Below are 72089 nucleotides of genomic sequence, written 5' to 3'. Positions count from 1 at the left end.
GTTTTGTAGGTGGTGATTAAAACGTTCGTCAATTTGGCTGTTCTGTTGGTCAAATTTCGTGTCTACTTTCGCATTCAGCGTGCGTGAAAGTTCTGCTGACATTAATTTAAACTCGTCGCGTAACTGTTGCGTTTTCAGAGCATTGTTTAGCGACTGCACTAATTTCGTCTCTAAGTAATTTAGTAGTGGCTGCATGTGTATTACTTAATTCTTGTACCACAGATCTAATTTCTTCACTACTGTTCCTAGCACAAGCCTTAATCTCTTCACGTAATTGTTCTTTAGTATCACGACATTGCGCGGCAACAGCTGTAATCTGTTCACTAAGTTGTTTGTTCTGTTCATTAAGTTGTTTAAAATTGTTGTCTTGTTTATCATTAGGTTGTTTGTAATTTTCATTAAGTTGTCTGAAGTTGTTGTCTTGTCTTTCATTCTGTTGTAGCAATACTGCCATAATTTGATCCACGCCAAAATTAGTGACTCTATTCTCTGTGCTGTGTGATGGTGTATGTGCACTTGTCACGCTTTGTGTAACCATTAGGTCATTCTCCGATTCACAAAAAGGTTTGCAAATCGGATGTGCACTATTGGTCACTACACCGGAATCAAATAAATCTGACGTGTTTTGTGAATATTGTTCACCTTCGTTAGAAACAATTATCTGTTCACTACGTACATTTCGCAAATTAGGCGTGTCAAACTGGGCAGCGTTCATTGTATCAGAACGTGCCGCGTCATCAATTGTCGTTAAATTAACAGAGGACACAATTGAATTTGTTCATCATTAGCATTAAAATCATTACTAGTGGTCGGTACGCACTGATTGTCTGTAAATGGAGGATTATCATTAAGACACTGAGGGTCGCAAATATTATCGGTCAAGCTATTCGAGTCGACTATTTCACTCATTGCACATCGCGATGTACTGTTAACAGTTTTTCGCGGCATTTTTCACAAATCAAAATTAAGCACAAAAATGAAACAAAGACGAAGCAAAAATGGAACAAACACAATTACAACAAAGAGCAATAAGTTGCCGATGATCTGTGAAAGAAAGAGTGACAAATTAGTAAATGCGTTGCGCCAGATGCAAACTACATTTAAGTAAATAAGAGCAGATATTTGACTACTTCTTAGAGATTCACAAAGAAATACTATCCTGGCCGGATGTCGCCTAGTGTAACCTCCCCACAGAAAAAATGTTAAAATATTAATATGAATAATGAATGTGATTGTAATTTTTGTATAACCTCAGAACAAAACTGATTCCCATTTAATGTACCCACAAAATTCTTTTCTCATTTAATGTAAGCTCGAAACAGAAAAATTCCTAAACCTCGTAATAAAAAATAAATTCAGTAACCTGGTAAAATTTGGACGACAGCAGTGCTGCGTCATGGCCCTGTAAGATCATTCTGAATAAAAAGCAAAAATTCTCACCTCGATAAAGTCGGCAACTATCTGCTCTTACAATAGCTCTTTTCCGGCAAAGCTCTGTGCAATGCTGGCCTATACATTTGTTATTTATGAAAGGAAGCAAATGATTTTCCTTTTGCAACAATCGAAATGATCATGCATTGAAAAAAAATTAAATTCTTTAAATTGAAATGAATGCTTGTTATTATTAGGACATTTTTAAAAGATATACATGGGAGTCTACATAATATTACTAGATATGCGCGAGGCTGCTTTTTTTTACCTTATACAATAATACTCAGGCTCCGGCATCGCTGCACCGCGACCAGCCCAGCCAACATGACACACCAGACTAGAGCAGACTCCAGACCAGACACACACTGGCAACAACTTACTGCTACTGCTACACAGTTCGTACAGTCAACACTACTCTCTGGTCAACGATTCTCTTATATCTTAAATATCGCAGGAGCAATACACCTCTTACAAGCTGCTGGAACATATGGTGTGTCGGCGGTTGGATTGGGTCCTGGAGTCACGTGGCCTACCAGGTCCATGTCATGGCGGCTTCCGCCAGGGTCGCTCTACCACTGATAATCTTGTGTCCCTCAAGTGTGCCATCTGAACAGCCGTTTCCAGACGCCAACACGTGGTTGCCGTCCTTCTTGATTTACGAAAAGGGTATGACACCACCTGACGACATATCCTGCCCACATTATAAAAGTGGGGTCTCATAGGTCTGCTTCCGATGTTTATCCAAAAATTTCCTGTCGCTTCGTACTTTCTGTGTCCAAGTTGGTGCCTCCCAAAGTCCCCCCCTCCCCCCCCCCCCCCATTTCCAGGAGAATGGAGTTCTGCAGGGCTTTGTATTGAGTGTCTCTCTACTTTTAGTGGCCATTAATGGTCTAGCAGCAACTGTAGGGCCGTCCGTCTCACTTTCTCTGTATGCAGACGATTTCTGTATCTCGTACTGCTCCACCAGCACTGGTGTTGCTGAGCAGTGCTTACACGGAGCCATCCACAAGGCGCAGTCATGGGCTCTAGTCCACAGTTTCCAGTTTTCGGCCGCAAAGTCGTGTGTTATGCACTTCTGACGGCGTCGTACCGTCCATCCAGAACCAGAACTTTACCTTAATGACGATCCACTCACTGTAGTTAAGACATATCGATTCTTAGTACTGGTTTTCGGAGCCCAATTGACTTGGCTTCCTCACCTTCGTCAGCTTAAGCGGAAGTGCTGGCAGCACCTCAATGCCCTCCGCAGCCTGAGCAACGCCAACTGGGGTTCAGATCGCTCTACGCTGCTGCAGCTCTACAGAGACCTTGTTCAATCCCGCCTTGACTATGGGAGTCTGGCTTGTGATTCGGCGGCGCCCTCAGCGTTGCGTTTACTCGGCCCAGTGCACCATTGCGGCGTTTGCGTAGCGACAGGAGCTTTTATGACGAGTCCGGTGACCAGCGTCCTAGTGGAGGCCGGAGTCCCTCCATTGCAGGTTAGACGTGCACAACTGCTGGCCAGTTACATTGCACACGTTCGTAATTCTCCTGCGCATCCGAATCACCGTCTCGTTTTCCCACCCACGGCGGTTCATCTCCCGCATGGGTGTCACAGGTCAGGGCTTCCAATTGCAGTTCGTGTCCAATCCTTTCTTTCTGAACTAGAGTCCTTGCCTTCACCACCTATATTTGAGGTCCATTCACGTACATCTCCATGGTGTACACCTAGGCCGCGCCTTCGCCTGGACCTTTCACGTGGCCATAAGGAGTTAAGCCCGCTGCTCTGCGCTGCGACTTCCTCTCGATTCTTGACATGTACCGAGGCCACGAAGTGGTTTACACCGACAGCTCGATGGCGGATGCTCACGTCGGCTTCGCACGTGTCCATGGAGGACATATTGACCAGCATTCCTTGCCTGATGGCTGCAGTGTTTGCACGGCCGAGCTGGTGGCTATATCTAGTGCTCTAGAGCACATCCTTTCATGCCCTGGGGAGTCGTCTCTTCTGTGTACTGACTCCTTTAGTAGCCTACAAGCTATCGACCAGTGCTACTTTCGTCATCCTTCGGTAGCGACCATCCAGGAGTCCATCTATGCCCTGGAACGGTCACGTCGGAATCCGAGGCAAAGAAATTGCCGACAGGCTGGCCAAACAGGCTACGCGGAAACCGCTTATGGAGATCGACTTCTCTGTAACTGACCTGCGTTCAGTACTGAGCCGCAAAGTTTTTCGGCTTTGGGAGGCGAAATGGCGTAACCTCAGCACGCACAACAAACTGCTTGCCATTAAGGAGACTACGAATGTGTGGCAGTCCTCCACGCGGGCCTCTCGCAGAGACTCTGTGATTCTCTGCCGGCTCCGCATTGGCCACACTTGGGTGACACACGACTACCTCCTGCGCCGTGATGACCCACCTCAGTGTCGGTGCGGTGCCTGGCTAACAGTTTTAGCACATGTTCTTTGTCCCTTTGTGTTCTGCTCTCTAATGCTTTTAGGGTAGATGTTTTAATGTGTCGCAGAGTGGTCGGCCAGCCACGGTCATCTGCTCTCTTGTTTTTATCCCCTTCTACCTGTCTCTTGCTTCCATCGGTGGTTTTCTTTTCTTGTTTCGTCCATAGTAGTGTTGGTTGTCCTTCCGTCGTTCTTCTGGTTCTTCCTTTCTCCTGTTATTGTGCTATACGTCTCCTTTTTTTTCTTCTTTCCGTTGTGAAATTATTCTACCGAGAACAAGGTACCGATGACCACGCAGTAGAAAAGTAGCATGAATAAACGTCAAATACAAAGTCAAGCAGAAAATTGGTCGGAGCTGCATTACATAAATGTATCACGTAAAATTAAGAGTGCCTCAGACTTTACTCCGTAAGTTCGATGGCCTTTTTACCCTGTGTTTGCTTTCATCTCTTAGAGTTGTTCCAGTCACACGCAAATATACGGTTCAGTAGCACCGGAAACACCCATGCATTAAGAAAGGGAATTCAATAACGTGTTTCCTCACCGACACCTTCGCAGCTGTCCTCCTGCTATAGTCATATAGCGTTTGCAAACAGAACGGCTAGAGACAAGTTGGAACAAATCACTAATTAAGCATGCGATCTTCTTGCTTGTACGGCGTAATTTTGTAACTGCAGAAGTGCTGTCTATAGTCCCTGAATTTGTCAACTGACTTTGTGGCACTTTCGTTACTCTATTTACTAATGTCCATCGCGTTGCATGGGATCCACTGTTTTCATAATTGGACAAATTTATTTTATTTTATTTTTATATCTGGATGTCCCTACAGTCTCCAGTTGACCTAAGAGAGGGAAGTGACTTACGCCATCTGCCTCTGAATCGTGCAAAAATTGTTCTGTTACCATATTTTAACTGTTAACACAGAAATGAATTTGCAGTTGCGAATATGCGTAACCATCAGCTGTATAACGGATTGACGACTGAAAATTTGTGCCTGACCGAGATTCGAACCCGCATTTTCCGCTTATCGCTAGCGGTCACCTTACCAGTTGGCTACCCGAACATGACTCTCGGCCACTCTCCAACTTCCATATGCCGTCAAGCATTCGTCCACGACCTGTACTCGTACAGCCATTACGTACAGGGGGAGACATTTTACTTGCCCTGTGTCGGCGGATATATACGTTATTGCTGCATCTGTGTTATTCCGCATTACGATGCAAAGTTCCTTCGGATATGTATGCATTTATTAATTGTTTTCATAATGCGGGGCCACAGTCATATTTCTTTAAAATCAGTACCGCCATTAGACTGTCTAATGGCGCTACTGACTTTAAAGAAGTATGCATTTATGTTGCGTATTTTTGAGGAGGAAATTGAGTACCATTCTGCACTTACCTTCTATTTTTAAAAAAATTTATCTCATCAGTCACCTGAGTGGTTTAATGCGGCCTGTCTCGAATTACACAATTACACTCTTCTTCCAAACTCTTCATGTCAGAGTAGCTCTTGCAGTCAAAGTTACCCATTATTTAGAGGATATATTCCAGTCTGTGCCTTTCCTTGCCGTTTTTATGCTGTACAGTTCTCTCAGTTACCGTAGAACTTTCCTCGGCGATTCTGCCGAAAACCTGCTCATTTCTTATTGTATCTGTTCTCCTAATTACTAATAATTTTTTGCATACCCACATCTCAAACGTCTCTATTCTCTACTCCCCCAGTTTCCTCACAATCCGATTCACTTCCATAAAATGCTGTGCTCCATACACGCATTCTCAGAAATTTCTTCCCCTAATTAAGACCGATGTTTGATACTGACTTTCTTCGGCCAGGAATTTTCACTTCACTTGCGCCTGTCTGCTTCTTATGTCCTCCTTGCTTCGTTCATCAAGTGCTATTTTGCTTCCAAAGCAGCAGGATTCTTTCACTTTGTGTACTTCATAATCCCTAATGTTAATATTAAAGTTTCTCACTAATCTTATTTCTAATGCTCCTCATTACTTTGGTCTTTCTTCGGTTTACACTCAATTTATGTTCTGTAGGCCCGCCTCATTACAATGCCCACTGCATTTAAAAGGTCCTGCTATTCCTCCTTACTTCACTTTCACGGAGGATAGTAATGTCATCAGCGAATCTTATCACTGACATCCTTTCGTCGAGCATTTTAATTACACTCCTAAACATAACTTGCAACTCCGTCATTGCTGCTTAGACGTACAGATTGAACACCAAGGGCGAAGATACACTGATGTGCAAAAAGTCATGGGATTACGAGAAGCACATACACAAATGCAGCTAGTTTAAAAAGGCGGGGCATTGACGGAGCTGACATTTGCACTCAGGTGATTCGTGTGGAAAAGTTTCCGACGTGATTACAGCCGCAAACAGGCTTTGAACGCGGAATAGTAGTTGGAGCTAGACACATTGGACATTCCGTTTCGAAAATTATTAGGGAATCCAATATTACGAGATCCACAGTGACAAGTGTGCCGAATATACCAAATTTTAAGCATTACCTCTCGCCACGGACTGACGGCTTTCACTTAACGTCCGAGAGCAGTGGCATTCGCGTAGAGAAGTCAGTGCTAACAGACAAGCAACACTGCATGAAATAACAGCAGAAATCTATGTGGGGCACACGACGAATGTATCCGTTAGGACAGTGCGGCGAAATCTGGCGTTAAGGGCTATGGCAGCAGGCAACCGACACGAGTGCCCTTGCTAACAGCACGATATCGCCTGCGGCGCCTCTCCTGAGCTTGTGACCATATTGTTTGGACCCTAGATGACTGGAAAACGTGGACTTATTAGACGAGTCCCGATTTCAGTTGGTAAGAGCTGATGGTAGGGTTAGTGTGGTATAGACCCCACGAAGCCATGGATCCAAGTTGTCAAAGAGGCACTGTACAAGCTGGTGGTGACCCCATAATGATGTGGACTGTCATTACATGGACGGTACTGGGTCCTGTGATCCAAATGAAACGATCATTGACTGGAAATGGTTATGGTCGTCTACTTGGAGACAATTTTCTGCCGTTCATGGACTTCATGTTCTCAAATAACGGTGTCATGTCATTGGGCCCACAGTTATTTGCGATTGGTCTGATGAACATCGTAGACAGTTCGAGAGGTTGATTTGGCTAAGCAGATCGTCCGACATGAATCCCATCGAATATTTACAGTACATGATGTAGAGGTCGTCGGTGCACAAAATTCTGCAATGCCAACACGTACGCAGTTACTGGCGGTTACAGAGGCAGAATGGCTCAGTATTTCTGCAGAGGGCTTCCAACGTCTTGTTGACTCCGTATCACGTCGAGCTGCTGATCTACGCCGGGCAAAAGCAGGTTCGGCCTGAATGAGCACACCCCTGCCTTCCGAGCATTTGGTCCTTGACGCTCCATTTTTATTGTTCCCTCCTTGTTCTTGTAAATATTGTATATTATTCGTTTTTCATTAAAGCTTGAGCCTATTTTCCTGAGACTTTCGAACATCTTGCACCATTTTACGTCTCCGAACGCTTTTTCTACATCGCCAAATCCCGTGAACGGCTCTTGATTTCTCGTAAGTCTTTCTGCCATTATCAAGAGTAATGTCAGGGCCATCTCACTGGTCCCTTCACCTTTCCTAAAGACTGACTCAGGTTCTGTGAGCGTAAAGGATACTTCACCCTCGAGCACTAAACGCTCGTCAAATTTACGATTGCAGTTCGTGCCAATTCCTGATTCACACCAACTCGGTATTGTTAGTATGGAACGTAAAAGAGGGCATTATGTACTTATTGTGTATGTGACGTACCACTGAAGACTTTGTAATTGTACTTAAATAGTGCATAAGCTACACTGACGGAAAAAAATTAGTACACCCTTTTACATGTTTACAGTTAACTCAAGATTTATTGTTGCTACAATGCATATGGAGTACATTTACAGATAAATACCGCAAGTGGTTCTGAAGTACCATATATCGACCCACAATGAAAAAACAAAAACATTTTATACATGACATAACCTCCACATGCGGCAGTGCAGGCGCTGACTCTGACATCCAGTCCGCCTTTCACATGGCGAAAACTGTCCTGAGACACGTTACACCACGCCTGCTTAGCCTTTTCACGTAGTTCTGTAAGAGTAGTTGGTGGCTGAGTCACTTCTCGTCCCATCATATCTTACACCTGCTCGAAGGGCACAAGTCCAGAGTTCGTGCTGGACAGGGAAGTTGCTGCGCGTCTTACATAGAACGTAGTATTTCATGGGCACTGTGTGGGCGAGCATTATCATGTTGGAACAACATGTCATCTTTCTGTTGCAAGAACGGCAGAAGAACGGGTCTAACAACATTCTGTATGTACCGAGATCTAGTTAGCATACCCTCTAGAAAAAGTGAACGAATGTGTAGCTTGTCGCACTCCAGACTATAAGGCCAGGGGGGAGGGGCCAGTGTGTCTTGGACGAATGCACGACACACGGTTCACCACGTCTACGTCTTACGTACAAAACAGCATCACTTGCATGCAGTCAGAATCTGTTTTCATCACTGAAGACCACGGAGCGCCTTTCCATCTTGCTAGTGATCGTTTCACGGCACCTGTCAAACCGCGGGCATCGATACTGTGCCGCGAGTGGAAGGTGGGCTAGAGGTGAGTATGCCCGTCGTCCCGGCGCTAATAAAGGGTTCGCAAACAGTTTGTTTACACGTCTGGGCTGACAAGCGCTTTAATCTGTGCTGTGGTAACTTACGATCTGCCACTGCTGGACTTCCATGGCGGGTGTCTGCGCTACGTGGACGACCAGAACCTCATCTACGGGTGTGCGAATGCTCTCACGAGCGATGATACCAGCATCATTGCACAGTTAATGCAGCACGTCCGAGAGGACCATCCCAGCACTTTGTAAGACCAATTTGACCCCTTTTAAACTCGTGATGTTGGCTGTAGGAAGCACGAGTGCGTTCCGTGGTATGATTGCCTGCTTGCTTCACACGGAAAAGATCAGTACTTCTATTATCCCCCAGATGGCATACGCTGTCATCGGATCGAAATCGACGTCGCATTTCCAGATGCACCGATTTTTTTCGCGACAGTGTGTAAACTGCTGCTGCTGCTACGGTCGCAGGTTCGAATCCTGCCTCGGGCATGGATGTGTGTGATGTCCTTACGTTAGTTAGGTTTAAGTAGTTCTACGTCTAGGGGATTGATGACCTCAGATGTTAAGTCCCGTAGTGCTCAGAGGCATTTTTTATAAACTATGGCTTCCTTTGAACATAATGTGGAGTAGTAAAATTTAAGTTGGGTTGGTAACAGTGTAACACCCCACCCCCTCCCACCACCACCACCACTACCACCACCACCACCTTTTGTTCCTAGAGTTAAACATCGCCAGAAAACTACACTCAGGTTGCTTGTTGTACCAGATCAACAGTGATTACCCGCCACGCGAATTCGTACCCCCGTATCTTGCTGGATAACACCCTGCACGTTGAACTTTAACAGTATATCTGTGTCAGTTTTATTACCAACGTCCTATAGTTACGAACTATCTACACAAATATGTTCTTATGCACCAGTGGCTACCTTGGATAATCGAGAAGAAAAAAATTTCTTTTTGGGAAAGTGTACTATTCTGAACTCGAATGGTTTTCTTAACGTTTTTACTCCCTATTGTGCTAGTGACTACACAAGAAAATCTGAAAAAAAATAAAGCTCCTATACAGTCACAGATTTTGGAAACACACTACAACAACAACACAACAACTACTTTTGACTGGTGTTACCATAATTTAAAAACTTTTAAACTGTAAGACTGATAAAAATATGTAAAATAAATAATTACTTTCTTATTATTTCAAAATGTCCGAAAACGAAATAGCTCTCTCGAAAAATGTGTTAGTCAGAAGTTGAAATCTTACGATATGACCCTACAAAAACGCCTGTAACATAGAAGCCACATTATCATGAGTTTTAATACTAATAGATTCGATGAAACATGTTTTTAAATCTGTTTCCTCTTCAGGGCCAGTCACTGCGCTCTGCGAGAAACTTACCAATCATAAAAACGAGGTAGATTCATGAGAGAACGGATGCACCGACATTTCTGTGGAGCAACGGTGGGTCGCAGTAGCACACGGAAAACTTTTATACGCAGACGGTGAAAATTCGCATACATCACAAAGTTAGTTTCATATGTGGAAGGTATTTCAGTAAGCTCCTGTAACATAGAAACTATAGAACCCTCAAGCGAAGATTTCTATAAAGTTTTCGCTCTCAGCCGAAATATCAGTATCACATGAGAATAGCTTCCGGTTGCATTAGCGAAAATTCGAAAACAAACTACTTCGCTAGAAAAATTTCAAGGCGCATACCTTGTTGCAGCAGCATACGATTTAAAAGGTATTGTTGCTCAGGACAAGACACTATTTGCTTTTCATATTCAACACTGTCTTGACAAAATAATTGAATTTTTATTTTCAGTGCACTGTTTGAGTGAAAAGGAAAAGTGCTTGAACTATTTCTGTTTCTCTTTCTCCACTTCAGTCATGCGTCTGAGGATCAATTTACCCATTATCCAAAACCACGCGATATAGAAAAAAGGTAATTTATTCCTTTATTCGTCTTATAACGGACGTACGATATCTGATCAAAAGTATCCGGACACCACAATGTAATGAGAAATTGACCACTAGATGTCACGATCGGCGGTCTTGGCCAGTATAAAAGGTGTTGTGTTGTCAGAAGCGAAGCAGTAACGCAGAATGGATCCGTCAGGAGACAACCGTGACTTCGAACGTGAACTAGTCATTGCATGTCGAGCATTGTGACAGGGGTTTGCAGAAAATCGCATGAAAGTAGCGGAAAGAATCACTCTTGATTTCCAAAGCGGTACCAGCTGTCTAGATAGCGCGATGACTGTGGGTAGGGAGTTAAAGAGAATGGGATACGGTGGTCGAGCAGCTCCTCATAAGCCAGACGATACACCTGTCAGTGCTGAGTGAAAGTGCAAAGACCGACGCTACTGGACCGTGGATGACCAGTAGTGAGTGAGTCTGAGTAATGAGTCACTCTCTACGCTGTGGCAATCCGATGGAAGTGTTTGGGTTTGATGAATGCATGAGAATCTTACCTGCCACTGTGCGTAGTGCAGAGGAGGTGGCGGGTAATGGGGGTATTCTTGGTGGTTAGGGTGTACTGTGCACCATAGAGGAAAAGTTCGCGGAGACGATGATTGATGATTGATTGTTTCGGCATAACAACGCATTGTCATACATCCGCATCTGTTAGGCGGTATTTTGCAGACAATGTTATCCCTGAAAAGGACTGGCTTGCCGAGAGTCCTGGCCTGAACCCAACGGAATACATGTGAGAGGATTTAGAACGTCGGCTTCACTTCAGACCCTAGGTCTAACATCACCACCTTCTTTAATTTCGGCTGGTGAGAAAGAACGGGCTGTCATTCTTCCACAGACATTCAGAAATTTCATTGAAAGTGTCCCCAGCAGAGTTGAAGCTGTCATAAAGGTGAAGGATGCACACGCCTCTATTAAAGTCCAGTAATAGGTGTCCTGATTTTATGATAAGATTGTGGTTTCGCCTCTCATTAGGTCCGAGCACTATTTATCCTAATTTCTTGACAGGAATTTTATAATAAATGTACTTATAATAATATTAATAACACCAATTATATTTTTTGTTTATTTATTTATCTATTCGTCCTTTAAACATAAAACACAACGCTGTTGTAGGTGCAGTTATATTGCAGATAAAATATATGCATACTTAAAACATACAAACATGGATCGCATTAGAAAAGGATACAGGTGGAACTCGGCCATGGTCTTTTCAATGGCACCACTGGAGCATTCACCTTCAAACTTCGGAAAACCACGGACGACTGAAGTCAAAATGGCTCGACCAGGCTACGAACCCACACTCCAAAACAAGTAAAGAACCTTAACACAGTGCCATATCGCTCAGTACCGGATTTCAAAAGAAATACGTCTATATAACCACATGCATCCAACAAATGATTACAATTTCAGGAAAATTGGATGATTTATTCAAGAGAAAGAGCTTCACACATTGATAAAGTCAGTAGTACGCTGGTTCACATCTGGGCCTCATGCTAGTCGTTTCCAGCTTGGCATTGATTGACAGAGTTGTTGAATGAGGGATATCGTGCCACATTTTGTCCAGTTGGCGCTTTAGATCGTTAAAATCCCAAGCTGGTTGTAGGGTCCTTACCATAATGTTCCAAACGTTCTCAACTGGGTAGAGAGCTGACTACGTTTGCTGGCCACGGTAGGCTGTGTCAAACACAAAGGACATTATCCATTATCTTGCCCCGAATGGCTTGCCATGAAGGGCGACAAAACGGGGCGTCGAATATCGTCGACGTACCTGCTATAAAAAGAAATTGCACTCCAGACCATCACTCTTGACTGTTGGGCCGTACGACGGCTGACACTCAGGTTGGTATCCTACCGCTCTCAGAAACGTTCCCAGACATATCTTCGCTAGTCGTTGACACTCACATCGAAGCTTTACTCATCACTGAATACAATTTTACTGCAGATTCCAGGGCGGACGTGTCCTACACCACTGCAAATAGAGTTGTTGGTGTACACTCGCCAATGGTAGTCGGTGCTGTGAGTTCAGTCCCCTTTCTGTGAGCCACCTATTAATGGTCCTTGTGGTCCCTGAAGTACCAGTCGGAAGTCGGATGAAACCGGTGTTCTGAGTGCCCCTATGACGGTTGCTGGGTCGTCACGGTCTGTCGTCTTTCTAGCGGCGCGGAATTAGCCGAGCGGTCTGATGGCGCTGCAGTCATGGACTGTGCTGCTGGTCCCGGCAGAGGTTCAGGTCCTTCCTTGGGCAGGGGTATGTGTGTTTGTCCTTAGGATAATTTAGGTTAAGTAGTGTGTAAGCTTAGGGACTGATGACCTTAGCAGTTAAGTCCCATAAGATTTCACACACATTTGAACATTTTACTGTCGTCTTTCTAGGTCTTCTGCTTGTTTCTTGACACTGTGTTCGGCCATGGTTCACCCATCCCTGCAAACATCGCTGAACAGTGACATCTTTTCTCTTCGCCGATTATTCCCTCTGGCTAGTTTGAGCCCAACTTCGTCTTCTCTCAAATGCTTATATCGTCGTATATTGTTCAAGCGCCTATCTGTAACGCGTAGTTACTGTCCAGCTGAGTACACGGAATGAAATTCACAGGACTTTATGCCCTGGTATCGACATGTCCCCTATCTTTGCCAGCTGAGTGGTGAAATTACTCTGCAGTGTCACACGTCCAGCCATCAGTCACTGAAGTCTACAGTTTTGTATTTCCCGTCGATATCTGTACGAATATCAGTTTGTTACCAGTTCGCATAACTCCTCCCTGGTGCACCGTATTTTTTAAAAGCTTGTAAACAATATCATTACTGGACCAGGAAGTTTTGTTATATTACTGAAAGATATGATAGCGAAGAGCTAGGCGCGCCGGCCGACGTTGCCGAGCCGTTCTAGGCGCTTCAGTCTGGAACCGCGTGACCGCTACGGTCGCAGGTGCGAATCCTGCCTCGGGCAAGGATGTTTGCGATGTCCTTAGGTTAGTTAGGTTTAAGTAGTTCTAAGTTCTAGGGAACTGATGACCTCAGATGTTGAGTCCCATAGTGCTCAGAGCCGTTTTTTTGAGAGCTAGGAGCGAAAGAGCTAGACCAAGAAAATATTTATGTCAAATCAACTTTTCCAAAAGCCAGTACTGCACCAAAAAGCACAATTTTATAGCCGTGAGGCTTAACAATGAAACAAGGAATGAATCTCGTGCCAAAGCAACACTTAGAGAATTAATAAGAACCTTTCTTAAAGCAGGCAAATTACAGTCAGGAGCCGCCTCCGTCAGCGAGACTGGACACGCACTCCACCTGACAAACTTCATATTTTCAGGAAGGACACTGAGATGAGGTGAGATGAGGGCCAGGGCTCAAGAGAAAAGAAGGAATCACTTCTCGGCTTTCGTCAAGATCAATGTGTAGTTTATTTATCCAAATATAATATCCCTTCTAATCGTTCGCGATGTATGCTGAATAAATACTGTTATACGAATTCATGTCATCAGCAACACTAAATTTCATATTAATACCAAGACCTTTAATAAATACGGATACAGTATCATCTTTAGACAATTTACAAATAAGTCCAGTTCTTACACGAAAAACTGTCTGATCAAGGTTAGCAGAATCAGCATTCATATTATACTCGGTCTCAATCTCTAAATCAGTCTTGTAGATAGTAGAACGCCATCTGTAGACGCTGTACAACATTTAAAAGGAAGATAGCGTTGAACACGGTAATAACCAAACAATAACAAAAATATGAAACCAGGCATCTTGAGATTCCACGCGGAAATACGAAAAACGCAAATTTTTCAAAGCTCTGAATAAATATTTACAGAGAACTGATAATATAAGAGCTATCAACTGAAAAAAAACTAGAACAGGCAATAATGAATGCTGATACCACAACATCATTAACATTAGACACAAGTCATGGTAAGTGTACATAAGCTGGGTGGTTATAATTAAAAGTTTAGCTACTCACACAGCTCCAGTGTGGGCTGTAATCATCACATGGTAGCGAAATTTAGTAGCTATGCTAAAGCGTTAATGTGGAAAAAAATTAGTTCCAGCTCTGCCCACCAGGTGCATATCTGGCGCTGCATATGCAAGAAAGACATAGAAATCTATCGATATGTAACATATTAGAAACTGGTCGTGGGCAGAATCTGTCAGCAAGTGGGAAGGCATAATGTCAACGTTATTGTTGTCCGCCCTGATAGCTGAGTGGTCATCGCGTGTATTGGCCATCATATCAGATGGAACGTGTCCCAGAGAACGCGTTCTTTTAGATATCCCCAGAGCGAAAAGTCAGATGGATTCACGTCAGGTGATCTTGCAGTCAATGTATATGGAAAATCTCTGGAGATAACACTTTCGTGGAAGGTTGCATTAAGCAGATTTTTCGCTAGTCGAAAGACATTTGGCGTTACCCCATCTTGCATGAAAATAGTGGTTTCCACAAAGTTGCTCTCTTCCACAGCAGGAATCACATGCTGTTCAAGGAGTTCTTGATAATGTGCAAACTTCACGATACACGTGACAAGCCCTCTCGGTGTATTCACTTCAAAGAAGAACGGACCGAGAGTAAAGGTGCTTATCAATCCACATCACACAGTGACATACAGCGAGCAGATGGTTCTTTGTGCACAACACGCTGTTTAAAACCACCTCAAATTCGGCAGGTGTTTGTATTCTAGTCTAAAATGTGCCTAGTTACTCCATGGAGTATTGCCCGGCCATAAGTCATCAATTTCGATCCGTGCTTGAAACTGAAGAGAAAATTCAGACCGTTACTGCAGCTAATGAGTTTTCTGTTGCTGCACCGTCTGGATCATGTTTGGGTACCAGTGTAAAATAGACCACATAGCGGGATAGCCAATTCTCGTGGCACTGCACAAGCGTTAGCATTATCTAGGCACGTACTGCAGAGTCAGCCACGGCAAAAGCGACTTTGTCAGTAACTCACGGGGCAGGGCGCCTTCTTATTCCAGGAGCAACACTAAGCTCACCCGTGTTTTCGAATTTCATTACCATCTTCTATAAACCATTGAATTACATCATGTCACTCCTCATATCTTTCAGTCGGCGATACTCTCTCAATGCATCACGGATAATTGCCGCCGTCCACACAAAACAGTTTCACTAACACCACACCGTCTTTCTTCCCGTTAGCCATACTGTTCACTCACGTTATGGCTTGTCAAATGACAGCGTGGACGTCATACCGCCACACAAATAGTGTATAGTGCTAGATTTGCACCTGGTGACCAAAATAGGAAATAATTTGTTTTCCAGCGTAAATCGATTCCGCACTAACGAATTAGCATATCCACCAACTTTCTCTGCCATACGGTATTACCGAGCGAGGTGGCGCAGTGGTTAGACACTGGACTCGCATTCGGGAGGACGACGGTTCAATCCTGATTTAGGTTTTCCATGATTTCCCTAAATCGCTCGAGGCAAATGCCGGGATGGTTCCTTTGAAAGGGCACGGCCGACTTCCTTCCCCGTCCTTCCCTAATCCGATGAGACCGATGACCTCGCTGTCTGTTCTCCTTCCCCAACACAACCAACCAACCATACGGTATTTGCAGGCCTCACAGGACCTCCATAAGCAGATGCACTTTAATTATAACCACCCACTATCAAACCAGTGAAACGCCAAAAAGCTGAAAGAGAGTGTTTCAAGAGCCTTCTCACCAGGCTAATTTTCACTTGGGGCCTGTTGGCGGGCCGCTCAACGAGCACCACTAGTCAGCTGCAGCACGAAGACGCCAAAGTCACATTGAGAGCAAGCCTCCGCGGACACCGTTGTATAAGCTCTGCAAGGGGGCCAAGTTGTACACTATTGAGGGACACCATATCACTCGTTGCTAGGAGATGAGTCAGAGATACGATAGATGGAAAACCTCTATCTATAGGGGACCATACACAGTTCAATTAGAATTCTGAAGAATATACACACACAGACACCTGCTATCAGTCCTCCCTGCACAGCTACTCTTGTAACTGATTTCTTTCACTAATGTTTTGTATTGCACTGGATGTGAAATAGAGAAAATAAGCAACCAGCAGTAGAAACGCCCTTGTGCTGAGACAGTCGAGGCAAAGACTTTTTCGTTAAGATGAATAAATAAATAACATATTTGCCACTTCTTGCGTTATGTGCACAAACCAAACGTCAAAGCTGCCGGAACATCAGGTACAGTTGTATTTGTAAATACTACTGGAGAGTGAGATTGTACAGACGCTGTCATTTTACACATTTGCCAAATTTAAAGGTGACTACTTTTCCGCTAATTTACCATCCCATCATTGTGTTTTCATTTACGCATTGCCCTTTATTATACAGATAATCATAGAAAAATGGCTTCGTAAGCAGACAGTGGTTGTGGAAAGAAAACGAAGACTGACTAAATGACAGCCTAAGTAGAAAAAAAGGCCGCATTCGTTCACTAAAAATACACAGTAAACGAGTGCCTAATCTGTCTGCAAGCGAACATATCCACTTACATTGTAGAAACACTTCTCCAGAAGAGATGTTGTTAACTCTCCTCAAAAACACATTTCCTCCTCCACCCTCCTAAATACCGGGTGATCAAAAAGTCACTATAAATTTGAAAACTTAATAAACCACGGAATAGTGTAGATAGAGAGGTAAAAATTGACACACATGCTTGGAATGACATGGGGTTTTATTAGAACAAAAAAAAAGTATTTCTAGACGCGTGAAAGATATCTTGCGCGCGTCGTTTGGTGATGATCGTGTGCTCAGCCGCCACTTTCGTCATGCTTGGCCTCCCAGGTCCCCAGACCTCAGTCCGTGCGATTATTGGCTTTGGGGTTACCTGAAGTCGCAAGTGTATCGTGATCGACCGACATCTCTAGGGATGCTGACAGATAACATCCGACGCCAATGCCTCACCATAACTCCGGACATGCTTTACAGTGCCGTTCGCAACATTATTCCTCGACTACAGCTATTGTTAAGGAATGTTTGTGGACATATTGAGCATTTCCTGTAAAGAACATCATCTTTGCTTTGTCTGACTTTGTTACGATAATTATTGCTATTCTGATCAGATGAAGCGCCATCTGTCGGACATTTTTTGAACGTTTGTATATTTTTGGTTCTAATAAAACACCATGTAATTCCAATCACGTGTGTTAATTTGTACCTCTCTATCTATGTACATTATTCCGTGATTTATTCAGTTTTCAAATTTATACTGACTTTTTGATCACCCGGTACATCGTCAGTGTCATTCACATGTCATTGTCGATCTACGTATATGGAACCACACTTGTGTGTTTATCCTGGTTCATCAAATGCTTCAAATGGCTCTGAGCACTATAGGACTTAACTTCTGAGGTCATCAGTCCCCTAGAACTTAGAACTACTTAAACCTAACTAACCTAAGGACATCACACACATCCATGCCCGAGGCAGGATGCGAACCTGCGACCGTAGTGGTCGCGCGGTTCCAGACTGTAGCGCCTAGAACCGCTCGGCCACCCCGGCCGGCCTTGGTTTATCGGCCTCAAAGTTTGGCTCTGATCAACAACAAACAATTTTATATGTGTATGGTCGGCGCTGTAAGCACTCAAAACTTACAACACTGTCTGCCAAAATTCAAGTAGCACTTCCTGTCGATCTCATTTTTTTTAGACGCTTGTATTCCCTTTCGTCTGATGCAGTTACTACATTTTTACATTTTCTCCTTTCATCAATTAAATTCAGAGTCGCTTGTGCTCATCAAAGATTCCTAAAGGCAGGTCTAGTGTATGGTTTTCATTTTTTAGACTAGCTGAAAGCAGATCTGGAAGAAAAGAGTTTTTCCAATGACGAGGACGTCCACACAGCGGTTCTCAAATGGCTCCGTGACCAAGTAATGGATTTCTGACGTCGAGGAACTGAACGATAAGTAGAATATTCTGACTGTTATTTACAGAGACGTGGTAACTACGTTCAAAAATAGTGTCATGTATCTGTGTCACAGTGACATGTAGCACAGGTTTCAGTAAAAGTTAAATGGCCTTCCATAATAATGTGTAACTTACCTTTTTCTGGCCCTCCTACATTCATTACAGTTTTGTACGTATCGTAACCCATTAACACACAGATTTATACTTATGCTCATTACTGTAACTGTTGTTAATGTGTAACTCACTTGACGCATTACATGGATAGATCCTTGTAACTTTATGTAACTCTAACGTCACAAAAACGACGGAAAGCACAAAATGTGCACTTTTCTATTTGTTTACTGTAAATAACTTCAAATCTAAGTAAGTTATGTAAATTAATTTTATGAAATGTAATTATTATTTCACAAAAAAATATTTCAAAGACACAACGGCAGTCAGCCAGTGGCTGATTGCGATCGATTGTAATGTTTGTTTTTTTCGTTTTAGAAATATATGTAGAGCTTTCCTGCTCGGATCTCTCTCTCTCTCTCTCTCTCTCTCTCTCTCTCTCTCTCTCTCTCTCTCTGTGTCTCGTCTGTTAGCCTTAACACTGATAGGACGCACTATAGCTGCGTTCCTTGAGTATCAGTAATTAATTTTCGTTTGTGTAGACAGATCTGATGTGTCACGTATTAGCTGTAGAAACATTTGCAATTAAATTTCTGTACATTAATTACGTGTCATGAGCTCTCGTTTAACAGTTCCCCTAATAGATATAAGAAGTATGAAAGGTTTTAATGCTTCATTGTTACATCGAACTTAACGGATCGTAGCCTGGAGACGCAATGGCCGAATACAGTTAGTATTCTGCCAGTTATTCGTTGGCAACTTGCTACAGCATCCTTGAGATTAAGTGCCGATCCTTACGATGCGTTTTGTAAACTTGAATACAAAGGCGGAACCTAAAATTATCTGGTCAGTTTCCAAGCTATAATTCCCTTCCGCCCGTAAATGACGGATACCGGCCCCATAAAACTGATGGTGGCAGTAAAAGATATAATCTTTTCTAAATGTTATAGCATTTTTTCTAGAAGTCAGTTTGGCCACTAACAAAGATGCATTGTTGGCCGTCTGCTCCAGTACACTTTAACAATTTTCTTTCCAGTGATTAATTTCAGTTTCTATTTAATGTCATATTATCACTCATTTAGTAAAATTGCGTGAGCAGTCACTTCACACACTGTATGTGCACGTCATCTGTAAAGAAAACATCCAAGGATGCTTGTATAGATGCATGAGACAGAACCGGAAAGATAAAATCCTTGGTGGGTAAAGTAAATGCAGTAATTGGTTTTTTCATTCACTCATTGGTGATAAATATGATACGAATTTACACGAAACATCCGCATATACATTTGGTGAAGATTTCAATCACGGATCACTGTAAGAACAAGTTAATTTAACGCTTACAGAATTTCACGAAACATTTCTATCCTTTCTGACTTCGATGGGCATTTTTAACAAAGTGTTTGAAAATAAAAATGCAATAAACATTTCTATCCTTTCTGACTTCGATGGGCATTTTTAACAAAGTGTTTGAAAATAAAAATGCAATAAATGCTCAGTTTTAATCGTATATAGTTCCACAATCATTTAAGGATCGTGGTGTAGTGAATACATACATGTACCGTTGGAATCTCATGAGCTCATATGGGTCGTAGTAAAATGTATGCGTGAGATCAAAAGCATATGGACATTGCTTTGTAATGCAGAATTAACCACTAAATGTCACGAGGCGACACGCCACTATAAAAGCAGGCGGAGAGTGGTGTGTTGTCAGTAGAGACGTAGTAACAGCAGAAAGGATATGAAGACGTGCGTGGAAAAACGGGCTAATCCTCAAATGTAAAAACTAGAGATAAGTGCTGCCAACTGTTGCTGGGTACGGGAACTATCAAAATTGATGTTGGTCTCACCCCTACATATCACTTATGGATGAGACCAGTGTCGATTTTGATAGTTCCCGTACCCAGGAACCGTTGGCAACATTTATCTCCAAGCGTTTACAGTTGAGGGTTAGCCCATTTTTCCGCACATGTCTTCGTATGTATGGAGAACGTGGACTAGTCGCTAAATGTCACCTGAGAAACAAATCCATCAGGAACATTTCAAGCCTTCTAATCCTAACCAAGTTGACTGTCCGTAATGAGATTGTGAAGTGGAAACGCGAGCGAAAGCCGTGGCTAAAACAAAATCAGACAGGTTTCGTGTACTGTCGGACAGGAGAGTGTCGAGCGTTGTGGGGGGTGGTTGTAAAAATTCACATGAAGTCAGCGAAAGGAATGACTTGTTGGTTCCGAAGCGCGACCAGCAATCCAGCAGGCAGAATGACTGTGGGTAAGGAGTCAAAAATAATGAGATAGAATGGTTGATACACTACTCGTAAGCCACACATTTCTTTAACCAAAAATAATCGCTCCCAAATAGTGATTTATGGTAACCGTAATCTCTCTTTCAAGAAATGTTCAAATGTGTGTGAAATCTTATGGGACTTAACTGCTAAGGTCATCAGTCCCTAAGCTTACACACTACTTAACCTAAATTATCCTAAGGACATACACACACACCCATGCCCGATGGAGGACTCGAACCTCCGCCGGAACCAGCCGCACAATACATGACTGCAGCGTCTAAGACCGCACGGCTAATCCCGCGCGGCAATCTCTCTTTCATTTATTTTAAATATAATAAATATATTTTACATGTTTATCTATTGTAATTAATGTTGTGATCTTACACATATACTTCAAAAGACACCTATTATATGGGGGAATCTTATGTGTCAAACAAGTTAATTCTAATGGCCAACATGCAGGCTCATTCTTACTGTCATTGGATACCCCAGTTAATTAATGAGAACTATTCAGTTAATTTAAAGGTTGCAACGGATAATGATCTACACAGTAACCTAATAACAGCAAAAGATAGTCCTACAACAATTCCTTTTGAACATGGCTGACCAATATCCGGTGGAATGACACCCTTTTCAAGGTGCACATAATGATTAAATCAATTATTTTAAAAGGGGAGTGGATGTGGAATCAAGAAAATTCTAGGCTTAGATTTCTGAGAAATTCCTCATAGGTTTATTAAACGACAACAGAGAAGGAAAATCAACCACCAACATACATATTGGTGTAAGTTAAATTGGACCCCTACGTAGAATAAAATAATCAGTTGTTCATAGGTAACCTAGACGATTTGTGGCTGACCAAAAAAGCTCTGGACGTAGCTAAATACTAGACTGAAAGCCTAAAAGACTATGATTTCGTTTACAGATACGAAAAAGTAAAAAAAAATACGCTCAGTAACACTGGGTACTTGCATCCTTTGTTGTACGTATTTGTTCAGACCACCAATCCGTATCAAGGACTTCAGGATAAGCCTGTGGTAACACATAGTGCCATTACATCATTCATATATGCACATTCTACGAACAGAACTGAAAGGTACTCTCTCTTCTACAAATTAAAATCGGAAGAACACTACAGCATTCTCGATAGAAAAGCTTGACTGTTTCTGTGGACGGGTAGTAAGACGAATGAAATTCCATTCATTCACAAATCATGAACCTGAATAAAATTGGCTATACATAGAGGTATTTAATATACTCAGAAACTGGAGTTTTAGTTATTTATCGATAATATTGGACTATCCACACACCCTAACAGATATGTGGATGTACATGGCCAAACCGAGATATCAAATTTAATTTCGTGTGTTAGAACTGAATAAGAATTAACCATTGGTCCATGTACTATACAGATACAAAACTTTGAGATCTATTTCTTTAGTAACAGTATTGGAGCCTACATGCACTCTGGCGGACACATGAGAGGTATAATATAATTAAAAAAATACATGAAAAAAATGTTTGGATATATGAGATTAATTTTTCGGCACTCGGACAAGCATAATAAGCTGGGCTATGCCTGTAAATGGATACATATTACTTATATTAGTTCTGCATGAACGAAATATTCTTTTTCTTGCCGTAAATTTGTGCTTACCAATTAATAATATACGTCCGATTGCCGTATCCACCTACAAAATCTTGACCGTGTGCATGTTGCGCTAATCGGATCTCCGTGAATACTCCGAAGTACACAGGTGGGTTTTAGTTCTTCTTATTACAGTACTACTTGGAATAATGACTCATACAATCTTTCAGTTAGTAAATAATACTATATACTTTTCTTCGACGCACATAAAAAATACCGACTTTCCTCGTACTCACATAACTAAAATGGCGACCTCTGATAACGCTCTAAAATATCGTGCGTCTACCTTGGTTCATTAGCAGAGAGCGAGTCCTTCCTCTTACTGAGGAACAGGAAAAACATCTTATGTTTCTTAACATTTGAAAATCAAAAATACATGACTGTAAGCGCAGACTCTACGCTGGGCTACCGCTTCACCTTTTCTCTTTACCTTTGAAAGAAAAACGAAAACATAAAAGCAAGAAATGCAGATGGTACATCATTTATGCGCCTTTTGTTTACTGTTGGAAGTAAGTCTCGTTATTTAGGGAGACAGTATACAGTAGTCTTATTTACATTGAGGCGCATAGTTTGGTCACTTGGTGCAAGTCAATGGAGTCTTTATACCCTTATGCTACTTAAAGTATATCGACAAAGCTTCATTTCTTTGTCCATTACAAATTCATATCCATAAATATATCCATATATATTTATATTACATAATTGCACGTCCATGTTGTGCTAACGTCTTAGTCTGTTATTTATCCTAACATTTGTTAAGCTGTATAGTGTGAACAGGGGAAAAATTTTAAATTTCTTAAATCGTCCTTCCACCCTGTTCTTAAAAATTGTTTACCTCACTCGCTTTCGGTTCATTGGCAATTCTGAGAAGGTGTCGTTTCAGCACACGCTATCTCATTGTTAACTGTACTTCTGGCCAGCAGCAGCTCATTGTTTAACGCGCTCGCCTCAGTGACGCAAGCGACACGTGAGAAGTAGTAGTGCCAGCGCATCCATTATAATGTCTCTCCAGGCTTATGAAGTCGGTGTTATGTATGCCTTCCAGCCCGGAAACTGGATACGGCGGATGCAGCTCCAACGCTCAACCCGAAGAACACCAATACCTCATCTCGCACCTGGACGAGTTTTTCGGCCATTGGAATTGAAGGTAAGGGCCGCACTGCAGGACTCGGCATTATCTTCCGTTGCGCATTGTAGTTCGGCGGTCCTCACACATCAATTAGTGGTTATACGGATTTCCTCTGATTACTCCGTCGCACACGCATCACACTCGCTGTATTCACTTCGCTAGACTGCAGCGTTTACTCTTATCACGGCTCAGCCATTCTTTTCACTATTATCAGACTTTACTATTTTTATATCGCTTCACACGCGCGAGAGTTTTACCCGTCCATCGCGTTGCACTTCACATACATACATACTTTCACTTCTTGTCTCTCTTTTCTATTATTTTGTTTTGTTATTATTATTATTACTTGCGTAACAACGCATATACGAAAAGAGCCGCGAAATACCTTTCAGTAATGCTGTGCCATGAATTTCTTTATAAACATTAATTTTCAACAAAACAGAATATATCGTCTTCTTATTGTTCTGTATCTGGCTTTCTATTAAAGGAACATTTTTACGTTACTGTAACTCACTATGAAATTCAACATATCTTCCCTACGTTATAGTTATTGAAAATGAAAATTACTTTGTTATGAATACTGATGTTACAGTTCGCAATGATTGCTCAACATCAAAATTTTGCAGTGGATTTTTGTTAACAGTAAAACACCAATAATTACCACGACTAGCACAAGAACATAAGACTATTATCGGAGAAAAAGACGTTTTTTCTATAAGGTTTGCCAGACCAGAACTAAGCACAGAAAGATTCCTATTATGTTACGAAGGTAAATTATCTTTTTTGTACTGTTAGTAATATATTATCAGCAGCCCGCGTCAACCTGCAAAACACATCATAAAATCTGCTGCTCTGCTCTGCATGTCCGAAAGCTGAAAGAAATAATTTTATTTCACTATTACCTCCCCGCTTCCTTGCGGTATGATAGATTTCATTTAATGCAGTTTGAATGCGCCGCGGCAGCGGCTCGTTCGTTCGTAGCGCAGCGCAGGTTTGCACCACGGATAATATTTAAATAACTGAAAATGTCTTAAAGGGATGGGATAATATGCCGAGCAAGCTATTACAAATAATAATGCAAGGTTTCATTAAATAACTCTATTCAAAACATTTAAATATGTTAATTCTTACACACTTTTAAAATGAGTACGTAATGGTGTACATCTCTCAATCTTGACAAAAGAAGGCTACGCTAGCGTACAATACAACGTCACAGGCTATCCTACTACCGTAACTCCAAGAAGAAGACAGAGAAATTAATGTTCGTGCTGTATTATTTATACTAGTCACACATTCTCATCTTTGTTTGATATTTATCGTCTGTGGCGGTTTCAGTACTCGCCGACACAGATATTATCCAAAATAAATAATAAAAAAAGTACATAATTCCATACAATAACAAAACATGATACACAATGTTTTCTCTTTACTACATAATATGTCTTTTGCTAATAGGGCCGCACTGCAGGACTCGGCATTATCTTCCGTTGCGCATTGTAGTTCGGCGGTCCTCACACATCAATTAGTGGTTATACGGATTTCCTCTGATTACTCCGTCGCACACGCATCACACTCGCTGTATTCACTTCGCTTGACTGCAGAGTTTACTCTTATCACGGCTCAGCCATTATTTTCACTATTATCAGACTTTACTATTTTTATATCGCTTCACACGTGCGAGTGTTTTACCCGTCCATCGCGTTGCACTTCACATACATACATACGTAAATGGTTCTCCTTCAAGAATAAAATTTCACATTAAATTCACAATAGTACATTCGTTTTACAAATACAGAGACATTGACAAAATTAAAGTTGACAAATAAATGTACAATTCACATTTCATATACAGACTCCATCTTACGCACCAATATGTAAATCAGTAGGAATCTTGCATTTATTCTGAATATTTGCATTTTCTTTTCTCGTCTTGCAGGACCGACATCCTGCGCGTTTTCACCTAACAACTACACATAGAAAATACGTTCCAGCACTACTCACTACATAGAAAAGAGGATGTGCTACGGGCTGCTTCAGGGATCAAGCTACTTCTAGGATTGCTATTTGTAGTGCGTCGTTAGTGTACTTATTCTTTCCTTCGCATTTGATAAATATTCATACTATGCACAACATCGAAAAGTGCTCGTTTGTGAGCGAGTATGAGGAAAGTTTTATCCCTTAACAATCCTGACTTCACCACTACTTGTTAATCGTCGAAATATTTCACATTCGTGTACACATATTTCAAACCGTACTTCTGCCTTATTGATGCGACGACATATACACGTTTGCATTCATAACGTGTGACCGGTAATTTTATTGTATTTTTGTCATGTGTAATTCCACTCAATTAATTCCTGGTAAAGAAGAAGGTGCTTAAGATAAACGTACTTCTTTCGCTTCTGCGTGTGTCATGAGCTCAGTGTAGAAAATATTGTTTCATTGCATTTTGTGTTCATCACTCGTACTAATTGTATATCATATTTTCATTTATATTCACCTTATACTTGCTCAAGCTGTAACAGTTATTCGCTAAGGAAATATTTTTCATACCAAGTTGATTTACATTTTGATGTAGGCGTAGCAAATTACTGTGCTGTGGTGTACGCAAAATGTACCGAGTACCTTTGTTGCTATTAACTTCACTGTTTCTTCTTTACTGTTTCTTCGAGATGTTCGTTTTCACAATTACTTACCGCACATATATCATCATACTTCGCTTTCCACACTCATACAATCATTCATTCTAAGACTTAAAACTATATTAATCTATTCTTTCTTACGTCGCCTTTGTGGCCCTTTCCTAGGTATCCCTGTAATATTACTCTTCATATTCATCTCCATATACCCATATAATTATTCCTTAAAAACAATCTTGCCTCGAGCTTGGATGTATGTGATTTCCTTAGGTTGGTTAGGTTTAAGTAGTTCTAGGGGACTGATGACCTCAGAAGTTAAGTCCCACAGTGCTCAGAGCCACTTGAACCAACAAATATCTTCCACATAAATCTCCATTAATACCCCCGTCTTACCTGTGGGGTTCTCACACTAGGACCATCGCCCTATTTATTTCTTCCCACAAATATAAATAAACTCATATTACTCTAGTACACTTTCATTCTCTTCCTAGTTTCACTCCATGCATGATGTCACCACAAACGTAGATCAACTAATTAATACCTCCAGTTAAATCTAAAATCTTTCACTCTATCTCTCTCTCCCTTTCCTAGTATTATCCAGCAGTGAAATTCATTTATTTCTCCAAATAGCTTCTTAAACATACAGTACTTACCTGAGTTAATTTTTTAAGTACATGTAATTACGTTGTGTGCGTATTGGTTGGTTTTCGTATTTACTTAGTTTATCTCCCGTTTGTTGTACGATTCATGTTCACAGTTTCATTTTGCTGCTCATGCTTTTCCTGTAAGGTATCATGTAATTAATAGCAGCTAACATGAATGAGTTCTGTAATAGCACATTTGTAGGTATATATTCTCCCTGTACATCATTCTCGCTACTTCTAATGCTGTCGGTAAAGAAGTGTAGTTGTATAAGTGCACAACTGCTCCTATCGCTAAGTCTTGTGCGATATGTTATTTTAAGTTTACACGCATTTTTTCTAAGTGTCTATTTCATTCTATCTTTCTCAGTGTCGCTCACTTGCATGCTGTAAGTCGCTTAGTTCTCAAGTTCTGTGCTAATCGCATTCTTTCAAGTGTACATGTTGTTGCTTTTCTTTTAAACACGTCTTAATCCTGTTGTTATAGTCGGATGGGTCATTTCCTGTGTATATTCTTTTCTGCTTTGAATACTTATACTCATTTCTAACTATGTACATTCAATAGCCTTTTTTAAGTTAACAAGTCTAGCGTATTCTACGCTCCCTATAGTTTACTTGCGCCAATGCGCTCCTTTTCTTAAAAAACTACATGTGCTTAACCTAATGATATACTCTTAAAATTAGTGCTTTTTACAGTATCCTCTGCAACTTGGGAATAAATGTCTCTCTTCGTTTTGTTTATGTAACTGGTTTACGTCATAGTAATCAGCTGATAGGTACTCGCATTTCCTATCGCTTCTGTTTTGTCCAGTTGGCTGCGCGCCGTCGATGCTAATTCGCTTAAATTCTAAAATGGTTTCCGTCGCAGTGCGCAGTGTGCCTTTCGCATCTTAAAAAATGGTTCAAATGGCTCTGAGCACTATGGGACTTAACATCTTAGGTCATCAGTCCCCTAGAACTTAGAACTACTTAAACCTAACTAACCTAAGGACACTACACACATCCATGCCTGAGGCAGGATTCGAACCTGCGACCGTAGCAGTCCCGCAGTTCCGGACTGCAGCTCGCATCTTAAAGGGGACACTGAACTCTACTTTACATTTTACATACTCTACCTCTACGATCAGCTGTTTGCCACTTTGCATATAGTTATTAATGTACACTCTTTGACATAAAACTTGACCGGCGGCCGGCCGCTTCAGAGGCTAAGTCCGCGCCGATCGCGACATGGGACAAAAAAACTGGCCAACTCGCTAATTCTCTAAGTCCGGTTATCTGCACAATCTGGCAACACTGTAGACTGCGGCAATTCCTGGAGGAAAACTTGTCCCACGATAGAGAAACTCTAGACTGATTACGCCTGTGGTCTAGGGGTAGCGTGCGTTGTTTCTGTTCATAAAGTCAGTGGATCGAGAGCAGCTGGCATAAAATATTTTTATAGCCTCTTCTGTCTGAATGCTGAAGACGTGAATGTAATGGTAGCGCAGATTCAATCTATTTCGCTTTGTGACACACCGATATCAAAATTTTATCCAGTAACGATTTTGCGGCAGATTTCCTGCAGACTGTCCTCCTCTGGACGCCGTATGCGGCAAAGCTCCGGGATCCATTTGCTGGCTACTGGCAGCGGCCGTGGCGACAGCAGCGGCGCTGGACTCCCCCGTTCTTTATCGAAAGCGCCTGCTACCGCTCATCGCTTTTGATGATTTAAAACGCTTTATTATTAAATGTTGCTCCACAGAAAATTTCTACAATTTCCATTCACGCTCAAAAGCAACGGAGACAGACGCCCTGATTAGTAGGCGGGTATTATATTACATTAATCGGCAAGAGCTGAGTATGGCCCGAAATTAATTTTATAGACTGGGACGAAATGAAACCACCTCACTACATTCGATGAATTTATAAATGCTTCATACCTCGTTTCTTTTCCTTTCAAACTCAATTATTTGTGCAACTTTTGGTCAATGTTTGGATGTTTTCGTCAAGCCAGAGTGAGCGTCTGTGGTGTAAAGTGTATTACAGTTCATGTTTCATTCCTTATGGTAAGTCTATGCGATAAACTGTGTGAATACCTTGCAATGCATGCTCTGTAGCAGTGCAGGAACACTGCACATTTGGAGTTCATGAAGTATTTATTGTTGATCGGAAGTGATAGTTAAGGTCATCAGATTTAAGCCAGAAAAATTTGTCGTTTTGAAGGTTTCAGAGAACGGAAAGGAATTGCTAACGCCGGTGTTAGAAAACGTCTACAGTTAAATGCTATTGCAAAAATTTAGAAGAAGGGAACTGTATTAATGAACATGTGCACTTCATAAACAACCTTCTGACATGTGAGACCTATACGACGAACAAAGCTCAAATTTATATCGTTGACAGTCGGTTTGAATCTTTTCAGGGTCTATTTTACAGTGTAGCACCTTGGAATTTGTAAAGCAGAAATCCATGATATTAACGTAATTTACTAAGTCGAAATCGGACGAAGATTGATGTTTAAAGGCATTCTTCAGATTTCGCATAAGAAATTTTTACTAGCAGTTTGCAACTCCATTAATTAAAATGGAAAATAAAAGGTTGTAGTCAGCGGCTTCTACCGTGATTCGAACTGCTATGTCTTATAGTACAAGCACTGCAACGCACAAGGGAACCTCTGAGCTAACGACACACTGGCTGCCAGAGGCGGAATATAGTCACTGCGATGTTACCTGAGCCGCAAAACGCAACCTTAAACACACGAACAGAGGAGGTGGAGATTACTGTTTTAACGTCCCGTCGACAACGATGTCATTAGAGACGGAGCACAAGCTCGGATTAGGGAAGGATGGGGAAGGAATTCGGCCGTGCCCTTCCTAAGGAACGATCCCGGCATTTGCCTGAAGCGATTTAGGGAAATCATTGAAAACCTAAATCAGGATGGCCGGGCGCGGGATTGCACCGTCGTCCTCCCGAATGCACACACAAACAGGTGTTACTTATGTGAAGAACGCCGTTCTTGGAGTCCAGAAATTAAATATACTTTCTAATTGTGTCATCTTGCAGTGGATTATATCGTACGAGTCTTCGATGTGGAAAACGAATGTCAAGAGAATTTAGCGAGGTAACGCCGACCTACACCCGGAAGTAAATGCACTATCAGAGTGTTGACAAATACTTGCTACGACGCTGCCATTTCTAGGCTCTCTGACGAGGCAGCTCTTCAGCGAAATGCTTGCCGTGATTCTCCGATACGGTTCTTCAGAGTGGAGACGCGCGCGCACGTTTGGTTTGTATGCGGCGTTCTCCCCTGATGGTTTCTGACGTCGCCTTGTGGGCTATGTATACATATGAGACATTCAATTATCATTAATCCAGAATCATACAAGTTTCAGCTGCCGGCGTGGAAGAAGGCTGTTGACGCCGACATTATATCATTTCAACGTAGGGAAAGCAAAACGGATCATTCAATGTTTCTCATTCAACATAAAGCATGTGAGATAATTTTCCGTAACGTTCATAATCATCTAAAAATACAAACGAAGTAAAAATACACCGGAAGCTTATTCGAATTGAATATAACGCTTTGCACCTCGATGTCGAATTTGTCCACTTGCAATCTTTTGCAGCATACACATAGAATGTCATGATTACCACGAGAATGAAGAAATATGTTGGTAAGGATGGAAGCAAGAAGAGACGCAGTCAACAAATATTCTATTCCTCATGGCATTCATTTCATTTGACACGTAAGAAGAGGTAAAGCGGGAATTTACTTTCGTTAACACGAAAGATATGCCGCACATATTGATAACGAGGAAGTCTGCGTCTTCATACGTTTCCTCCTTGAAATCTGTATGCTCTATTATATACTAAGTAGCCCGATCATTGTTTCAGCAATGTTACCCTCTTGTTTGACCCCGTAACGATGAACAGATTCCAAATGCATGTCTCCCTTCCTGGGTTGTTTTTTGTGTTTTATTGCTTGGAATCCCTGAAGCAGACCACTGTGCCTTCTCCCCTCGTGGGTTAGGACTCAAAACTAAACCGCTTTGTATCCAATGGCATAATTTATTCAGACAGCATCAGCATAAGACTATCAGACAAAGCCTTCCATTTACAGTTGCAGCACTCTAACCAGCACTGACCAAAGTGTAATCCACGGTCATGGTCCTAAACTACCAGCTGTCTGCTACTGTGGCAAAGTCCGTACTACACATTCGATTCCGCAGCACCATTTTATCTGGTAACACTGCGTAGTTGCATAGTTGTGCTACCAGGTCTGTCCTCACACTGTCAACTTTATGTATCTCACTTCTCCTGTAGCGTAGATCACGAGGAGCCGAAGTAAATGAGTGTATTCTGCATGACGTAACATTGAGTATTCCCTTCTTTCATAACCACTCTTCATGTGCATCGATACCAAATAGGAATGCGAAAACTCTTGCGAGTGAGAGAATGACAATAACAATCGTAACAAGAACAAGCAAATAATGAATGATGTTTATTCCAACGCAGAACGAGAATGGCTTTAAATATAAAAATCTGTATCTATATCTATATCCATATCTATTGATCTTTGAGTTGGCACAATGCAAATATATTCTTAGCATTTAGTTACTGAATTTAGTTCTGGATGTTTGCAGAGAAAAGGAAAAGTCGGTACCTCTCGCTAGTGTAATATAATGTGAACCAGCAACTACCCTTTCCTTAGAACACGACTCAAGCAGGTCCTCAAGTAGGTAGCAAGGCACTGCTGCATTCTGTTCCCTGACATTGCTCTGATGACGGTTAATGCAGATAGTTCCGATTATGAAATACAAAACGTATTGCAGGTTAGTTCCTAGGATAGTAACATTAAATTTGCGTTGTAGACGGCACATGAACGTGACGACTATCCATATTACTCATCAATATAAAAAGACAATATTTTGGGAATTTAGCAGGATTACTCAAAATGAATTCTGAAATTGGGTGACTGACTGCACAGGTGCTAAACGTCGTCAAGAGTATACGATGTCCTAATCGCATAAGGAATATGAAGATCGTCTTCGACAGCTCGCAACTTTCACATTGCTATCTCCACCCTACTCCAGACAGCCCTCGGTGGAGTTGCACTACGTTGCCGATGTTATGGAAGGCCTTCAAACCGACAACAGACCACATATTGAAAAATACAAGCGAATTCTCTTGCAGCGTAAGCTTATTGTAACTAATCTAAAAATTATTGGGGAGGAACATTGTCCTATTCAAAAAAAGTAAAATGTTAAACACTGTTGACGTCAAACGGACATTATCTATGTCCTGTCTTGTGTCCTACTCATCTATAATATCAAGTGTACTATGAAAATGATTATATATAATGGATGATAGGGTAATGCATTGATACCAGATGGTGGGGGCCGGCCGGTGTGGCCGTGCGGTTCTAGGTGCTTCAGTCTGGAACCGCGTGACCGCTACGGTCGCAGGTTCGAATCCTGCCTCGGGCATGGATGTGAGTGATGTCCTTAGGTTAGTTAGGTTTAAGTAGTTCTAAGTTCTAGGCGACTGATGACCTTAGAAGTTAAGTCCCATAGTGCTCAGAGCCATTTGAACCATTTGAACTATTTAACACAAAATGACATTAAAAATTAAAGTTATTCACGAGCAGCTAGTTGCGAATATGTATGAACATTAAATGACACGACGAACTGAAATAATATGACGAAGAGTTCAGCGCTCACTGGGAATAGAGCCCCACACATATCGTTGTTGACTACACACAAAGAGACGTCAGCTACCGAATTTTTCTCCACCAGCTGCCCAGAATAGCATCTTGAACTTACAGTCATCTCGCAAATAGTTCTGTGTCTCACTGGGAGTTAAAAGCGTCAGATATCGTTAGTGTTGACAACGAATGAAAATACATTAAAAATCAAAATTATTATCCACCAGCAGATAGGTGTTCTCCTGATAGAGCTTGATAATACATAATTAAATCTTTAGTGCCGGGCCAGGATTCGATCCCATTCACGCGTAATATGTGAAGGTGTTGAGGAATCTGCAGTTTTGAACAAACAACAAATTGTAGCCGAGCTGTATTGCCACGAAGGGATCAAATTCCGCGTTAAGGGCATTCCCAGTTCAGAACCAATTTTATCGACATACAGAAGCTCAAATAAAAGATGGAATAAGTGTCCTGTGACCATACATAGCGTTTGTGTCGTCACTTGAAATAAATAACTAGTATAAGAAAGGTTACTGGTGATAGAGTTTCTACATGTCGCCACTCCAGACTTTATTGTGGTTCAACCTACCGTCTACGTGGTAAAGAAGGAATATCATCTTTAATGTGAATTTTCAGACCACGCAGCCATTATATCTCCTTCACTTGGTGTAGCCAGGAGAGAATGGAATCTGTCTCTCCCTATCTAAAATCATTGACGGAAGTGGGAATCGAACCCAGACCATAGGTATAACAACCTACCATCCGTCCAACAGACCACGAAATCCTCTTCTCTGAGAGTCATTTTTCTATCGTAACGCAGTTGCGCCACACTGGATGAGAATTCTGACACACAGGCTCCCTGTAGTAATTTGCAGCATGTTCAGTAAATTCATTTACTTGGTTGACCGAATCACCATGAACTAGCTGCCTCGGCTACCCAGTGCATACATTCGACTATTTTGTAATCACAGAAATAAAATCACATAACTGCCACCTACACACAACTGCCAACAGTGTAGGATGCAGAAGTTTAAATAGGAAGTGTTCCTTTCCACTTGAGCTATTCTATTGCGCTATCTGTTACTAGAAAACGTCGTTCAGTCCAAAAGAAAAGCTGTAACTGTTTGTCTCTCAGAAGTCAAGACCTGGCCATATGCATAATCTCACAGTGCTGTGGAATCCAAAAGTTCTGGAGGAATAGTTGCCGAGCTCTGGAGCTTATGTAGCTACGTGTCAGCTTGTAGCATAGATAAGATGTCGCGAGTTCGAATACATTCAGTGCTACATTTTTTAAAACGCAATTCTGCTCTCTGCTGAAGGTATCAATCTAATGGAACTTTGAACATAATTCCCTTCACTTATCAACCCAAACTAGTCGCATGTGGAAAAAGGGCTAACTACTGTGACATTTTGTTCTATTCAGGTTTAATAGACAGCAGGCAGCAGATGCATCTCGAAGATGTGCAGGGAGAGCGCATCGTGCCATAATATGTCAGAAAAGTATTTTCTACATTAGCCGTCGTGTGGTAGTGATATTTTATTCTTCTTCAAACTTTGTTTGACAGCTTTAACTCAGAACAAGTTTTCTACATGCATGTAATCAATAAACTGCATGTGCTTTGTCAGACTGTCATAGGTAACATCAGAGAATTCGCATATATCGTTGATGATTAATTTCTCTCTCATGTTTACTATTGTTTTAACAACACTAAAGGAAACCTTACGAAAATTGTGCACTGTATTATAAGAAATGAAATAAAACTAACCATGATAACCTTGCGACGAAAGTATCTGTACACAAGCATGCCTCTATCGACACGAATTAGTAAAATACTACTCACTTAGATTTTGATTGGGTCTGTGTTTAATTGGTATGCCGTGTCATACTCAAGAGGTATGCAAATGTGGCAATTCATAAATATAGTTATGTATTCCTAGAAACCCAAAATTCGCTTGGCAGCAGCGGAAAGAGGCCTTACCTGTTGTGCAGCATTGTAAGTTTTTCAACATTGCACTATGAGCTGAAAGCATTTTCTTGCGATTTCCTTATTGATGTTTGATCTGACTGCTTGTAGCTCTTTCACAGAAGGGATAAAAACGTTACAGTCAGTGAGACTGGAACTGCGAACCGTAACAGACGCTTTTTCACAGGTTAGCACGTCACCACAGAGCTGGCGAGGAGGTATGGGTCTGAGCTTCCTATTACGAGGGCAATAGGAAATCGAATTCGTAAACCGCTATTTGAAGGTCGAGATTAGTTGCGGTTTCCACCTGCAACGACTTTCCTGGGCTGAAAACCGTAAATTTTCATTCTTTTGTTACCCTTCAAGCGATAATAACTCAGATTATTCAATGGAAATGACAGGTAAAATCAAGTGAACTTTGAGGCTTAATTCCGTGCACACCAGGAAGTAACTCGTCGATCACAGAGTTGCCAAACATACGTTGCCTTGTTGCCAAATCTCAGTTACAGTACCAGCAGGAAGAAGACGAACCGATGTGATCCTACAGCGGTCTGGGAAGTGACCATAGTTGGTGTTCCCAAGTCGCGGCTGCTACGGCCTGGAATACGTAATGCGTCTGATTCGCTTTCTGTAACTAGGTTTAGGGACTGGAGCGTAGTTACTAATAATACTCAGAACTGACTGCAAACTGAGCATCATAAATCACTAACTCTCATTGTTGTTGTTATATTTCTTTCGGAAGTGTACTCAAAACTAAGAAAGTCATTCACAGGCCTTTTCGTGCCTCGCCGATAGTCGAGCACAACATACAAATAAAAATAAAAAAGGATGTGTGTGTGTGTGTGTTTGTGAGAGAGAGAGAAGGAGAGAGAGAGAGAGAGAGAGATAAATAAAAAGCAATGAGAGAGAGTGTAAAAAATTGTTGTAAAGAAATTGAATCATGGTATTTAAAGAAATCTTTCATTAAAATGACACGTTCCACATCATTACGAAATGTCGTATTCATGATCTATGGAACAAGAGTTAATCTAATCTAATCTAATCACATCATATTGATGATTAGCCATGAAGAGTCATGAATTACCGAAATTTTGGCCCATACCAGTAACCAAATCTAAACTTGAAAATAAAAGACGACAATTTTTGTAATAAACCGTGACTCCTATCAAGACCCTTTCGTCCCTGTTATCTAACCACGAAAGATGTCTGATATACCTCCATTCTGAAGTAACAAAGTGTGCGTGCATTTAAAGATGAAGTGCATGATGTGAAGTTCTGTGACGGAGATACGAACCCAACACGTAATCCGATTGTTAACTAAGAAAAATCAAATGTTACGTATCGGTTTTTCTTACGAGCCGCTAGGTGTCTGAATCTAAAATAAGGATACAAACTTTTGTGCCTAAGCGACAATCGAACTGCACACCTACCGTGCATATAGCTTAAGTATCAGTTGCTTACTCATGAACGGTAAGATGTGTGCGTGTTTGACCAGAAATAACGACACCTGTTGCGATTGTTGGAAACACATGAACAGACATTGAAATTGCGCGTTAATTTTCACTAGCAGGTGGGTGTGCACTTGATAAAGCTAGAAATGAAATTATGAATATTTTTGTACTGGATCAGGTTTCAGACCCACATACTTACCTTTGGAGGAGACCTAGAGAAGATTGCAGTCTTGGGAAAAGGAACGAAATGACTGAACTATACTGTTCCGAGAGATTCAGATCCTCGAAAGAGGAGATACGAGTTCGAATCACAGTCCAGCACCAAATTGTTAGACGTCTCTAGTTCAATCAAGTACAAGTAAAATAAGAGCCCTGTCCCTTTAAATGGCTATCGGTTCATCAAATAAAATAAAATTTTCTAATGTAAGTAAGCTTACTGGCGACTGTATTTCTGTTTACCATGACTTCCGCTGTGTCATTTCCCAACGTAAACCGGCTCTGCCCAGTTGGTAATGAAGGAACATGATGTTTAATGCGGATTCTGGATTATAACGTCTTTCTCTTGAGCTTACCACAGGTAAAATAAATCTGTTTGTGCCTCTTAAAAGTAAATGCCTGAACCCACGCATTGCACCTGTGATAGCTCGTTCCACCATACCATTGTGGCCACATTACCCAGCCCCAAGAGTGTGCTGTAACGGATGATGTGCTTAGCTTACAAAATTAGTCACGGTGGAAAAAATGCGAGTCTATTAAATGGTCAAGTAGAAGCAAGCTTCTGACGCAGAGATTATGCTATTCTCATGTCAGCAGGATGTAAAGACTCTTCTAGGCATCATAGGCTGGATGTGAAGCCATTTTGATTTTTCACAAATTCAGCAAATTTCTTAGTTCGAGAAAATCCACTGTGAAGTGTGAAGTTGCCGGATAATTCGATTATTACTGTTATTATTACTATCATTTTATTCATACCGCTGCTGGAACACGACCGAAAACAACGCAGGAAGGGAGACATGCATTTGGAATCTGTTCATCGTTACGGGGTCAAACAAGAGGGGTAACATTACTGAAACAATGATCGGGCTACTTAGTATATAATAGAGCATACAGATTTCAAGGAGGAAACGTATGAAGACGCAGACTTCCTCGTTATCAATATGTGCGGCATATCTTTCGTGTTAACGAAAGTAAATTCCCGCTTTACCTCTTCTTACGTGTCAAATGAAATGAATGCCATGAGGAATAGAATATTTGTTGACTGCGTCTCTTCTTGCTTCCATCCTTACCAACATATTTCTTCATTCTCGTGGTAATCATGACATTCTATGTGTATGCTGCAAAAGATTGCAAGTGGACAAATTCGACATCGAGGTGCAAAGCGTTATATTCAATTCGAATAAGCTTCCGGTGTATTTTTACTTCGTTTGTATTTTTAGATGATTATGAACGTTACGGAAAATTATCTCACATGCTTTATGTTGAATGAGAAACATTGAATGATCCGTTTTGCTTTCCCTACGTTGAAATGATATAATGTCGGCGTCAACAGCCTTCTTCCACGCCGGCAGCTGAAACTTGTATGATTCTGGATTAATGATAATTGAATGTCTCATATGTATACATAGCCCACAAGGCGACGTCAGAAACCATCAGGGGAGAACGCCGCATACAAACCAAACGTGCGCGCGCGTCTCCACTCTGAAGAACCGTATCGGAGAATCACGGCAAGCATTTCGCTGAAGAGCTGCCTCGTCAGAGAGCCTAGAAATGGCAGCGTCGTAGCAAGTATTTGTCAACACTCTGATAGTGCATTTACTTCCGGGTGTAGGTCGGCGTTACCTCGCTAAATTCTCTTGACATTCGTTTTCCACATCGAAGACTCGTACGATATAATCCACTGCAAGATGACACAATTAGAAAGTATATTTAATTTCTGGACTCCAAGAACGGCGTTCTTCACATAAGTAACACCTGTTTGTGTGTGCATTCGGGAGGACGACGGTGCAATCCCGCGCCCGGCCATCCTGATTTAGGTTTTCAATGATTTCCCTAAATCGCTTCAGGCAAATGCCGGGATCGTTCCTTAGGAAGGGCACGGCCGAATTCCTTCCCCATCCTTCCCTAATCCGAGCTTGTGCTCCGTCTCTAATGACATCGTTGTCGACGGGACGTTAAAACAGTAATCTCCACCTCCTCTGTTCGTGTGTTTAAGGTTGCGTTTTGAGGCTCAGGCAACATCGCAGTGACTATATTCCGGCTTTGGCAGCCAGTGTGTCGTTAGCTCAGAGGTTCCCTTGTGCGTTGCAGTGCTTGTACTATAAGACATAGCAGTTCGAATCACGGTAGAAGCCGCTGACTACAACCTTTTATTTTCCATTTTAATTAATGGAGTTGCAAACTGCTAGTAAAAATTTCTTATGCGAAATCTGAAGAATGCCTTTAAACATCAATCTTCGTCCGATTTCGACTTAGTAAATTAAGTTAATATCATGGATTTCTGCTTTACAAATTCCAAGGTGCTTCACTGTAAAATAGACCCTGAAAAGATTCAAACCGACTGTCAACGATATAAATTTGAGCTTTGTTCGTCGTATAGGTCTCACATGTCAGAAGGTTGTTTATGAAGTGCACATGTTCATTAATATAGTTCCCTTCTTCTAAATTTTTGCAATAGCATTTAACTTTAGACGTTTTCTAACAACGGCGTTAGCAATTCCTTTCCGTTCTCTGAAACCTTCAAAACGACAAATTTTTCTGGCTTAAATCTGATGACCTTAACTATCACTTCCGATCAACAATAAATACTTCATGAACTCCAAATGTGCAGTGTTCCTGCACTGCTACAGAGCATGCATTGCAAGGTATTCACACAGTTTATCGCATAGACTTACCATAAGGAATGAAACATGAACTGTAATACACTTTACACCACAGACGCTCACTCTGGCTTGACGAAAACATCCAAACATTGACCAAAAGTTGCACAAATAATTGAGTTTGAAAGGAAAAGAAACGAGGTATGAAGCATTTATAAATTCATCGAATGTAGTGAGGTGGTTTCATTTCGTCCCAGTCTATAAAATTAATTTCGGGCCATACTCAGCTCTTGCCGATTAATGTAATATAATACCCGCCTACTAATCAGGGCGTCTGTCTCCGTTGCTTTTGAGCGTGAATGGAAATTGTAGAAATTTTCTGTGGAGCAACATTTAATAATAAAGCGTTTTAAATCATCAAAAGCGATGAGCGGTAGCAGGCGCTTTCGATAAAGAACGGGGGAGTCCAGCGCCGCTGCTGTCGCCACGGCCGCTGCCAGTAGCCAGCAAATGGATCCCGGAGCTTTGCCGCATACGGCGTCCAGAGGAGGACAGTCTGCAGGAAATCTGCCGCAAAATCGTTACTGGATAAAATTTTGATATCGGTGTGTCACAAAGCGAAATAGATTGAATCTGCGCTACCATTACATTCACGTCTTCAGCATTCAGACAGAAGAGGCTATAAAAATATTTTATGCCAGCTGCTCTCGATCCACTGACTTTATGAACAGAAACAACGCACACTACCCCTAGACCACAGGCGTAATCAGTCTAGAGTTTCTCTATCGTGGGACAAGTTTTCCTCCAGGAATTGCCGCAGTCTACAGTGTTGCCAGATTGTGCAGATAACCGGACTTAGAGAATTAGCGAGTTGGCCAGTTTTTTTGTCCCATGTCGCGATCGGCGCGGACTTAGCCTCTGAAGCGGCCGGCCGCCGGTCAAGTTTTATGTCAAAGAGTGTACGTTCCGCTTTAAGCGCGGCTTCGCTTCTCAGCACACTTCCCCGCTCATGTCTCTCGCGAGCTGTGAATTTCTTTCTTTTCCATCACTCTTATTCAAGTTTTTCACCTGATGTGGTATAACTACGTCATCTAATGGTTTTCACTCGTTCATTATTGTGTATAGTTGTTTTAGTTCTTGATGTACATTCCGTAATTCCTTAAGGAATATCAAAAGGTTTCCTTCGCATCTATAGAGATTTAAGTCTTAAGAAAGTGCAATATCAAAATACAAGGAAAATGTCTACTCACTAGGTTGCGTTTCATTATTGGCTAAACAGACTAGTACAAGAGGGAGAGGGTACTCGAAATATGACTATTGTACCCCCATAGCTGGAGAGAAACCGAGCGCCAGTCGGTTTAGTCGTCAAATGGCGACAAACCTGCTACCCTCATACCAAATATACAGTTCACTATAAGTTTGTCTGCCAACAAGAAACTACACTGAAAAAGTACACCACAAATGCTAACGGGTATGCTGGCCTGTAATTTTATAACTTTAAATTGACTTCCCATCGCCGTTACGATCTCACAGTTCTCGACGGGTAGCGTGGGTACATTTATTTCCCGCGCCATCTCATTAAACAAGCTGGTTGACATAAGGCCTGTTGACGCGCCAGCATCCAAAACAACTGATATATCTATGTTTGCCACCTTTACCTATATTGTTGCTTGAATAATTTCACTCACCTTGCGTGTTGTTTCTTTCTCTTCAGTGAAGAAATCTTCTTTCATTTCTGCTTCCTTATTATACCTTAAAAATAGATTACGGATATGCTGTACGTGTAAGCTTATTTCAGTGTCTACTTCCTCTTTTCTATTTCTGTTCGTGTTAGTGTTTATGTTACTAATATTATTACTGTGGCACATTGTTTATTACCTTCTTCCTCTAGTCATGCTCGATTATTATTTCCTGGGGGCGGTAGAGGTATTGTTTCATTTTTCTGCCGTCATTTCTACTATGTTCACCGTATGTTCGCGTGCTCGCCAGTTCGTGTCCCGGTTGTTTCGGTTTGACTGTTCCGGCTGCCGGTTCTCTCTCGGATCCCTGTGTTCCACATTCCGATCCTGGTAATTTGTATTTCCTTGTCGCCTAGTATCAAAGTTTTCTCTCGAATTTCTCGTATCTCTGCCACTGCCGCACCTATGAGACTGATATTTATTTTAGTACTTTCAGTCACCCTGTGGCTGATAGGTAAACCGAATATACGGATTTCCGTCGTGACGCGGCGGTGCATAAGGATGTAATTCATTCATACGCACACGATCATTCTAGTTTCCAAAGCCAATGCCGTTAACGTAGTTGTTCTTCCCATTTGGGTTGTGTTCATTACCCGTACGATAACTAGGCCTGGCCTGCTCATTTTCATGAATTAGACCTATTGAGTCGAGCACTGAGAGAAACTGCTCGAGATCATATTCGGGAATGGTTACTAATTTTTCCCGCATTCTCAAACTGATCATATGTCTCGCAGAGCTCCAAGATCTCTGTAGCCCACAAAAGGGCGTCACCTTCTGTATGTCTTACCACATATTTGATCTTTTGAGCTTCTGTCCAACTCCTAGGCAGTACATTCCCAAAAAAGGCTCGGACAAACACTGCCGGATGCGTTCGCTTTGTTCCATTTGAAAATACGGGAAACTGTCTGTGTTTTATCAAACTCTCGTCCATTAACAACGCTGTCCAGCAGGATGAAACAGCATTTACATGCGGTGATGACATATCTGTCTCTCAAAAGTTTTGCCCGTTGCTCGCGTCACGCGTCGGCATCCTCTCGCGCGGCGTGGGTTGGCCATTGTTGTCCGCGCCACTGATTTCTCTCACCGGTGGACGGCTGTTTATTGCTCCACTAACCGCCCCCGGTGACGATATTACCGTAGTTTGTTTATTAACTATTTCGTCCACTACCCTTTGTTCTACCCGTTTGATATCATGTTCTACGCGTTTTAAAATTTCTTCTTCCTTGTCCCCCATTACTTCCTTTACCGCTTCCACGTAAGTACTCTGTTCGCGTACGCATTTTTCCGCGAACGTTGTGTTATCATCTTTTGTATTACCCTTTACTGTTTCGTAAAGTTGCACAATGTCTGAGTTGGTTCTCTTATGTTCTGAATTAAGTAATCGTATCTCCATTGTGATTTTCTCTACATTTTCTGGTAAGTCATCACAGAAAGAATGCAGCTTCGGTACTTCAGCTACTACATTATCTATGTTAACCTGCGTATTCTTTTACTTTACCTGTAAATTATGCTGAGTTTCTCTGATTCCGCATAGCTCCTGTCGTACGAGCGTGTGAGTGTTTCAAATTTTTCTTCCGCTGTGCCTTTTAATTGCTCACTCATTTCGTGAACTGAAGTTGGTACTTGTTCGTTAATTCTCCTGTCCACTTCCGTGGAGATTTGAGAACGTGCTGTGTGAACTTCGTATCCATATTATTGAGTTATGTGCGCAAATTTTTTACCTCGTCTGAAATGTGTGTCATATTTGTATTTACCTTCCCGATCTCGGACTTTACTGTGGTCATGTCTGCTTTCATACTATTTATGTCTGTTTGTATTGTGTCTAAACTCGCCATCTTTGAATTTATGTCTATTAAGGCTCGAAATAAGGCTTGCATATTTTCCCTAGTCACTTCTGGCCTACGCCTGTCAGCATCTGCGTCTGTACTGCTACTACTACTACTACTTTCATTTAAATTATTCCTTTGCCTTGAGGTGTCATTAGTTTCGTCTACTGTAATCAACGTATTACTTGTAATGAAATGTTCCGTATTCACGGGCGTCGAATGCAACAATGGCATGTCGCGCCCAGTATCCAAATAATCATCGCCTGACGGTTCCAAACCACTCATTGTTGCGTTTTGCAAATGCAAGGCTACTACATCGGCATTTTCATTTTGGAATGACATTTCCTTATTGTTTTGCCTATCCATTATAGAAATCGTTACGCCTCTGCATTTACCAAAATTAATATTTTCTCTGTTTGGATTTTACTGCCACGCCATTTCTCGAGCGACAGAATGCATATACAGCTATATGTAATTATAGTCGCAATTGTTTTTCACTGAATATGCTTTTCGTACTGATAAAGAAATGTCATTCTCTGTACTTGATTGCAATTGCATTAACCCCTGAAGCTTTAGCTTCTGGATTTTAGGAAACAGATCATTCTCTCTACTTGATTGCAATTGTGTTAACCTCTGAAGCTTTAGCTTCTGGATTTTAGGAAACAGGTGCTTGGATTTTCTGGTAGGTCTACTAGGAAGGCATTTTCTACATGCATTGCGCAATCCTATCTTATTGTTGTCTTGTGACTGGTATTCCCTCTATTGTGCTTTGTTGTCGATTCTTGGTATTGTTGTCTTTTTCCTTCTAATTTATTTATTATTTCTTTTTATTTCAGTTAGTATTTTTCCAATGTTACACCATCGTCTCCATCATGTCATCAGTGTACATGGAACATAAAGAATTATTAACACAACGTATATTCATTGTCTTAATAATACCTGTACTCACAGTTTTGCCCACTACGTATCGTGCCAGTCAACTGTCACCACTTCATATATATATATATATATATATATATATATATATATATATATATAATGTTTGAATGTATGGAATTAATGAGATTAATTTTTCGGCTCTCGGACAAGCACAATAAGCTGGGCAATGCCTGTAAATGGATTCATATTAGTTCTGCATGAACGAAATATTCTTTTTCTTATCGTAGATTTGTGCTTTCCAATTAATAATACTACGTCCGATCGCCGTATCCACCTACAAAATCTTGACCGTGTCCATGTTGCGTTAATCGGATCTTCTTGAATACTCCGAAGTACACAGGTGGGGTTCAGTTCTTCTTATTACAGTACTACTTGGAATAATGACTCACACAATCTTTCAGTTAGTAAATAATACTATATTCTTTTCTTCTATGCACACAAAAAATACAGACTTTCCACTTATTCACATAACTAAAATGGCTACCTCTGATTACGCTCTAAAATAACGTGCGTTTACCTTCGTTCATTAGCAGGGAGCGAGTCCTTCTTCTTACCGAGGAACAGAAAAAACGTGTTTTCTAACATTTGAAAATCAAAAATACATTACCGTCGGCACAGGCCCTACGGTGGGCTACCGCTTCACCTTTTCTCTTTGCCTTTAAAGAAAACGAAAACTTAAAAGCACGGAATGCAAAACGTACATTATAGAGGACGTAAATGAACTGAGGAAATATTTCTCGACAATTACACGAAAAATAGGAAAGCAAACACTCAACAATCAAAGACGACAAAAAACTACTTGTTACTAATTTAAGGACTCGCAACATGATCTCTAACACCGTTCAAGTGCACATGATATCGACACACAGACAGAGCCTTCTAAGATCCCCAGTCCTCGAAAATATTAGGTATTTTCCATCTCGCACGAAGTGCATTCACATTCCTTCAGATTCCTCGGTGCAACGATGCTGAAGTTACTTTGAAAATCAGTAAGCAAGACATAGTTACCTTGTACTACAGGGACACGTGATTGAAACTCTGCCCTCTGAAATTCCGACAAATAGTGTACATGCGTAATTGAACTCAAACTAATAAAATCGTTACTATCATCCTGACACTGAAAAAGAAGTTGTCTTTCAGAACGTTAACCCATCTAAATAAAATTCCAGCGCCTTTGCCGTACTACTGCAGTGTGAATTGCAAGCATAACCTCACGCCTAGTAGTGGTGTGCTGTCCAGTGGTCTACCCCTAACCACTCACCTGAAGAAGTGGTGGTGTGGGGTCACTCGAGGGTCGATGCGCCCTTACCAACTTAACAGGACACGCTCGATCACAGCAACTTGCCCTGCTGGCACGGTTAAAGTTTTCTGCCTGTTCGCTACATCCTAAGTTCTCTGGCCTTCCAGACTACTAATCCCCATCACCCACGAGATACAGCATCCACTAAAATTTATCATCTATTCACTTTCACATACGGGACTTGGATATAGGAATAATGTTGGTGATTTTGTGCAGCTAGGTTCTTTTCCCTTCCTTGAGGCTAGCTACAGTCCCAGACTGGTAGCCAAAAGCCAGCGAATCAGTTCGATAACTAGACAAACTACACGAATGAGATCTATCAGTTTTTATACTTACACATATCCTATTTTGTGTAGCTTAATGTCATTGGTTGTTCAACTGATCATGTGTAGATCTGTGGACATAGCTCTTTCTTAATAACCCGTACCATCCCTGTACTAGCCAGTGGTAGATGACAAGTGCCTCTTAGCATCGACTCTGCGCGCGTCGCCAATGGGTATATACATGACGTAGTTTTATTTAGTGACTATTTAGCATATTTAACGTTGTATAAGGTGAATAACTGTATTATTCCTGGCTTACTTTGTTAATTTCATACTTACACACTGATCTAAATATGGTCTACATATGACTGAAACCAGTTGAACCCGTTGCCAGGAAAGTGAACACCATTTGGGATTTAGATCGATTGTTTTTGGTTAAATTACGACACAAGATAGCTGCTGTTCCAGTTATGACTTCAAAAATTATCATCACACATTTCTGTAGTCTTTTCTAAGCGGCACCTGACGGGGTGTAAAGAGTGCCGCCATTGGACAGTGATGACTGGAAAGGAGTGATTTGCAGTAAGGGATAACATTATACGCCGTCGTAATCCGATGGAAGGGTTATGGTGTGGCGAATGTCTGGGGAACGTTACCTGCCAACATGTGTAGTACCAACAGTGAGGGACAGATGAGATGACGTTACAGTTTATTACTATTTTTACTTTCAATTTTACACACCTACTTCCGTATGACCAAATTGAGGAGCAAAACTCCCTGGTCACGGAATGTTTCAGTACATGAAATTATAACAAAAGTAATAACAGATGAAATAAAATGCTTATGAACCTAAGAAGACGTAAGCTATAAGTTTACGTCAACATAACCAACTTAATTTCTCAAGGAACTCCTTGACAATAAATGAAGTAATCCACGAGGAAATTCCTCAGTTTAGATTCGGAAGCGCACGGATTACTGGTAAGATTTTTGAATTATTGTGCTAGCTTATTGAGAATGGATGCAGAAATACACTGCACGCCTTTCTGCTCAGGAGTCAAGGAAGTGCTATCCAAATGCAGACTATTTCTGCATTGTATTAACTGAAAAGCTACCAATTCTTGGGAATAAGTTGATATTGTTAATGAGAAACAACAGTAAAGAAACATAGGACATAGTTACTTTAAATGTTCAAAATTTCCACCGTTGGTGGCTATACACGTAACAGAACGACAAGCGGTCGCCGCAACTACCTCAGTCAATGTTACAGTGGAGATCGCTGCTCATGTCGCTGTAATCTCCTGGGAAAGTTCCTCCAGGGTGCGTGGCCTACGTCGATACACATTCTCTTTCGCAGTTCCGCACAAGCAAAAGTCCATAGTTGCTAGATCTAGTGATCGTGGAAGGAACTCAATGGACCCTCTTCTCCAATCCCGTGCCCCAGAAAACAGTAGTCCAGGAAAGCTCCTACGGCTAGATGGTAGTTTGGCGGCGCCCCGAACTGTTGGTAGAAGGCCACTTCATCAGCTCCATAAAGCGCACGTATACGCGGCAAAATTGATGTACGTAGCATCTCCAGGTACACTTCTCCAGTGACAGTAGCATCATAGAACAAGGATTCCACTAAGCCCTAGATGATAGTCCACACCACGCATGAACCCCCTGGTAGATTGACCACTTTATCCACATAAACACGCAGACTTTCCGGTGCCCAATACACACTGTTATGCCGATTCACTGTTCCATTAGGTTTAAATTGTCTCTTGTCCTCCACACTACCTTCATCACAAATTGTTCGTGATCAGTTACCAGTTGCTGATATCATTCGCAAAATTGCATTTGGCGATCAGGGGCGTCATCATTAATCGCATGCAGCTATCGTGGAATGTAAACTTTCTACTTTGCAGCTTTCACAATTCTTCGTATACTTGTACTGCTAACCCCCATTTCAAGTGCACACTGCGTAGTGGACTTCTGTGGAGAATTAACAAACGTTTCCAACACGAGTGCCGACGTAGCAGGGCTTGTAGCTGTACGCTGTGTTTATGATCTTCCTTTGTGAATATCACAAATCGTTCCATGCAATTCAAACTTGTCAGTGATGTGTATAATTGCTAGGCGTATTGGCATTTCTCTTTCAAACTCCCGCTCCCACTCAAGTTGCACTTGAACAGAGTTATCAAAGTTGAAAAACTACTTCACAATACATTTTAGTTGCTCGAATGTCAAGCGTGCTCAAGCCATCTTGTTTTCTCAGTACCGTTGTGAAAGTGCTAATCGATATCTCGATAGAGCCTGACAAAGAATGTGTGCATTTTTATGGTGGACTTGTATATGGCTTTGGTGAAATATTCCTTCAGAAGGGATATGTTGTAATTAGTAATTTGTCACAGTACTGAAATATGTCATGATTCTTTAACAAAGATATCATTAAATTTGCAGCATTTAAAAAGAATTTACAAGCTGCAAGAAAGGACCACATTAATAACTAAAATACTGAACTGGTTTTGATATAAGACTGTTTAAAAAGATGATGTTAAATAAAAATGTCAGTTTCTTTTACCAGTTCACATGTTATTAAAAGTGTTTGTGTTCTTTCCATACCCAATTATTTCAATAATCGTGGTACAACAACCAGATTAAAATATTAATAGAATCAAAACCGTTTAGTCAGCATCAGCTTTATAGTAGCCTTACAAAACGAATGATTTTTTAAATATAATTCTTAGGGAAAACTTAATGTAAAACCCCAGTTAATATTTATCTCTTAAATCGCTTTCTCATAAAATTTAGATAAAATTTATATTATGGCTAACATTGATTTTCTTGCATTTACTGAGCTCTGACTGCTTTAGGCTGATTGGAAAACTTACTAAACGACTGTACCACCATATAGAATAAAGGCGACTCTGTGTGTGTGTGTGTGTGTGTGTGTGTGTGTGTGTGTGTGTGTGTGTGTGTGTGTGTGTGAGAGAGAGAGAGAGAGAGAGAGAGAGAGAGAGAGAGAGAGAGAGAGAGAGAGAGCATCAATGGCTTGCACTTGCCCCATGTACTTGGAGCTACCAACCAATCAAAAAACATTGGACTTGTTATGGCTGTAATTATTAGTCTGAAAATGATGTAAATACTGATGTAATGCTGTTCAGTACACCGTCCCAGCCCGCCGGCGTGGCCGAGCAGTTCTAGGCGCTTCAGTCTGGAACCGCGCGACCGCTATGTTCGCAGGTCGAATCCTGCCTCGGGCATGGATGTGTGTGATGTCCTTAGGTTAGTTAGGTTTAAGTAGTTCTAAGTTCTAGGGGACTGATGACCTCAGATGTCAAGTCCCATAGTGCTCAGAGCCATTTTAACCATTTTTGATACACCGTCCCCTGTCACTGATGCAAATACATGCCTTTACACATGTTACACCATATATACATTCAGGGTGATTCAAAAAGAATACCACAACTTTAAAAATGTGTATTTAATGAAAGAAACATAATATAACCTTCTGTTATACATCATTACAAAGAGTATTTAAAAAGGTTTTTTTTTTTCACTCAAAAACAAGTTCAGAGATGTTCAATATGGCCCCCTCCAGACACACGAGCAATATCAACCCGATACTCCAATCGTTCCACACTCTCTGTAGCATATCAGGCGTAGCAGTTTGGATAGCTGCTATTTCTCGTTTCAAATCATCAATGGTGGCTGGGAGAGGTGGCCGAAACACCATATCCTTAACATACCCCCATAAGAAAAAATCGCAGGGGGTAAGATCAGGGCTTTTTGGAGGCCAGTGATGAAGTGCTCTGTCACGGGCTGCCTGGCGGCCGATCCATCGCCTCGGGTAGTTGACGTTCAGGTAGTTACGGACAGATAAGTGCCAATGTGGTGGCGCTCCATCCTGCTGAAATATGAATTGTTGTGCTTCTTGTTCGAGCTGAGGGAACAGCCAATTCTCTAACATCTCCAGATACTGTAGTCCAGTTACAGTAGCACCTTCGAAGAAAAAGGGACCAAAAACTTTATTGGCTGAAATGGCACAGAAAACGTTCACCTTAGGCGAGTCACGTTCATACTGAGTTGTTTCCGTACTTCGTTCGAAATGCACGCTGAACAACTGTCGTCGATTCACTTCTGCCGTACTCAATAACACAAAAACCTTTCTGTTGAGCGGTCGCCATCTTAGCATCAACTGACGCTGACGCCTAGTCAACAGCGCCTCAAGCGAACAAATGTACAACTAAATGAAACTTTATAGCTCCCTTAATTCGCCGACAGATAGTGCTTAGCTCTGCCTTTTGTCGTTGCAGAGTTTTAAATTCCTAAAGTTGTGGTATTCTTTTTGAATCACCCTGTATAATATACTGAACATTACATTAGTATTTACGTTATTTGCAGGCTAATAATTGTAGCCACAACAAGATCATTGTTTTTAGGCTGATTAGTATCTCAGATTATGTGTGGCAAGTGCAAGCCATTAACGCTTGTTTTCACGTGGCAGCAGCTCAGGAATCGATGTGTGCATGCATGGACGCAAAAAAGTTAGCCTATACTGACAGATGTAGTTCACTTAGCGGTGCAGAAAATATCAGGTCGTAGAGTTTGTGATGGGTTCCTGGGAACACTTTTCGAGAATTGATATACACTCCTGGAAATGGAAAAAAGAACACATTGACACCGGTGTGTCAGACCCACCATACTTGCTCCGGACACTGCGAGAGGGCTGTACAAGCAATGATCACACGCATGGCACAGCGGACACACCAGGCACCGAGGTGTTGGCCGTCGAATGGCGCTAGCTGCGCAGCATTTGTGCACCGCCGCCGTCAGTGTCAGCCAGTTTGCCGTGGCATACGGAGCTCCATCGCAGTCTTTAACACTGGTAGCATGCCGCGACAGCGTGGACGTGAACCGTATGTGCAGTTGACGGACTTTGAGCGAGGGCGTATACTGGGCATGCGGGAGGCCGGGTGGACGTACCGCCGAATTGCTCAACACGTGGGGCGTGAGGTCTCCACAGTACATCGATGTTGTCGCCAGTGGTCGGCGGAAGGTGCACGTGCCCGTCGACCTGGGACCGGACCGCAGCGACGCACGGATGCACGCCAAGACCGTAGGATCCTATGCAGTGCCGTAGGGGACCGCACCGCCACTTCCCAGCAAATTAGGGACACTGTTGCTCCTGGGGTATCGGCGAGGACCATTCGCAACCGTCTCCATGAAGCTGGGCTACGGTCCCGCACACCGTTAGGCCGTCTTCCGCTCAAGCCCCAACATCGTGCAGCCCGCCTCCAGTGGTGTCGCGACAGGCGTGAATGGAGGGACGAATGGAGATGTGTCGTCTTCAGCGATGAGAGTCGCTTCTGCCTTGGTGCCAATGATGGTCGTATGCGTGTTTGGCGCCTTGCAGGTGAGCGCCACAATCAGGACTGCATACGACCGAGGCACACAGGGCCAACACCCGGCATCATGGTGTGGGGAGCGATCTCCCACACTGGCCGTACACCACTGGTGATCGTCGAGGGGACACTGAATAGTGCACGGTACATCCAAACCGTCATCGAACCCATCGTTCTACCATTTCTAGACCGGCAAGGGAACTTGCTGTTCCAACAGGACAATACACGTCCGCATGTATCCCGTGCCACCCAACGTGCCATAGAAGGTGTAAGTCAACTACCCTGGCCAGCAAGATCTCCGTATCTGTCCCCCATTGAGCATGTTTGGGACTGGATGAAGCGTCGTCTCATGCGGTCTGCACGTCCAGCACGAACGCTGGTCCAACTGAGGTGCCAGGTGGAAATGGCATGGCAAGCCGTTCCACAGGACTACATCCAGCATCTCTGCGATCGTCTCCATGGGAGAATAGCAGCCTGCATTGCTGCGAAAGGTGGATATACACTGTACTAGTGCCGACATTGTGCATGCTCTGTTGCCTGTGTCTATGTGCCTGTGGTTCTGTCAGTGTGATCATGTGATGTATCTGACCCCAGGAATGTGTCAATAAAGTTTCCCCTTCCTGGGACAATGAATTCACGGTGTTCTTATTTCAATTTCCAGGAGTGTATGTCCTTATTAAGGTTTCACATACAAAAAAATCTGCAATTATACTTGTACCATTGTTATATATTGTGTGTGTTTGTGTCTGTTTTGCATTGCTTATGCGTATCTGTAACGATTTAGTTTCTTGTAGATGTGTGGACCTTTGTAGTTTGTTGTGGATACCACATTGTTGTATCTACATACCCGTATACAGGGTGATATTTTCCACAAAATACAAACCCTAGGAATTCGTCGATGAGAGGATATATGGAACAGAAAAGGTCTAATGAACTTATGTCTGGAAATGCATGGTTTCCATGATAGAGACCATTTATTCAGTCAAACATTGTTACAGAGACTGTGGTCTAATATGTGCTGTACCACGCAGTCACAGTTACAGTATGTGTTGGAAATGGCTCCATGTGCCTCAACGCATGTGTCTGCACGCTGTAGCATGTTCTGTCTCTCACACTCACATCAGCCAGGCTACATGCGAACATTGTCAAAGGCAGCGTGAATACGCTGCTCCATTGTCTCCACATTTGGAATGGGCTCGGAATACATGATACATTTGAGATGGCCCCATAACCAGAAATCATACAGGTTGAAACCCGATGAACAAGCAGGTAAAACAACTGAACCCCCTTGTCTGATCCACTGACCAGGGAAGACACGATTGAGATGTGCCCAGACATTAACAGCAAATGGGCTGGAGCACCACGATGTAGCAGCCACAAAATCCTTCGAATCATAAATGGCACATCTTCCGGCAAGGAAGGCAAAGTCACCCACAATAAACGCCGATAGTTCTGGCCTGTTAGACGACGTTGAAGGAAGACTGGTCCCAAAATACGGTCGTCAATTATCCTGGCCCACACATTCCAGCTGTACCGATGCTGACTGATGATTTGCTGTCACCACACAATGGGGGTTGTGCATACTATCCCACAGATGACTGTTATGAAAGTCGAAGATACCACTCCATGTAGAGGTGGCCTCATCTGTGAATAGGATGGATGACACAAATCCCGGAATCATGGTTGCCTGGTGAATAAACCACAGTGACAAAACGGCTCCCGATGTGTAAAGTCTGTCACTGGTAAGCCCTGCAACTGCTGTAAGTGATAAGGGTAGTAATAATTTTCATGGAGAATGTTCCACACGGTCATCTGGCTTACACTGTACTGGTGGGCCAACTGCCTGGTACTGACACAGTGGTTGCCTTCCACAGTGTTAATCACATTTTACTTCAAGTCTGGTTTCTGAACATTTCTGATACGTCCTTCATGATTTCCTGCTTCCTGAAACGACCCTGTTTCAGGCAAACAGTGAAACGATATTACAAACATTGAATGATGTGGTGGTTGGCAGGGATAGGTCTCCTGTACTACCTCGCTGCCTGCCTATCGCCATTTGCCTATCCATAAGTAAACACCATGCCAGCAAGCTCTAGATTGAAATACAGTACCATTGTGTACAACACTGTATCACATCCAATACAAGGTGAGTCAACAAGAGAAGTGAATCAGACACAACATTACCAATTACTATGGCAGCAGAGGGCGCTAGGGCATATGAGGAGCAGTACCACCCTCTAGGAGGAAACCATGCATACTGTAACTGTGGCTGCATGATACAGTGCGTACTAGACTACAGTCTCTGTAGCAAATGGTCTCTAGCTTGGAAACCACGCATTTCCAGACGTAGGTTCATTAGACCTTTTTTGTTCCATACCCTCCATCGATCATTCACTTGAGTTTGTACAGGGTGGAAAAATCACTCTGTATTTTGACGAATGCACCTCAAGTAATTCTTGTTAACTCTACTGACAATGAACTTCGAATGTCTAGTATAAGTGAAACTGAAAGCTGGCTTTGTCTCCATATGTACATGTTTTATTGCTCCACTGAACAATTCAGTTATAGATTGTTATTAAAATTACTATTGAATCATGAGAAGAGATGGTTTCTTATATGTTCCACTAGTCTTGTCTCTATCAATTAAGTGCATTATACTTAAAAATTTTAGCAAGATAACTGAAAGTTTCACATGTATCAGAAAAGATATCAATAGACAAACGAATGTACTTTACTAGGGATCTTTCAGTCATCTGAATGTTTGATGGGTATGATGCCACTATTCGGGAAAGGTTTCCTTTTTTTTTTAAAAAAAAAAAAAAAAAAGAAGAAGTCGTTTACTTTTTTCTCAACCCTTGTAATGCAGTATCATAATTTTAGCAACGTTATTTCTAGCACCACAGTAAATATCGCAATCTTGGGATAGTTTGCACACGACTACAGAACTATTAGATATTATTTACCTAAGATGTAAATTACTGGACCATCTCAAACAGGTGCTCATGTAAGTTAGGTTCCGGAGGATCATGGAGTATTGTTATTTCTGTCCCCATCCCCAAAGAGTAACTTGCCAGCACCCTCTCAGCTAATGTGTCATATGTGCATATCATTTTAATACTAGCAAAAATATGTATTTATTTAATTTATTTACCATAAAATTACTCATTTTATTGTACCAATAATAATAGCAAATAATAATAATTCCTGTGGAGGCCCGGGAAAAGAATACACATCCGGTATGTTCTACCAGTCGTAAAATGCGACGAAAAGAACGAACCAGTAATAGGGCTAACCCCCCTTTTAGTGTGATTAGTTGGTTCAAGACAGTACTAATGAAGCCTTGGACAAGCGCTGTCATGGTCAGGGACGACGCTTGAACCCTATACCCGTCCACAATGGTAACGACACTGCTAGCCACACGAAAAATGATTTAAATCCAAATAGAGGTGTTTTTCAGCATATGCTTCCTGCAACCACTCTAGAAGGAAAGCAAAGACAGAGGATGAGATTGTCAGATGAAGTTAACTGACACCTCATGTTCTGTTATTACCAAGCAACAAACCTAGGAACCACCACAACTGGATACAGATCACAAGTATACACAATATTTATTACCAGATACCCAGAATTAAAATTTTTAACAGAACAACGACTAGCTGATCAGATCCGTGTAATAATCAAAAATAACAGGATACCCCAGTCAGAAATAGAAAGCATCAAACAACAAGTACAACAAATACTGTAACAAAATAATGTGCAATGAGAAGAAGAAGAAAATACAGTAATGGACTCAAACATCCAAGAGCAAACAAACAAAGAACAACACGCATCAATTAAACAATCAGAGGAAAACGAAATCTTAAGACAGCCACCAGAACAAGCACAAATAGAACACGAAGTGACACACATGTTGGATATAGAAGAAAAATTTCAGCTAACATATATAGAATACAAAGACACAAATACAGACATTAGACCATTCTTGCATAGACCACCAAATAACCCACAAGTCGAAACCACAATAGCAACTATCAACACAATCATACACAAGAAAATAAATGAAAATACAACTATGGAAGAGTTACAACTACTGGTTTATATAGGAGCACTCACTACACTAAATATACACACTAGACAGAGATCAGAACCAACCAACACACAGAAGAAACCCACAAAAACAGCATGGCAGCACAGGCTACAGATCAGAATAGAAAAGCTGAGAAAAGACATCGGACAGCTAACACAATTTATAAGAAATGAAATATCAGACAAAAAACGAAAAAGGTTGGGTAAAATCTCACAACAAGAAGCGATAGAGCAATAAGATGAAAAGAAGCAGAAATTACAAGCATTGGCCAAACGACTTGGAAGATACAAAAAAAAGTGAAAATAGAAGGAAACAAAACCAAACATTCAACACAAACCAAAAGAAATTTTACCAGACAATAGATAACACACACATTAAAATAGACAATCCACCAAACATGACAGACATGGAACACTTCTGGAACAACATATGGTCAAACCTGGTACAACATAACAGGCATGCACGGGGGATACAAGCAGAAACAGACACATACAAGATGATACCACAAAAGCCTGAAGTGATAATTTTGCAACATGAAATCACCCAAGCAATTAATTCTACTCACAATTGGAAAGCCCCTGGAAAAGATAAAATAGCAAATTTCTGGCTAAAGTAGTTCACCTCAACACATTCACATCAAACTAAATAATTTAACAGTTACATTGCAGACCCATACACACTCCCTGACACACTTACACATGGAATAACTTATGTGAAACCTAAAGATCAAGCAGACACAGCAAACCCAGCTAAATATCGACCCATGACATGCCTACCAACAATATACAAAATATTAACTTCAGTCATTACACAGAAATTAATGACACATACAACACAGAACAAAATTATAAATGAAGAACAAAAAGGCTGTTGCAAAGGAGCACGAGGATGTAAAGAGCAACTGATAATAGATACAGAGGTGACATATCAAGGTAAAACTAAACAAAGGTCGCTACACTACACATACATTGATTACCAAAAAGCTTTTGATAGTGTACCCCACTCATGGTTACTACAAATATTGGAAATATACAAAGTAGATCCCAAATTGATACAGTTTCTAAACATAGTAATGAAAAATTGGAAAACCACACTTAATATCCAAACAAATTCAAATATCACATCACAGCCAATATGGATTAAGCGTGGAATATACCAAGGAGACTCATTAAGTCCTTTCCGGTTCTGCCTTGCTCTGAACCCACTATCCAACATGCTAAATAACACTAATTATGGATACAATATTACTGGAACATACCAACACAAAATCACACATTTGCTATACATGGATGATCTAAAACTACTGGCAGCAACAAATCAACAACTCCACCAATTACTAAAGATAACAGAAGTGTTCAGCAAAGATATAAATATGGCTTTTGGAACAGACAAATGTAAGAAAAATAGCATAGTCAAGGGAAAACACACTAAACAAGAAGATTACATATTGGATAACCACAGCGACTTCATAGAAGCGATGGAAAAAACAGATGCCTATAAATATCTAGGATACAGACAAAAAATAGGAATAGATAATACAAATATTAAAGAAAAACTAAAAGAAAAATATAGACAAAGACTAACAAAAATACTGAAAACAGAATTGACAGCAAGAAACAAGACAAAAGCTATAAATACTTATGCCATACCAATATTGACCTACTCATTTTGAGTAGTGAAATGGAGTAACACAGACCTATAAGCACTCACTAGACTTACACGATCACAATGCCACAAATATAGAATACATCACATACATTCAGCAACAGAAAGATTCACATTAAAGGAACGAGGAAGGGGATTTATCGACATAAAAAACCTACATTATTGACAGGTAGACAATTTAAGAAAATTCTTTATAGAACGAGCAGAAACTAGCAAAATACACAAAGCAATCACTCATATAAATACATCGGCTACACCACTGCAGTTTCATAACCACTTCTACAACCCTTTAGATCACATAACATCAACAGATACAAAGAAAGTAAATTGGAAAAAGAAAACACTACATGGCAAGCACCTGTATCATCTAACACAGCCACACATCGATCAAGACGCATCCAACACATGGCTAAGAAAAGGCAATATATACAGTGAGACAGAAGGATTCGTGATTGCAATACAGGATCAAACAATAAACACCAGATATTACAGCAAGCACATTATTAAAGATCCAAATACCACAACAGATAAATGCAGACTTTGCAAAAAACAAATAGAAACAGTAGATCACATCACAAGCGGATGTCAGTACTAGCAAATACAGAATACCCCAGAAGACATGACAATGTAGCAAAAATAATACATCAACAGCTTGCCATACAACATAAACTAATAAAACAACACGTTCCCACATACAAGTATGCACCACAAAATGTACTGGAGAATGATGAATATAAATTATACTGGAACAGAACTATTATCACAGATAAAACAACACCACATAACAAACCTGACATCATACTCACCAATAAAAAGAAGCAATTAACACAACTAATCGAAATATCCATACCCAATACAACAAATATACAGAAGAAAACAGGAAAAAAATTGAAAAATACATCCAACTGGCTGAGGAAGTGAAGGACATGTGGCATCAGGATAAAGTTGACATTATACCAATTATGCTGTCAACTACAGGAGTCATACCACACAATATCCATCAGTACATCAACGCAATACAGCTGCATCCAAACATATATATACAACTACAGAAATCCATAATTATTGATACATGTTCAATTACCCAAAAGTTCCTAAATGCAATGTAACATATACCGTACAGTTAAAAGGAAGTCACGCTTGATCAAGGTCTGCGTCACTTTCCATTTTTAACCACACATAACGTTTGAGAAAAAAACAAAATAATAATAATAATTTGTTTACATCAGTGAATAGAAATTACATTTCAGAAAAACACAGCCTTTGAGAAGCATGTGTCCAAAGATATGAGAAGTACTACTGTCGTACAACTAATTTAAAAATTGTACAAGGTGGTCAGACACAGTCTTGAAATCTTGCAAGGGTGTTGCAGGGTATACTGTGCTGAAAGTTAACTGTTAAGAAAAATTAGGTGCATTGTGCCATTTCTGAGTTAATTAGCATTGAAATTAGCCAATTAGGGCCTTGCATACGCAAATTCAAGCAACCTGCCAAATATGGCATAGCGAAACTTATTCTTTGTTTGGTTTCCTAAACCGAACAAGGGGGCAATACAAAATTAGGCATGGGACAATAGTAAGGACCAAAGCTGAGTCAGAGGCTGAGCAGTCTCTTACGGTTATCACCTATGACAACAGCTAACACTACTTGCCTGTGGTGGTGTGCCTGAATATTAGCTCGCAATGGTCTCATTGGCTAACTTGAATACTAGTTATCTCAGAAATGGCCCAACCTATCGAATTTTCTTTCTTAACAATTATTTTTCAGCATCACATATCCTGCAACACCCTTACAACCTTTCCAGATTGTGTCTCATCACCATGTATTCCTACAACCTCGCACAACTTCGATGAAGTCATGATTTACGCAACATGAAATCGGAGTGTGGGCTCAGAATTATTAGTGCAGTACGTCACTAAACGCTATGACTGTGTGCACTGGTCTGCAAACTACGCCTGTTGGGACTGTTAGTTTCTGGCTACATTTGGGAAATTAGTTTTTCTGTTACCTATTTTTCTTTTCTTAGTAGAGTGTCATTTTCCTTCTTTCTTGCTTTACTCGACTCCTTGCGGTTTATTGTTTCTACATGTTGATTCACGAAGTGTGTCAGGTTTGTTGTTAACACCTGGTAGCACGTGAATGTGCACTTTTACCCAGTTGGAACGTCGCCAGTTGGGCCGCAAACCCATCCACGTGTAACAGGCCGTCGAACAATCCACCAACAAATATCCGTAACTTGCTACATTAATCCTTGACATTTTCGAGATTTAGTTTTCGTCTTGTTTTATTCTCCAAAAGTTAGCTGTGAAATTTGGAAATACAATAGAACCTTGAAAATCCAGCATTCTCGGAGGTTGTGTCAATGTCTGATTGTCGCAAATGCCAGGTTATCAAGGTTCAGTTTTCAGATTCTGGTTTAGAAATAGGGATATAAGCAAAACATATAGTTTTAACATAAAAAAGTAACTTATTTACTAAACACAACATGAGGAATTGCACTATAAACATATTAAAATTGTGGTTTTCTTTTCTGTAAAGAAAAAACTGAATTTAAAGTCGAATATTGTACTGCTCTATTAAATACCTTTGAGGTTGAAAGTTTTAGAAAAGTGTGACATATGAGTGCATAAATAACTTTTTGTGTGCCAATTACAAAATAAAATAATCACCACTGGTTTGAAAAGATCTAATTCCTTGTGAAAAAAGTGACCTTTCCAATAAACTTTCATCCTGTTACTGGCTCCCTCTCTGCTCTCTTAGCACGGAATTATTTAAACAAAAATCCATCTATAGGTTCTAATTTATGTTCTTTTTTATAAGTCACCTAACGTCCAGACTTTTAACTGAAGCAAATTGCGACACACATTTCCTAGCTGCTGTTTTTGTTTTTTTGGTATCGTACATAGCTGGAGATGCTGTATTAAATGCACTCATAATCTTATTTCGGTTCTCACCCTTTTTCCAATCTTCTTACGATGTCTAGTTTTTGTGGATTGTCAATGTCACATATTTGCGTTTTGGCGTTGTTAGCACACTTTTGGTCTTTTTGGAAAACATATTCACTATAAGTGAGTATCACAAGCCAGATTAATAGAAATCCATAGAAGGCCTAGATCACAGGTTATGACGTCATTCCTTATTTGCCAGGTGATTCACATTTATCAGACAATTTTTCAAAACTGAAAACACAATGAAATAATATTTTATAACTCAGGAGTTGTTAATGCAATGAGTGGAATGCTTTGAATTCAAAAGGGCACCATGGCCTAACCAATTATACAATGACAGCAAACTGATACCAGGGTAATACAATGGTTTTAGTTGCAGACCCAAGATTCAACATTGTCCTTTAAGAGACCTGACGAATTTGAATCAAAATTTTGAATTTCAAATGTAAGAACAACTAGCATAAATTTAGCAACAGGTAAAATTTTTAAATAGTTAGCACAAATTTAGTAACAGGTAAAAACGTTTAAAGAAATTTAAATATTCACGCTAACAGTGTATTTAACTTTCAAATCAAAATTTAACAAAATCCTTTGAGAAAGCTGACAAATTTAAGCGGTATCAGTGCCAGCAAATTGTCCAACTGACTAGGGAAAACTTGATACAGAAGTGGCACAGTACCGGAAGGGATTCAAGCCAAAAGACAAAAGCATGTGAACTCTGGAAAGATTTAGGCCCACTTGATATAGAGAAGAAAAACTTAAATTAGACAGCAGTCACCATGTCGTAGCGCTGGTCACACCAGGTAACTGCAGCGGCGAGTCCCAAATGCTGTCCAGTAATATCGCGCCGCCGGTGCACTCAGCCTTGTCAGGCCGGCTCAACTGCACGCATAGACTGCAGGAACAGTAGCTGACCCATCAGATAACGGCAGGGCGCTCGTAAAATATGCGTCGTGCGAGAAGAAGATTCCTAGAAACATCGACAGGTCAATTAGTACGATAGCTCACTTTCAGTAAACAGCTGCCTGAACAAGCAATCCAGAATAAGATACAACAACACCCGCCAAACAGCGGTTAAATACAGATTGAACTAAAAACTTTAAGAGTAGTATACTTTAAACATTGGCGAGAACCAAGAATGAGCATAGCAATAGAACCAAGTTACAAACATAGTTTAAGTGGATTTTAAATAACAGTTTTGAACTTCTCTTCCGGGTTGAAATGCTGGTTCCATTAATAGCATAATGGTTAGATACCAGTACAAGATGCCCCGCAGACCCAATAAGGCCCCAATAATCAGGTAAGGAATTTCGCCCAATGGTGCAAACACTGAAAATTTCACAGCTCTACGGTAGTGCACCAGGTATACCGACTAATCTGGCCAGAACAGAATCTAAAACATAATTGAAAGAGCACATTAATTATAAATGGTCATTACATTTCTAGTAGCACATGATACGGCCGTCACATTCACACTGCTTGCGCAGACAGGGAGAGTAATTATGTTAGGCTTCATTTATCCAGGAGAAACGCTACTAAAACCAAACAATAAAAAGCTGTCACCACAATCGTTACAGCCAGGTATCACAACTAAGTTACTTTTCAAGGATGGAACGCAGGGCGCTCAGCGAACAGAGAGGTTGGCAGGCTGAAACAGTTTTTATAAGCAATCCCTATCACATCACGGCGGATCTAAACTTGCCATGAAGCATAAACTCTCAAAAACTCCGGGAACAATCACGCAAGGCAGGGCAGTAACAACAGAGCCCGCTAACGCCGCCGGACTTGATCACACAACACGGCCTGACAACAGGACAGTAATGCCCTTTCAGAGCACCGAAATCGACTAATCATAATCAAAGTCGTTCCCGTTGCAACGGTTCGCTCAGAGCGAATCGGTCAAGGCACATACACATACTGCAGGTGTGTGACAACACGTTTCCTCCAACTGACTTCCCCCCGGTGGCTATCCATTCCGCACTAGCCTGCCTCGCAAACGTTTCAAACCGGAAGACGCGGTGCAAGACCGCCGCCCGGCGACCAGAGGGAAAACGAACCAGAGATGTGGTCTACAGACCGCAATCGATAAGAGCCGACACGTCTCAGTACGTACAACCATTTTTCTCTGTTGTAGTCTATTTGACAGTCGTACATTTAGCTGAATATTGATACATACAATGACTTCGTTAAATAACTATTAAATAACACCGCACAGCACTGAGGGTAATGTAAGTACCGTAAATTCAGGTCTACTGAACGAAGAATCGTTGTTGCTAGTGCAAAGTCAACAATGCAACTGGCTTATCTTGGCGAGAATACGACCGCCCCTCGAGGTAGACAACTGTTATTGACGAGGCGCCATGCCAATATGTCTCGAAGACGTCAGACTGTACTACCAAAGCGCCGATCTAAAATATGGGAAAATTTCTGAGGTGTGCTGGACTATCAGTTCTGCCAGATTATCGCAGGCTTACTAATACACAATACTGTAAATTCTTTCATTATTTTTATTTGGGGTGGTTTTGAGGGAGGCATCCAAGACACCACGAACTCCTACCCACCCCCTTGGATCGCGTGTGGTCTCACGTCAAGAGCCTCGAATTGTATGCGTGTCAGTGTTTTGTAAAATGTTTACAGGTACGAATTTCAGTATTCCGTAGAGCAGTTTCTACTCTAAACCCACTAAGCATGTATAATTTTCTAAAAATTTCAGTAATAGATAGGAACTGTGACTGGTGTGTGCAGATGCGAGCTGAGTTGATGACGCTTCGCTTACAGCTCCAGGCAGTGTTGTCTTCCATCACACAGCTTGAAGCTGCTGCCAAGGGACATCACTGTGGGGGTGTGGACACAGGGATACGAGAGACTTCGAGCAGGTCCCACATGTCCCCTGATCGGTTCACTGCTGTCGCCACCCCGGGTACTGCCCGCACTGAGGTTGACCCCTCATATGTGGTCGAGTGGGATATCATTCCAAAGTCTGGCAGGCAGTGAAAGACTTTCTGAGAGGCCGATCGAGGCCTCCCCAGTTGGTTTGATGAACAGGTTTCGTGTGTTATCTGTGGCTGACAAAGTCTCTGAGCCAGATGCAGTCGTCCACCCTGTTCCAGAGGGAGCTTCTCGGCCCACAAGATCTGGACATTCACAGAGGGTGGATTTGCTGGTAGTTGGGAGCTCCAACGTTGGACGCATATTGGGGCCCCTTTGGAACATGGCTGCCAAGGAGGGTAAGGAAGCCAGTGTGCACTCTGTGTGCATACCAAGGGGAGTCATTCCAGATGTGGAAAGGGTTCTTCCGGATGCCATGAAGAGTACAGAGTTGAGGCAACTGCAGGTGGTGGCTCATATCGGCACCAATGACTTGTGTCGCTTTGGATCGGAGCAGATTCTCTCTGGTTTTGGGCGGCTTGCGGAAATAGTAAGGACTGCCAGTCTTGCTTGTGAGATTGAGGTGGAGCTCACCATCTGCAGCATCATCGATAGAACCGACTGTGGTCCTTTGGTGCAGAACCGAGTGGAGGGTCTGAATCAGAGGCTCAGGCGGATCTGTGACCGTGCAGGCTGCAGATTCCTTGACTTGCGCCATCGAGTGATGGGTTTCCGGGCTCCACTTAATAGGTAAGGAGTCCACTACACACAGGAAGCGGCTACACGGGTAGCGGGGGCTGAGTGGAAGGGACTGGGCGGTTCTTTTAGGTTAGAGGGTCTCAAAAAACCACAGAAATCCCGTACGTGTAAAAGGGGGCAGGTAAAACACAGTAAAGTATTTGTAGAAACGATCGGTGTTGTAGTTGTAAATTGTCGTAGCTGTGTTGGGAAAGAATCAGAGCTCTAAGCGCTAATAGAAAGCACTGAAGCTCAAATAGTTACAGGTACAGAAAGATGGCTAGATCCGGAAATAAGTTCAGCCGTAATTTTTTCAAACGACCTAACAATGTTCAGGAAGGATAGATTAAATACAGTTTGTGGAGTAGTATTTATTGCTGTCAGAAGTAGTTTCACTTGTAGTGAAATTGAAATACATAGTTCCTTCGAAATCGTATGGGTAGAGGTTATACTTGACAATCGGACTAAACTATTAATTGTATCGTTTTACTGACCCCCCAGAAGATGTAGTTGCTGAACAGTTCAAAGAAAACTTGAGTCTCATTTCAAATAGGTACCTCAATCATACAATTAGAGTCGATGGTGACTTCAATCTACCCTCGACATGCTGGAAAAATTATACGTTTAAATCCGCTTAATAACTCGGCTTTTGTGGCACTGTCATCAGTGACTCCACCGTTGTTATGTTTTATCAGAAAATTATTTTGAACAGTTAGTACATGAGCCCACTCGAAGCATAAATGGTTGCGAAAGCATACTTGACCTCAGCAGCAAATAATCCTGGACAAATAGCGAGTCTCATGACGGTTACAGGGATTAGCGACCACAAGGCAGTTGCTGCTAAGCTAGATACTGTAACACCCTCAACCGTCAAAACGAAACACAAAGTACATCATTTTAAAAAACTGATAAAAATGCTCTTAACGCCGTTTTAAGAGACAGTCTCCACTCCTTCCGCTCTGATCATGTAAGCGTAGAAAAGATATGGAATGATTTCAAAGAGAGAGTATTGACGGCAATTGAGAAATAAATATCACATAAATTAATAAGTGATGGTACTGATCCCACCATGGTACACAAAACGGGTCAGATCGCTGTTGCAGAACCAAGGAAAAAAAGAATGCCAAATATAAAAAAACCCAAAATCCCCAAGATTGGCAAAGTTTTGCAGAAGCTCAAAATATAGAGCGTACTTCAATGCGAGATGCTTATAATTTCCGCAACAAAACTCTGTCTCGGAATCTGGCAGAAAACCCGAAGAGGTCCTGTCATACTTAAAGCACATCAGTGGCAAGACGCAATCAATATCTTCTCTGCGCGAAAACAACGGTGAAGTCACTGATGACAGTGCCACAAAAGCAGAATTAAACACGGTTTTCCGAACTCCTTCATCAACTAAGACGAAGTAAATATCCCTGAATTCGAATCAGGAACAACTGCCAAGATGAGAAACATAGAAGTAGATATCCTCGGTGTAGCAAAGCAGCTTAACTCACTTCATAAAGGCAAGGCCTCCGGTCCAGATTGTGTACCTGTTAGTTTCGTTTCAGAGTATATCAGGCACTTTATTGTGAATAGCAGAGTAATCACGTAGATGTAGATGAAATTGAAACATCATTGCGTAAAAGAAAAGGCGTTCGCTACCGATATGGAACGAGGTAAGTATGATAACGTCGTAATTCACCTAAGTGACAGTCGTATGAGCATACACGTTTTAAGCGTGATGTTTTTTTCGTATTGTAGACAAACAGGAGAATTTCTAATTGTTAGAGTTGCAACCGTGGCACTGAACTGAACGTGGCAGATAATTGAAATGAGCACAGCTTACAAAATAATACCGATATTCATATCTGCAATATCCACAGTAATTCAGAATTACATTCAGAATTTAATCTGTGGCGCGTATCTTGCGCAATCAAAATGTAAAACGTTGCGTAGAACTACTTTTTGTTCTCCCTTCAGAAACATAAATGAAATTTCATTCGTAATTACAGTATTCATTCACTGCTCGGTATAAACTAAACAACAAAAGCAAGCTCCATTGTCAGAAAGTTTGACGTGGGGTAAAACCACGCATGTGTAAAGTTAGTGTCAAGCAGAATGCTGTACTGAAATGTTAAAAAAAGCTTGAGCCTTTTTAATTTTTTTATCAAAACAGTAACTCGTCTATGAAATATCTTGTCAACAAAATTCACATAGGCTCTGAGCTCCCTCTTGGCATATTGTTCAGGTGTGAGAAACCAGAAACAAGCCAAAATTTCAGCGGTATCGGATGTTTGCAGTGAGGCCTCATGTTATATGAAAGTGTTGCAGAAACATTTAGCCAGAACCTTTTGGCGCTCGACTATACCTAATGTCATGCGACAAGAAATTTGTAAATATACAAAAAGCATTTTTAAACTCAAGAGTCCGAGGACTATGTCACAGAAGTTCATATGTCCCTCGATTTGGAATGATGAACTAGAGATTATTACGATTTTACCGCTCGTATGCGCATCAAAACATTCATTATCTCCTCGTTTCGTCCTTGAATGTAACATAAAGGATAGTATGTGAAACAGAGAAGGAAAATTATATTATACCGTCTCGTAGTCAGTTAATGAAACGACATAGTACCCGCCATAAATACTCCAGGGAAATGACAGACAACCTACATACAGATGCTGATGTAGGATTTGAATCCCTCTCATACCGAACCGAAGACAGCCAAGCGCTGCCTTGTTTCGTAGTTTGCAAAGGCTCTGCAGAAGACAACCAGACACTGTCAGCCACAGTAATAGGTGTCTACAAAGATGTTCTGACACGATTCATGTCCCCAAGTATCCATCTATTACAGTTCCATTCAGGGTCAATGTTAGCTAAAAATATAGGCTCAGCCTCTTCAGTTGATATCTCAAAGCAGCTGTATTATTTCTAGTCTACGTTCGTGTACCCATACTAGGTGAGAACACTTGAAACTAACAGAAATATAGTCTTCTGAAAACACCGGTAGTCACTGTTAACTATCTTAAAAACGTTTCTTCGCGGTGACCAACTTTAAATAGCAGATGTCACAGTTCTTCGAGCACATTTACGTCACAGAGATCTCATTAAAAGATACGTTTCTAGCGCCTCCTCTTGGAGGCTGATAGACAAATCTAATTTCTTGTTGGCATGCAATAAGACTTTTAGGATCAGTAGAAGAAAAAACTGCGTTTTCGAGCCATGGAAGCGTTCTATATAACTAAAAGATAAAATCTCCAAATAGACCTGATAATAATAGGCTACTGTGACCTCAACTAAAGCATATATTTATCATATTTACCCATCGGTCATAAAATAACACTTAAGGATGTTTTTCCGCTCACTAAACCAAAAACAGATGCTGCACAGTAAATTGCGGTCCCAGATAACTACCATATTTACAGGCTGTTTCTAGTTGGAAATATATCATCGTAGTAAAAATGACGCTGTAGTGCTTAACATACAATTTCAGGTTCGATTGAATTGTTCTACCCTTGTGTGTTCAGTTTTTGTTCCCCATTGAAAGTTTTGTGTCTTTAAATAAAGTGGTATGATAGTTAGAAGAAAATACTTTCGGGCCTTAGGCTTCATCATAATGTAAAGATATGTAGGACCCAGAAAAGAAAAATTCACTACAAGAGCTGATGGTGGGGTTCAGATATCCTTTTTTCTGTCATCAGTCTTTCTACTGGTTTCATGCAGCCCTCCACGAACACCCATACTGTACCAAACTCTTCACCTCAGAATAGCATTGGCACCCTATTTATCGAATTTTTTGTTGGATGTATGACAAAATTTGTGTTCCACTACAGTTTTTATCCTCTAAAGCTCTCTCTAGTACCATGGAAGTTATTCAGTGATATCTTAACACCAATCATATCATCTCGTCATGTCAATGTGTTCTCCATATGTTGCTTTCCTAGTTGATTATGCGGAGAACATTATCATGTCTAGTTTTATCAGTACACCTAATTTTCGACATTCCTCTGCAGGACAACATTACAAACGCTTCATTTCTCCTCTTTATTTTCCCACAGTCCATGATTCACTCCTATGCAATTCTGTGGTCCTAACGTACATACTGAGAAATTTGTTCCTCACATTAAGGCGATTATTCATACTAGCAGATTTCTATTCACTAGGAATGCCCTGTTTGCCTGTGTTAGTTTTTGTGTCCTCTTTGCATCACCTTTCATGTTTTATTTTGTTTCCATGGTGACAGAATTCTTTCACTTCGTCTGCTCTGTGGTCCCCAATTTTGATAAGTATATTGTGGATGTTATTTCGGCTACTCCTTATTACTTTCTTCTTCTTTCAGTTTACTCTAAGTCCATAGCACATGCTCATTAACCTGTCCAATCCATTAATTAGGTCCTGCAGTTCTTCTTCACTTTCACTGAGGATATTAATGTCATCAACGAATATTATCATTGACATCGCTGCACCGTGAGTATTAAACCCGCTCGTAACATTTCTATCATTGCTTCTTCGATACATAGATTGAACAGTAGAAGGCTAAATACTTCATTCCTGTCTTGCACGCCTTCCACGAGGGTTGACCGAAAAGCAATGCCTTCACCTTCGTAACTCTTCAACGGTTGGCAGCATTGGTATGCGGCATGTACTGGCTTGTACCGTAGTCACTTCTCTACAGCTCCAGTTGGCGGGAAGCCTTATCATTGAACAGTTGTGTTGTTACAGTGTAAATTATGGAACCGTGCGCAGACGGTCGGTCAGTGCGATTTAAGCAACGTGCAGTCATTGAATTCTTGACAGCAGAAGGTATCACCCCACAGGAGATTCATCAGAGAGTGAAATCAGTTTGTGATGATTGTGTTGTGAGTACTGTGCGTCGCTGGGCGAGTAAGTTTAAAGATGTTGAGGCGGGAACATCTGACCTGCGTGACAAACAAAGAGTTGAACGTCCTGTGACAGCAACCACCGAGTTTCACAAGCAAAATGTTGACAGATTGAGTCAGTATCATCATCGTATCGCTGAGAGAGAAATTGCAAGTACAATCGGCATTTCACAAGAACGTGTGGATCACATTATTGCTTTGCTTGGCAAGCCACATATTTCACAAGCCACCAGAGTACAACTTCAGAAACTGAATCTCACCACAGTATGGCATCCTCCATACAGTCCATATTTATCACCGTCTGACTTCCATCTGTTCCCGATAACGAAAGACAATCTGCGGGAACATCATTATGCTTCTGGTGAAGACGTTGAGATAACTGTGAGACTGGTTTCAGAAACAGAGTTTAGAATTATTCCGTGACGGCTTCAGGAAACTTGCTCATCGTTGGCAGAAATGTATCCAATAGGCTGGTGATTATGTGGAAAAGTAAATATTGGTAATTAAAGATCACATTCTAAAGATTATTTCTGCATTTTATTTATTAAAATATTCCCATCCAAACCCAATTAACGAAGCGGAGGCATTACTTTTCGTTCTACCCTCGTACAACAAGCACCTCGTTCTAGTTCTCTCTTCCCCTTATTCCCTCTTGCTTCTCGTACAGATTGTGCATTATCCGTCTTTTCGTATAGCTGACACCTATTCGCCTGAGAATGTCGAACATGCTGCACCATTTTACGCTGTGTAACACTTTTTCTATGTCGAAAAATCCTATGAAAGTTTCAATATTATGAGAAGGGAAGTTGCTACTAACCACATAGCGGAGATACTGGGTCGCTGATAGGCACAACAAAAAGACTCTCACAATTACAGCTTTCGACAATTACGGCCTTCGTCAGCACTAGACACACAAACGCCCCCCGCCCCCCCCCCCCCCCCACACACACACGTACACTCACTCGATCTCACACACACACACACACACACACACACACACACACTCACTCACTCACTCGATCTCACACACCCGACTGCAGTCTCAGGCAACTGAAACGGTTTCAGTTGCCTGAGATTGCAGTCATGTGTGTGAGTTCGTATGCCCGCACGCTTTTTGTGTGTGTGTGTGTGTGTGTGTGTGTGTGTGTGTGTGTGTGTTATGTTGTTCTTGTTGTGCCTATCTGCGACTCAGTATCTCCGCTATATGGTGAATAGCAACTTTCCTTCTCATAATATTGTTACATTCCATCCTGGATTTTCCTACGAACGTTCCGTGTTATTCCGAGGCTTTCTGCCATTATCGAATGTCTCTTACTGTCCTATAGCTAACTGACCGTCATCTAACTGATCCCCAGTTAACTTTTTCATTCTTATGTTTATGACATCCTACAGCAGTTTAAAGCACACACCACACACGTGATGCCGTCGTTAAAATACGAGGCAAGTTCCAGCACACAATGAGGTCTATCATCCTGTCGGATTACTGAAATTCGTACACCTTAAGCATAGCAGACTCGAGTGCGCTCTCGCTGGATTTAATGCCCCATCCTTCAGACAACATCGTCAGTTACAGCGACAGGCCAAAATTACAATTAGTCCTGCTGAAGTGAGCGGAGAAGAGTTCTCTGTGGGCATTTTAGGGTTTTCAGCGACTGCAGGTAACTGCCGCCTACTTTCAGCTGCAGCTGGCCCGTTTTGCTGACGAATCAGCTGCCCTAGCACTGGTATGAATGGTACTCGCTTTTCCCTAGTTTTCCGCCTAAAGATGGCCGACGCTTTCATCCACCGCAATCGGTTCAAAATGGTTCAAATGGCTCTGAGCACTATGGGACTCAACTGCTGTGGTCATAAGTCCCCTAGAACTTAGAACTACTTAAACCTAACTAACCTAAGGACATCACACACATCCATGCCCGAGGCATGGAATACTCTGAAAATCACATTTAAGTGTCTGGCAGAGAGTTCATCGAACCACCTTCACAATTCTCAATTATTCCAATCTCGCATAGCGCACGGAAAGAACGAACACTTGTATCTTTCCGTACGAGCTCTGATTTACCTTATTTTACCGTGGTGATCGTTTCTCCCTATGTAGGTCGGTGTCAACATAATATTTTCGTATTCGGAGGAGAAAGTGACTGGAATTTCGTGAGAAGTTTCCGTCGCAACGAACTCGCCTTTCTTTTAATGACGGTCCTGTATCATTTCAGTGACAATCTCTCCCATATTTCGCGATAATACAAAACGTGCTGCCCTTCTTTGAACTTTTTCGATGTACTCCGTCAGTCCTATCTGATAAGGATCCCACACCGCGCAGCAGTATTTTAAAAGAGGACGGACAAGTGTAGTGTAGGCAGTCTCCTGTGACATCTCTGACAGGACATCACAAATCCAGTCACATTACTGAGACGATATTCCATAAGCACCCAATTTCACTACAAGCCGCTTGTGTAGCACAGTGTCAAAAGCCTTCTGGAAATCCAGAAATACATAATCGATCTGAAATCCCTTGTCAATAGCACTCAACACGTCATGCGAATAAAGAGCTAGTTGTGTTCCACAAGAACTATTTTTTTCTAAACCCATGTTGACTGTGTGTCAATAGACCGTTTTGTTCGAGGTAATTCATAATGTTTGAACACAATGTATGTTCCAAAATCCTGCTGCATATCGACGTTAATGATATGGGCCTGTAATTAAGTGGATTACTCCTACTACCTTTCTTGAATACTATTGTGTTCTGTGCAACTTTCCAGTCTTTGGGTACGGATCTTTCGTCGAGCGAACAGTTGTACGTGATTGTTAAGTATGGAGCTAACGCATCAGCATACTCTGAAAGGAAGTTTCATATCAGCGCACACTCCGCTCATTCTGGAAACATCCCCCAGGCTGTGGCTAAGCCATGTCTCCGCAATATCCTTTCTTTCAGAAGTGCTAGTTCTGCAGGGTTCGCGGGAGAGCTTCTGTAAAGTTTGGAAGGTAGGAGACGAGATACTGGCAGAAGTGAAGCTGTGAGGACGGGGTGTGAGTCGCGCTTGGGTAGCTCAGTTGGTAGAGCACTTTCCCGCGAAAGGCAAAGGTCCCGAGTTCGAGTTTCGGTCCGGCACACAGTTTTAATCTGCCAGGAAGTTTCAAAGAGAAAACTATTGAGATAATTTTGCGTCCTTTTGTTAAAATATCAACACAGTAGGGGAAAGTGTCCTATTTTGGAGATGTTCCCAAATTTGAGGAGGCCATGTGTTTCTCTCAAGTAGATGTTGCCATCATGCAATGAACATCAGAACTAGAGGACAGGCATGTAACTGAACTTGGAAGCCCACGTTGTCAATGGAGCGCCATTGCTACAGGCAGAAAAGTATTGTTCACGTTCCTGAAGGTCTTGTTCGTTGTTAGAAAGCTGGAAATATATTATATGAGGAGAGTACATAATTAAATAATCGTACATACATTAAATCTACACTGCTTTAAGATTGCAGTGACAAGTAGTTTTGTTGCTCACGAACTGCGAAGTGCACTAACGAAACACGTTTTGTTAGCATGTGCAGGTGCGTCATTTTTGGGAAGTCTGGGAGTCCTAATATGGGGTCCTCCAAATTGGGATACCAAATTATTCATTGTAACTTCTGACTTTTGCATTTGCAATTGTCTCCATTTGAAATGCAGCCATTTGTCACTCCTCTAAGTTCGTCTATATGTATATTTAATCACATTTGCTTTCTATAAAATTAATTTTAGATAAACCATACTTGTATATCTGTAAACATGTTTTCATTTTGTACGCTGAGCATCATACCAAATAAAGTATTTCAATATAAACAGGTAAAGAGTCCCTACAAATAGTCTACGTTTCTTTTATAGACGACATCTAGAAAACGTCGACAACCCAAATAAATGATGGCTGCCTTTTTAGCCGTGTGCAGTAAAGAAATGGGGAGCTATAAAGCATCTCACAATCTTCGATGTTCCCCAAATAACATTGGAACGCTATGTTGAAGACAACAAATGCCCAGATAAATCTATGGACACAAAAATAGGAAGGAAATCTATTTCCCTCGAGAACTGGAAGGAGACTTCAAGAATTACTGCATCCAAAAGGAACAGCAATTCAGTGCTCTCTTCAGAAAAGGTCCGAAAACTTGCTATAAAAAGTAACATTCGAAACCTATTTTTCGAAAGAAAAATTGCAAGCTGGTAGAAAGGTAGAAAGGAATCCCAAAATCTCTGTATGTCTCCCCAAGAACTTTCATTCGCCAAAGCTAACAGTTTCATAGCCGAAGCTGTCAGCAAGTTTTTTGACATTTATGAGCCGAAGTTAGCTTCGGTCAAGAGCAACCCAGCCAGTTTGTATAACTGTGGTGAAAATGGTATCACAGTTTTGCAGCATAAGCACACTAAAATTGTTGAAGTGAAGGGGAGAGAGCAAATAGCTTCTCTACAGCCTTCTGAAGTGGGTGCACTCATTACTGTAGTGATATGCATGAGCTCTTTGGGACACTTCATACCACCTGTGATGATCTTCCCACGGAAGAATATGAAGAAGAAGGAATTAATGGATTGTGCTCTTCTAAGTTCCATTTATATGCATGCCATGCTTCAGGCTGGACTCATTTTGGACCACTGAAGTCATTTTATGCTCTGGAGACTGAGAGCTGAATCAAGTGCCACGTTGGTCGTCTTGTAATTGTATACTAAGTAAACGAACTTTGCGGAAAG

Source organism: Schistocerca serialis, chromosome 1 (assembly GCF_023864345.2).
Source record: "Schistocerca serialis cubense isolate TAMUIC-IGC-003099 chromosome 1, iqSchSeri2.2, whole genome shotgun sequence".
Taxonomy (NCBI): domain Eukaryota; kingdom Metazoa; phylum Arthropoda; class Insecta; order Orthoptera; family Acrididae; genus Schistocerca; species Schistocerca serialis.
Note: the sequence above shows the minus strand (reverse complement) of the source record.